This window comes from Helianthus annuus, chromosome 16 (genome assembly GCF_002127325.2).
Source record: "Helianthus annuus cultivar XRQ/B chromosome 16, HanXRQr2.0-SUNRISE, whole genome shotgun sequence".
In the NCBI taxonomy this organism is placed as follows: Eukaryota; Viridiplantae; Streptophyta; class Magnoliopsida; order Asterales; family Asteraceae; genus Helianthus; species Helianthus annuus.
The window spans coordinates 178,207,289-178,279,377 of record NC_035448.2 but is presented as its reverse complement, the minus strand read 5'-3'; the positions used below and the strand labels follow the sequence as shown (position 1 = coordinate 178,279,377).

The 72,089-nt window shown below is 37.5% G+C and overlaps 2 protein-coding genes across 2 annotated transcripts; both read left to right on the top strand.

Moving 5' to 3' along the window:
• The first annotated feature begins 50,322 nt into the window (after positions 1-50,322).
• Positions 50,323-52,810, top strand: LOC110920079. Its single transcript, XM_022164315.1, has 3 exons — positions 50,323-50,362; positions 52,304-52,556; positions 52,666-52,810. The coding sequence occupies exons 1-3, from the start codon at positions 50,323-50,325 to the stop codon at positions 52,808-52,810; spliced, it is 438 nt and encodes a 145-aa protein (XP_022020007.1).
• A 453-nt stretch (positions 52,811-53,263) lies between these two features.
• On the top strand, positions 53,264-54,905 carry LOC110920080. Its single transcript, XM_022164316.1, has 2 exons — positions 53,264-54,415; positions 54,891-54,905. The coding sequence occupies exons 1-2, from the start codon at positions 53,264-53,266 to the stop codon at positions 54,903-54,905; spliced, it is 1,167 nt and encodes a 388-aa protein (XP_022020008.1).
• Positions 54,906-72,089: the final 17,184 nt, after the last annotated feature.

The window sequence follows — 72,089 nt, the reverse complement described above, 5'->3', positions numbered from 1 at the left end:
CGCAACCTCTTCAGAAAAACTTTGGCCGTCTGGAAGATTCAAAGCAATGTTGCACTGGATTACATAACCATTTCCAGTTTTCGTGCTTTGAGAATGAAAGCTTGTAGTTGAATCTTTCGGATTAACACTTGGATAAGAAGAAAAACTACTGCTTTTGGTTGAACTCTGATCAACTTTTTCCGTTGAATCCCCAGCACTAAATGCAGTTTGGATCTTTGGGCTTCTTTCAGCTTCTGGAACACTACCTTTGTAGTACATTTTTACATCCTGTTGACCACTTGGACTGTTCATCCTTGCGATCTTCTGCTGTTCCAAATCCTGACCCTCAATCTTCTCTATAAACTGAGAAATTGTTAACCCATCATACACCCCAATATTCTTTAGAATCATCAAGTAGGTACCCCATTCCTTTTGCGGTAAAGCATCCACTAACTTGTCTACCCACTCTTCACGATCTTTTGTTATACTAAGCATCGACATTGATCGCACCAAGTGACAATATCTTTCAATCAGCTTCTTTGTATCTTCACTGGGTAAACTCGTGAACAAATCAAACTCTTTCTTAAGCAATGCCTTCTTGCTTTTAATCATGTGCTCACTTCCCTCAAACTTGATACGTAGAGCATCCCAGATTGACTTTGAAGTTTTGTCGTGCTGAAGCAATATGAAGATGTCTTCTTTGATGGCTTGCTGTAATAAACTGATCATTATCTTCTCAGCTTTGTACATATCCCGTTCCTGAACAGTAAACTCAGATATAGCTTTCTCAACTTGTAAATCAGTCCATGGCAAGACATATTTCTTCAAAATACACTCCCATGACCTCAAATGGTTTTCCTGAACCCAGTTTTCAAACCGATCTTTCCATCCGTAATACTCCTCAATGCTCATTAGTTTCGGGGGTTTTTGAGTAGTTCCTGTTCCGTTTTCCAAATTCATGGCTTGAGCAATGACAGCCGGAGTAGTCGGAGTAGCAAACGCGTTGTAGAATTCGTTATCCATTTTTCAGTATCACGTATTTAAAAAAAATAGTAACTTTCGAGCGGAATAGCAGATAATCTTTTTCAAGCGAAATAACAAACAAACACCTCTCGAGCGGAATCACCCAAATAACCTTCAAGCGAAATCTGATTTTGTAATTTGGAGCGAAATCACAAAAAGTCTCTGGAGCGGAATCACTAATTTGGTAGCTTGGAGCGGAATCAGAAAATTCTCTGGAGCGAAATCTCTGATTTGGTACCCTGGAGCGAAATCAGAAATATTTTGGAACTTTGAAGCTGAATCAGACAATTTGGAGCGGAATCAGTCACATAACTCGAGCGGAATCACTAGAGGTCCATTCGAGCGGAATCAGTTCGGGGTTCCATTTTGTCCATTTTTAAGCCGTATTTTACCATGAAATTTTCAAGGGTTTGATAATGTTCAATTTTATACAGTCTGTGAAAATTTGAACCGGTTTTGACCGTTAAAACTTTCAGAACTGATGAAAGACGGTGTAGAAGATAGAAAATGCAAACAAAATCAGCTGTAGTATGCAGAACTCCTCCTCCCGAGCTCTGATACCAATTGTAGGATCATGCGATTGACCTGAACGAGTCATTCAGAGAGGTTCTGATCTCTTTCAGGTGCGGAAAACAAGAAATAGACTTAGATACAACAAGCAATTCACTTTAAACACTGATTATATTGATTTGACAGCAAATACAATCAGTCCTCACACCGGCAGCACTTCGGTATGGAATTCAACAATCGTTCTAACTCTGTCTCTGATTTCGCTCCTAGAGACTATATATAGTGCTCATGATTCCGCTCGAAAGAACACGAACCATTTGGAGCGGAATAGCTACATTGTGATTCCGTTCGAAGAACACAACAACAGATGGAGCGGAATTAACACCTTGTGATTTCGCTTGAAACATGCACATGCAGTTTCGAGCAGAATCACCAGGTTCGAGCGAAATTAGCATCTACATAACATAAGACTTGACATTTTCTCGATCTACAAGCCCTGATCTATACAATCTAATCTAAGACTCGATACAAGACGAAGTCGACAGATGTATGCACCAACAGTCATCATCTAGTTCTAATCTATAGAGACCACCATCCAGAATACCAGTACCAAAAAGAACAGAATCATAGAGGATAGAGAGTTTGCGATGACCATGGGAAACAATAAAACCGTCCATGTCTAATTTTGGTCCTGATACAAGGTTCCGAGTTACCTCAGGAACATATAAGGTATCATAAAGTTTAATACATAAAGCAGTTTTCATAAGTAATTGTAATGTTCCAATGGCCTTCACTTCTAATTCTCGATCATCCCCAACCTTAAGTGTTATTTGGTTTCTTCCCAGCTTCCGGATTGAAAGGAACCCCTGAGTAGAATTGGTAACATGAACCATAGAACCAGAATCAAACCACCAAGAATTAGCAGGAACATTTAAATTATAGGACTCAAGTATCATAAAATAATCGTTATCTTTCTTAGCCAACCACTCTTTAAAGTCAGGGCATTCCTTTTGCATATGTCCTGTCTTTTTACAGAACTTGCAGTAGATTTTGCCTAAGGAGTTCTTAGAGCTGGAAGGTGCACTTGTATTAGGATTGGGCCTTTGGACTTTGGAAGCATCCTTTCTGTGATAATTGTTCTTCCACTTCTTAGAGTTGGAGGTGGTGAAGTTTGCAACATCAGTAGTGCGATCCATCTTCATACGCTCCTCCTCCTGTATGCACATAGCGACCAGCTCACTCATCGTCTATTTGTCCTTCTGAGTGTTTTAATTGATCTTGAATGCTTCAAAGGACGAATGAAGCTAAGTAATGATGAAATGAACGAGGAAACCATCACTGATTTCCATTTCTAGCCCCTTCAGCTTATTGGCCATGTCATTCATCATAATGATGTGTTCGCGAATGCCGCTCCTCCCATCACACTTAGTTGTCACCAGCTTGAGGATAAGAGTACTAGCGTGTGCTTTAGATGTCCCCTTGAATTGCGCCTCCACAGAAGCCAGGTAGGTTTTAGCATCTTCAGAATCAGGAATGGCTCCTCTGATTGCATTGTTTATGGACCGCTTCATAAACATGAGAGACATGCGGTTACACCTAGTCCACTTTTCATGAATCAGCTGCTCAGCAGCAGTACTTTGAGGAGTAAGGTCCGCTGGCTTATCCTCTCTTAAAGCATAATCGAAGTCCAACAATCCAAGCGTAAGCATGAGAGAGTCCTTCCATGCAGCAAAGTTATCACTAGTCAAAGGTGGAATCCCGCAATTTGGCGTTGATAGTGGAAATAAGATGAGCGAATTATGATACAAATCAAGAAGTCCTACTGTGATCTAAGGGCATGTTATACTAAGGCAGGCATAAATAATGACCATTTTAATTATGAAGCTGTGATATTGTCTATTACTAACATCAAAATAATAGACTTAGTTAAAATTCTACTTAAACGAAGACAAATCAGCTTTGGCTAGAAGTGTAATCATTTAAGCATGTGTGCAAAGTGATTGTGACAAATCAGCTTTGGCCAGAAATGAGACAATCACTTTAGTTATGCACTTGTTAAGTATGCTATACATAAAGGAATTTTCGAATTTTCCTGAGAACACATGATGAACCCTAAACACAAGAACATAAATTCTGGAACCCAAAAACTGAATTTTGAGGCTTTTCTAAACAGATTTCGGACATAATTTTACCCGTTTTGATTTCGAGACATTTAAAACAGATTCTTTTCCTCGAAACAGTGATTTCGAGAAGTTCTTTATGACTCGAAACCGGCTGTTAACATTATTAAGTTTTCAAAATTCCATCTTCCAGATTTCAATCCCAGAATAATGGATATGAAAACATAACTGATTAATCAACATATGCTCTGATACCACATGTTGATCAGTTATGTTTTAGATGTAATGGAAAACATGAAAACATACCCGTGATTGCAGACAGGCCAACGGAGAATCCAGTAAGTGATGCAGCCATAGAAGTCGACATGTTTGTCAAGGTGTCACACCCCTATTTTCCACGTGTCACCGGTGGGCCCGGTGGGGAGTATCGTGACGTAATTGATATCATCATAGTCAAACAACACAATCATATAAAGCACAGTGGAAGCAAAAGATATAGATTTATTTCAACTGAATATATTGTAATGTTTAAGTATCACAAAACAGTCGAAACAGATCCACAGGCGGATCAAATAAAAAGGAAACTGTTCAACAGACTTTGACATCTAAAGCTTGCGAGACTTAAGTAATGATGCCTGGAGTAGCCAGCCTATTTCGTCTAGTACCTGCACTTAGCCTTTTTGGAAAATACGTCAGTTTGCACTGGTAAATACAACTTAACTGACTCATTTTGAAAAGAGTTTGAAAATTGATTTGAATGCACTTCGGCAAAAATATTTTTATAACTTGGGACAATTATTCAAAATAATCTTGTATACAGTTTTACTCATTTGTCGTCCATTAGGGCCGGTTGCAAGGCCGGACTTAAGTTAACTGACACGCCACAGGTATAATGCCCACAAGGTCGATTCCTTATAGTGGGATACCAGTTTTTACATAATGCAACTGTCAGGTGTACGCCTACACCCCGTGCTTAGGTCGTGGCCATTTCATGAATGATGCCAAGGATATCCGGGACATGGTCATTTAACCCCCAAGGGCCATGCACCAAATAATACATATCAAACAGGTTATGTAAATACATCAATCACAATTTGATTTAAATGACTACATACACCCGACCAAGCGGTACTTTTATAGTACCGTATCCCAAGCCCGTATAGGGAAAATAAGTTAAGGGTATTTACCTGAGCAATGTATAAATCAAATACAGCAAGTGCACGTATCTTTTACTGGGCTCCTAATCTAGAACGAAGGTTTTTAATAACCTATTAGAATCCTAACGGGTCTTTAATTAAGCTTAGACTTAGACCGGTTAGTTTTCAAAAGGAAGACACGGTCCATAACGCATGATAAAGCGAAGACCAGTTTAGAATGTGATTTTGACCCGACAAGATTGCATGCTTGTTTAATATGGGTAACTTAAACACATTCTGGATTTTGAGACAAAAACGATATGGTTTGACCCGTTTCGGCTAATATATGCAAACTAGTTACATACGCCGATCCGAACGCGAAACATGCGTAACGGGTAACCATAAGAGTCACGAACATGTTCCACAAGTTAATATGCCTTAAATATGTTGTGACATCAGTAGGATGTCTTCTATTATGCCCAACACGAATTTAAAACCAATTTATGCCTCGCAGGGTTATTTTGGTCATTTAAAAGGTTATAAAAGAGTTTAAATATAATTCTGAGTTTCGGGTGTTATGTAATCAGTAAAAATACTCAATTTACTAAGTTATATCAGTAGGCTTTAACCTATATGTGAAATTTATCATTTCTAACCATACTATGCTCCGAAGGGGCATTTTGGTAATTTCACTTAAGGTTCAAAGGTCAAATCTGGAAATCTGACTTCAAAACTTCTACTTACTGTTGGAACATAAAAGTTTACCTAAAATATCAGTAGGTATCAAGTCTTATATGTCTAATATGGTTTTAATACACACTATGCGTTTAGAACGCTTAAAATGGCGATTTTGAGCTATTTCCGGGTTCTTATAGGAAAGCTGATATTTTTACTATTCCAGAAGGCTTAAAATATTCTATTCATCATATTAGATCAGTAGAAAAAGGGTTGGTTCCAAAAGGTTTGGTAAAACTCATTTTATGGCTTAAAAGAGCAAAACCGACAACTACCGAATTAAGCTTAGAACTCTAGGTTATGATCAGCCTAAAAATAAATAAAAATCTCCAAAAATCCCAAAATATTATTTTACATCAGTAGGTATAAAGTTTGGTGTCAAAAATTGGGTTTAGATAAGCTATATGCTAATTACGCCATTTAATTACAAAAAGGCTTTCTAATTACGGTATTGAGCGTAACTCTTAATCTAGACCTCAAACTGATGTCAAATTCTAGGTACAAGTTTATAAATCAGTACCAAAGGTTTCTACTCTTTTATATTTTCAAAATTCACGCTTTAAGGTCATAAGGGCATAATAGTCAACATTTAGGCGATTAACGGAAACATGCATACAAATTGGATAACTAATGAACCAAGTTGTATAATCACAGAGGGCTATACTTATAGGTAACTTGGTCCTAATAAGGCTCTAAGGCATTCCTAAACCATGCTCAAACGGGTCAGAACTGAAAGTCAAAGCATAAGTCAAACTATGCGACTTTCGGTCCCGAACCGAGCCTAAACTGAAAATTGTCGAGTTGAACATGTTTAGACATGTTCTTACATTAATTACCAAGTTATATTAATGTCAAAACAGGTTGCATAGCTTCTATATTGCTAATTATGCATTTATTCGAAAATTAGCTTTCTGTTGACTTTTTATAATCAAGTTTGACTCGACAATTGACCTAATTAGAGTGGGAATCAGAGGGTGACCTTTTAAAGGTTTAATGCCCACATAATTACCTACTCATAGGTACTTTCAAATTGAATTTTGACTGGAGCAATTAAGATTAATGACGAAGTCAAACCTTAATTACGACGGTTGACCAAACGCTAATAAACTAAGCAAAACTGGATTAAAGGAGGATAAGCATACTTACAATAGTCCTAAGCACGACTAATGAACACTAAGGATGAGCCTTGAGCTCCAGGAACCTCCAAGCAAAGAGTTGTGAAGTTCCAAATGAATGAGCAATCAAGAACCCAAGATCATGGCCCTTATATAGGCTTCTTTGATCATCAAGATCATGCCAAACAAGGTCTATGGATGATATGGGATCATTACAAGGGTCCCTAGGCCTCAATATACCAGCAAACAAGCCCATAGAATCAAAAACAACCATTTTAAGTCGGTTACAAAGCTTTAACAGCCAGCTGTCCTGATTTTCTGCATATGGTAGTCCCAGGCGGTCCGCTTCAGGATTCATAAGGATCTTACGCGGGCCGCGTGGCCCCTCTGATCCGGTTACAAAGTTTCAAAAATTGCAATTTTGGTCCCTGGTCCTTCCAAACTTGATTTTAAGGTGGTTTCTTGCACTATAAACCCCCAAACTTGACTTTTAAGGACTCCAAGTCATAAACCAACTTTTTTTAGCCCCCGGTTATTCATACGTTCACCGAAAAGTCTTAAATTTCAATATTGACGCTTTTAATCCCTCGCATACGAATATTGTCATAACTTTCTCATACTTTATCGAAACCTTGTGAAATTTTTATCACACATTCTAGTGAGTATAATTTATCATTACAAGGCTTCGGGTCTGCTAAAAGATCACTCAGAGGTATACTTTAAACATGTTGACACATTTAGCCCCTGTAGTTTGTAATTGCTCACTTTCTTTCACAATTAGCTTCGTATGATCCATGATTTATTCGTTTAAGGATATAAACATCATGTAAGGTTATTGAAAGACATATTTATCCGTTGTTGACATTTTGAACCCTTATATTCACATACTTTCTCTGTTTGTCAACTTTAGTCCTTCATACGTAATCTTTTACACGTTCAAAGCTTATGACACGTGTCAATACATTGTTGGACATGAATTTTCGAGGTGTTACATCCTCACCCCCTTAAAAGAAATCTCGACCTCGAGATTTGCTAAAATGCTAGAAGTACTTTTTGTCGCATAGTGGACTTTAACTTCTATAGCATATCTGGAGCCTCTCCAAGCTCCCGAGTTGACCTCTATAATAGGTACATGTATCCTTTTTGGAGCTTCTTAACCTGTTGATCCTTAATTGATGCAGGGTTCCCATCATATCATAAGTCTGCAAATCATTATGTGATAATGCTTCTCGACTTATTGGTGAAACATATCTTTAAATCATTAATGTGTAATGCATTGCGAGTTTCGCCAAGCTCCTTAAATAGGTTTTAGCTTATAAGCTATTTGATCTTGATACATTCGATTCCTTCGAATGATTCTATATATTCAGAGCTCAACTAGCCTGATAATTAACAAATTGGCACACCCTTCCAGGGTGATATCTTTGTTGGACCCTATTTCTTAACAAGAACTTAGGAGGTTTGCTATTTCCATTAATCTTGATTTTTCTGCCAAATAGTGGCAACTTACAGATGATTATGGATTTGACTGATCTTATTCGTTGTTTCCAATGCAACTTTCAGATCCTGATAATTGGACTTACCAATCTTCTCTCTAACAATGGATGCTTATCATTCCATCCATACAAGGTCTCCCAAGGAGCAGCCTAAATACTTATTTTAACTATTATAGAAAAGCTTATCTTAAGGTGAGATGTTTATTCCAACCACTGCTTAAAGCTAGTCTTAAGGAATAGCTAATCTTTACAGCTAGTCGAACAAATCGACGATCCTGGGCAGCTGATGGCAAATTCTTAATTGTTGCCTAATTAGGGTTGCGGTAATCAATGCATAAGCAAAATGAACCGTCTTTCTTATTTGACTATACCAAATTCTCAGAATATTGAGTTAGGCTATATGAATCCTCTACTTTAAAACCTACTTAATCAGGGTTTCAATTCTTCCAGTGATGGTACTAGCCGTCTTGGAGATTTCATAATAATACAGCCCTAAATTGGATATAAATCTTAACTCTACCTGCCTCTCAGGAGGTAAACAGGGTAATCTTAGGAGAAGATAATCGAGATACAAGGAGGTTGCAGAGATTTTCCAAATCTCAGGCCTCGGTTCATCCATCATTGCTTGTGTCCAATAAGTGACACATTCATGTTATAAGTTCACGAATTCCTTAACCGGGAACATTTATTTGAACAATTCCATTGAGGATATCTTCTTTGAATACCATTAGTTGACTTTTAGTATCATATGATTATTGGGATATCTTTGTGGTTCCATGCATTAAACCTCCATACTGATCAGGCATGGAAGCAATCTATGTAACATATTAAGATACACAAATCCCCATATGGCGCTTTTATCATACCGTCTGGTATTCGTAATCGATAGAGATCAAAGAGATATCAACTATTTATGCCGACGCACTTCCTCTATAGAGAAGATACTTCAAAAATTTTACGGCTGAAGATTTCTGATGGGAACTGAAGAAATGATTCTTATGATTTCACTTGTAAGTTTTACCTTATACTTAATACCCAGGGTTCTTACGGGAAAATTTCTAAATGTTTGCTAAGCTTATGGTTTTATGAAAAACTTATCAGTACCCGAAACCAAACGAAATTCTTAGCACTAAAATCACAATAGGGGATTTATCTAGTATCATTATTAATGTGAACTGCCTCTAATCATACATCAGGAGGGTTAAACGCCTCTATTCTTAATCCTTTTAAACTCAGCTGCAGAATTTTTTTTTAACAATTTCGGGGCAGTCTCAGCTTTGACTGGTTATTTCTTAATTTATACAACGCGAGCAGCTGAGGTAGATCCATAATGGATTTATAATGAGCAGGCTTTGAACCTTAATGTGCCCTCTTATTGCCGGTGCTAACCACCAATAACTATTGCATTAAGCTTAGGCTTTGGGTAATTGGAATAGGGTACTATCTCAGCCAATGAATTAAAATCTGCGACATACTGTCAACAATCTAAACTTTTTGTGGTGAGAGTCAGAAAATTCTTATTCCATCTTTTCCACTTCGTGAAACGGATAATAGGTCTTCCTAATAAGGTTCTTAACACTTGGTCCATCCCATAGTGTATAAGAGAATCTTTCTTTTGGACTTCATTAATGTCCTCATTAATTAAGGGTATTACCATCGAATGGCTGTGATGCATACCTCACAGTGTTCCATTCAGCGTAACCACTGATACACCTAATGGTTTCTACTTCCTCAAAAATTTCCTGTAATCGATGGTCCCTTTTTACTATTGAAGTCTCTGGACTTCCCAGAGACGAAGTACTTTTAAGTACATCCAAAAATAATGGGCTCCTTGCCATATATGCCTTTGTTGGGTTTATTATTTGAAGTATGAATGAAGCTCTTCTCATGAGCAGCGACATGTGTTTTAGAGCAAACAACATTCAGCTTCTCGATCCTTTTCTTGGCTCTTCTCCCAGCCTTTCTAATGGCTGCGTTAATTACCGATTTGGAGATTAACTCCATTAATATTGAGGTTCACATTTGATGCACCATTATCATTTGTCGCGTTTCTAGCATCGCGACATTTGTATGTCTCTTCCGAGTTTTCCATACTCGACGCTTGTTAAATACCAAATTCAACAAGTGCTCAGGCAATCCTTACCATGTGTCTTCCTTGAATTGCCAAGGACTTAACATAAGAAGTCTTGATAACTACTTGCTTCTTATTACCCTCAATATGGGCTTAGCTATAAGATGACCAATCCATTCCTATCACTATATCGAGTCCCTCTATTTCAACGGAAACAAGGACGGTGGAAAAGAATGGTTCCTAATGGATATAAAGCATTCATCTAATATTGCCGAAGTAGTTTCTGAGGTACTATCTACCAACTCTACTTTATACTTGACGCTTAGAGTTTTTAACAGGCAGATTTAATGATTTACAAAATCCATTGTCTACGAAAGACTTATCTGAACCTGAATTAAATAATACTCTAGTACGAGCGTTATTGATAAAGAATAGTATCCATTGTGACATTGTCTTCCTGAATAGTCTCTTGAGCATCCATTTAAGAGCTTTCAGCTTTGGTCTTCTCAACCTCTCCAGGATGCTTGGTTTTATTTGGACAATTTGTTTTGACGTGCCCTTTTCCACTGCAACTATAGCAGGTTGCGTCCTTTATGTCTTGGCACTCCAAACTCTTGTGCCCTTTCTTGTTACAAATTCCACAAGGCCTAGCTTGTGACTCTTAAAGTGCACTTTCCTTTAGTTGCCTTCTTTGGGCAGCGGGTCTTTATGCGCCTCTTCTCGCCACAACCATAGCACGTGGCGTCCTTCAAGTCCTTGCATTCATGGGTCTCGTGATCCATCTCCTTACAGATGACACATCCCCTAGTCTATTCATAGGAACATTTTCCGAAGTGCTTCTTCCCGCAGGTTTTACATTTGGGTTTTGCCTCCTTTGGCTTGGACTGGTTACAACTTGGACCAGTCTTACCCCTTTTGTAACCCTTATTTGGGATATTCTTGCACTTTCACTTATGATCCTTTAATACTCGGTCCACTGCTTTGTTTATGGCTATATCTAACATAGCCTGTAGCTCAGTGCGCGTTAATTTCAGTCTTGCATTATTATTCTGATCGACTGGATGATGGTGAGCTTCAGATGAGTCATCCATGATGAAGCTTTTGAAGGCTAAAGACTAGGTAGTAATAATTTGCTGAATTGTCGAACTTGATGATTAAATAGCCATGGTGTAAACCAACCATATAGGCCAATAGATAGTATTTAATTGATTATGTTTTGCCTAGGTTTTTAAATAAACCATCCTTGGCGTTTAGACTGAATATAATCCTTCATATCTATTAGACAGGGGACATAAGTCATGACTGTCAATGTCGTACTGACATTTTATATAGCACAAGGGCTTGTTCCAAAGGACTTTTGGTGGCACAGAGGCCTTGTCACTAGGAAATTTTAAAGCATAATCAATGATTCCTTTGGATTGGAAAATTTCATAGTTCATTGTCTTGACAAGAAGTTATGAAATGAAACTATCTTTTTCATGTATACATCTTTGCCCGTAGGTATACATCCCAGATGGATGTTTAGATGTGTACATCATGTTCGACGATTATTAACCATGATTCTTATTGATCATTTAGGCTAAATAAGGGGTTTGGAAGATTCCTAATATAAAGATGACAAGTGTGATTTTATCGCATCACTGTTGTCGGGAGTGTTAACACGTTTTCAGGTGTTAATAAGGATATGAATCTCTTTTAAACAGGTTTTACCATCTTAGCCAGGTCTTTAATGACATTCAAGCTAGGTTATACCTTTTAAGATTCTTTCTAATACCTATACTAGCAGAAAAGGAATAATATTTATTTTATTCAGGATTTTCATTATAACCCTAAATTATAAATAATAGCACAAAAGGCCTAGTCACGTAGACAAGTTTAATTTATAAGCCATAATTCTTACAGAATCGAGGCATTAAGGTTTGAATCAAAGTTCATTACCCTTTCTAGACAGGGAGTTGTAGGCTACCACTGTCTTTAGTCCCAGAGGACGTTAATCATAGCCCATGGGCACTTCATCCTTAAGGGATGATTAATTTAAATAAGGGAATTTAGAATAACCTATTTTAAATAATGACTTATGTGATTTTATCGAATTACATTTGTCAAGCACATTAATATGTTTTCTGAGGTTAACAAGGTTTTGAATCTTTCGAATAGGTTGTACCATCTTGGCCATGTCTGCAATGACAATTAGGCTCGGTTCTACCATCTTGGCCATGTCTGTAATGACAATTAGGCTAGGTTTTACCATCTTGGCCATGTCTGTAATGACAATTAGGCTAGGTTTTACCTTTAAGATTCTTTTAATATTAACACAGAGCAATCCTAAATTGAGATGTTAACAAGGATCTGAATGTAATTGAGGAACTACCATCTTGGCCATGTCTTAGAACGACATTTGAGCTAGGTCTTGTCCTTTTTAGATTTTGCCATTTTATCATAATGGTAGATCTTATAATAGGAACCTAAACGTTCCACTAAAATTTAAACAATACATGGTTGCCCTAAACGGGACTTCTAATTAAAAGTGACTTGCCCATGCAAGGGCTAATCATAAAAATAACAAAGGAAACAAATAAAAGATAAAACGAATTAGGATTAGTCCTATGTTCTTGTCTAGACTCAAGAATGTGCAATTGTGTAACTGAGATTAAACACAAAAGGCTAGTGTTTAATTCACTCAGTGTTGGCTCTGATACCAACCTGTCACACCCCTATTTTCCACGTGTCACCGGTGGGCCCGGTGGGGAGTATCGTGACGTAATTGATATCATCATAGTCAAACAACACAATCATATAAATGCACAGCGGAAGCAAAAGATATAGATTTATTTCAACTGAATATATTGTAATGTTTAAGTATCACAAAATAGTCGAAACAGATCCACAGGCGGATCAAATAAAAAGGAAACTGTTCAACAGACTTTGACATCTAAAGCTTGCGAGACTTAAGTAATGATGCCTGGAGTAGCCAGCCTGTTTCGTCTAGTACCTCCACTTAGCCTTTTTCGAAAATACGTCAGTTTGCACTGGTAAATATAACTTAACTGACTTATTTTGAAAAGAGTTTGAAAATTGATTTGAATGCACTTCGGCAAAAATATTTTTATAACTTGGGACAATTATTCAAAATAATCTTGTATACAGTTTTACTCATTTGTCGTCCATTAGGGCCGGTTGCAAGGCCGGACTTAAGTTAACTGACACGCCACATGTATAACGCCCACAAGGTCGATTTCTTATAGTGGGATACCAGTTTTTACATAATGCAACTGTCAGGTGTACGCCTACACCCCGTGCTTAGGTCGTGGCCATTTCATGAATGATGCCAAGGATATCCGAGACATGGTCATTTAACCCCCAAGGGCCATACACCAAATAATACATATCAAACAGGTTATGTAAATACATCAATCACAATACGATTTAAATGACTACATACACCCGACCAAGCGGTACTTTTATAGTACCGTATCCCAAGCCCGTATAGGGAAAATAAGTTAAGGGTATTTACCTGAGCAATGTATAAATCAAATACAGCAAGTGCACGTATCTTTTACTGGGCTCCTAATCTGGAACGAAGGTTTTTAATAACCTATTAGAATCCTAACGGGTCTTTAATTAAGCTTAGACTTAGACCGGTTAGTTTTCAAAAGGAAGACACGGTCCATAACGCATGATAAAGCGAAGACCGGTTTAGATTGTGATTTTGACCCGACAAGCTTGCATGCTTGTTTAATATGGGTAACTTAAACACATTCTGGATTTTGAGACAAAAACTATATGGTTTGACCCGTTTCGGCTAATATATTCAAACTAGTTACATACGCCGATCCGAACGCGAAACATGCGTAACGGGTAACCATAAGAGTCATGAACATGTTCCACAAGTTAATATGCCTTAAATATGTTGTGACATCAGTAGGATGTCTTCTATTATGCCCAACACGAATTTAAAACCAATTTATGCCTCGCAGGGGCATTTTGGTCATTTAAAAGGTTATAAAAGAGTTTAAATATAATTCTGAGTTTCGGGTCTGATGTAATCAGTAAAAATACTCAATTTACTAAGTTATATCAGTAGGCTTTAACCTATATGTGAAATTTATCATTTCTAACCATACTATGCTCCGAAGGGGCATTTTGGTAATTTCACTTAAGGTTCAAAGGTCAAATCTGGAAATCTGACTTCAAAACTTCTACTTACTGTTGGAACATAAAAGTTTACCTAAAATATCAGTAGGTATCAAGTCTTATATGTCTAATATGGTTTTAATACACACTATGCGTTTAAAACGCTTAAAATGGCGATTTTGAGCTATTTCCGGGTTCTTATAGGAAAGCTGATATTTTTACTATTCTAGAAGGCTTAAAATATTCTATTCATCATATTAGATCAGTAGAAAAAGGGTTGGTTCCAAAAGGTTTGGTAAAACTCATTTTATGGCTTAAAAGAGCAAAACCGACAACTACCGAATTAAGCTTAGAACTCTAGGTTATGATTAGCCTAAAAATAAATAAAAATCTCCAAAAATCCCAAAATATTATTTTACATCAGTAGGTATAAAGTTTGGTGTCAAAAATTGGGTTTAGATAGGCTATATGCTAATTACGCCATTTAATTACAAAAAGGCTTTCTAATTACGGTATTGAACGTAACTCTTAATCTAGACCTCAAACTGATGTCAAATTCTAGGTACAAGTTTATAAATCAGTACCAAAGGTTTCTACTCTTTTATATTTTCAAAATTCACGCTTTAAGGTCATAAGGGCATAATAGTCAACATTTAGGCGATTAACGGAAACATGCATACAAATTGGATAACTAATGAACCAAGTTGTATAATCACAGAGGGCTATACTTATAGGTAACTTGGTCCTAATAAGGCTCTAAGGCATTCCTAAACCATGCTCAAACGGGTCAGAACTGAAAGTCAAAGCATAAGTCAAACTATGCGACTTTCGGTCCCGAACCGAGCCTAAACTGAAAATTGTCGAGTTGAACATGTTTAGACATGTTCTTACATTAATTACCAAGTTATATTAATGTCAAAATAGGTTGCATAGCTTCTATATTGCTAATTATGCATTTATTCGAAAATTAGCTTTCTGTTGACTTTTTATAATCAAGTTTGACTCGACAATTGACCTAATTAGAGTGGGAATCAGAGGGTGACCTTTTAAAGGTTTAATGCCCACATAATTACCTACTCATAGGTACTTTCAAACTGAATTTTGACTGGAGCAATTAAGATTAATGATGAAGTCAAACCTTAATTACGACGGTTGACCAAACGCTAATAAACTAAGCAAAACTGGATTAAAGGAGGATAAGCATACTTACAATAGTCCTAAGCACGACTAATGAACACTAAGGATGAGCCTTGAGCTCCAGGAACCTCCAAGCAAAGAGTTGTGAAGTTCCAAATGAATGAGCAATCAAGAACCCAAGATCATGGCCCTTATATAGGCTTCTTTGATCATCAAGATCATGCCAAACAAGGTCTATGGATGATATGGGATCATTACAAGTGTCCCTAGGCCTCAATATACCAGCAAACAAGCCCATAGAATCAAAAACAACCATTTTAAGTCGGTTACAAAGCTTTAACAGCCAGCTGTCCTGATTTTCTGCATCTGGTAGTCCCAGGCGGCCCGCTTCAGGATTCATAAGGATCTTACGCGGGCCGCGTGGCCCCTCTGATCCGGTTACAAAGTTTCAAAAATTGCAATTTTGGTCCCTGGTCCTTCCAAACTTGATTTTAAGGTGGTTTCTTGCACTATAAACCCCCAAACTTGACTTTTAAGGACTCCAAGTCATAAACCAACTTTTTTAGCCCCCGGTTATTCATACGTTCACCGAAAAGTCTTAAATTTCAATATTGACGCTTTTAATCCCTCGCATACGAATATTGTCATAACTTCTCATACTTTATCGAAACCTTGTGAAATTTTTATCACACATTCTAGTGAGTATAATTTATCATTACAAGGCTTCGGGTCTGCTAAAAGATCACTCAGAGGTATACTTTAAACATGTTGACACATTTAGCCCCTGTAGTTTGTAATTGCTCACTTTCTTTCACAATTAGCTTCGTATGATCCATGATTTATTCGTTTAAGGATATAAACATCATGTAGGGTTATTGAAAGACATATTTATCCGTTGTTGACATTTTGAACCCTTATATTCACATACTTTCTCTGTTTGTCAACTTTAGTCCTTCATACGTAATCTTTTACACGTTCAAAGTGTTAGGACCGGTTTGACTCCGAAACGATTGCGTAATCGAACGTGTGACGTGCGGAATCCGTACACGAACGTGACCGAACACACGAGACGTAATATAAACGTGATTCTATTAACGAATCTGATAATGTACAGCACCTGAATCACGAATAACTAACTTTCTCTCTCTAGCTTTCTCTCTCTAGCTTCTAGCTCTCCAAGTTGTGAAAATGGCAAAAGTCTCAAAAGTTCTAAACTAGAAGCCCTAGAGTTCTATTTACAGGCCAAGGCATTTAATGAGGAATCTCATTAATTACAATTATGCCACCTTGCCTTTTTTACTAACTATCACTAAAATAACAATGTAACTCTCGTTTTCTTCGGTTTTCAGCTACGGACTAGATTGACGGAGTCGATAGACAGATAATGCACTAACAGACTCCCCCTTGGATATTGCTGTAGTCAATCTGTAGTCAACTCGTAGCGCCTTTTCTTTCTCTCTCTCTGAGTCTTCTAGAAGCTTTAACATCCTCAGCTACACAGACTCCTCCTTGCTCAAACATAATCCCGGTGGATCTGTCTTCAGCTTCAGTATCTCCTTTCTGTAGACTCTTTTCTTCGTCAGGCTCCCCCTTTCGTCAAGCTTCCGTGCTTTGGGATCGACACCTTGCTTTCCGGTTACAAGCTCTTCCTGGAACGATACCTGGCACTTTGCCCGCTTCCGTTTGCGTTGAGCTCGTCTTCAGACTCCCCCTTAGACTCGGCTTTCGGGATCGTAGTCTGGTATAACATCTGCAATACTCAAACATTTATAAGTAACAATGTTTTGAACATTCAATTAAATTCTCTAATCCACTCCCCCTATCAACTAACTTTACAGATATGGCAGCGTTAAAGAATCCAACTCCCTCACAGTTAATCATCCAAGTCCAAATTAATGACCTTGGAGATATCACAAACTGTTTTTGAAAATTTTTGATTTTAATTCAAGTATCAAATTAATGAACTTGTTTTATTTTTCAGAAACACAATCAGCTTACTCAGATTTTGAAACTCAACAACTCAGACATCGGTTTATCGAAACTAAAGTAGAAATCAAAATCTTTTTGTATTTCTTGAAAATATAAAGCAGTAAAGAAATATATACAAACATATTTACAGACAATATTTTTGTTTGAGTATGCGACAGAGGATCATATCAGTTTTTGACAAATTACTAATACCGTTAAGCTTTAAATCATACTCAGTATTAAACAATTCACATAGACTGTTTCTAAATTCTCACACAATTTTCAATTTACTCAGGATACTATTTAGATGTCTTATGAACTTAGCTCATTCATGTGTCCCACCTCTTGAATATACTCCCGTATCCAGAATTTCAATATTAAGACACACAGGTGATTTTACTAAAATGATGTCTGTTCATAAATTAGGACATGCGAAGACTGAGGGATCTCAGGTCGATACTTCCGTATGCGCAGAGAGATATCAGTTTCGACTTTGGTATGTCCCCTTTAGAGGATCTTTTAGCTACAACAGATGATTATCAATTTTATTATCTAATCAACTGAGGGCTATAATGCTATGTTTCAAGCATTTGAGGTAAAGCATTATCCAAGGACTAGGTCAGAACTTCCATTCAGCAGAAGTCCCGGAATAATACCCCAGACATCAATTAGTAGAAAAAACCTAGTATATCAGAATATGAAACCTATCAGACGAGATTTCAGGGGTTACCTATATATCCAAGTAGTGTTCCCCACAAATTTCACAAGTTTGAAATTTTAGGTTTATATCCCGAATAAATCTACTAAATGTGTAAAAATCTATTAACACATCATCAGTAAAACTGTTTAAAACTTTATACTATACAAATCTTTAGCGTACAGTAACTGTCTACTGATGTACTATCATTTCCTCTTTTTACGCAAAACTCAAATTTTTGAATTTTATCATGTTTTTGTATTTTTCAAATTTTCTAATGTTTTTGTATTTTCTGACAATATTTCTCCCCCTAAAATGCAAAACCATTAAAAGAAATTTGATAACCGATGTAGATAGCTTTGTCTCGCCTTCCATTTTATACTTCTCGTGTACCGAATTACAGAAAACATAACATACTATTTAGCACAATTAACAGAAAAACTAACATACAGTACCCCCATGATTTTCAACACACTGATTTTTTACAGTTTGAAAACCGTTTCTCAGTCTGATGAATGTAATCATGTTTGTTCAGTCGTGATGGTTTCGGCGTATTCTATCAACACATATTTTTGATTTTTCTATTTTTGACAAAAATTAAAAAAAAAAAAACAAACATATTTTTGGTTTTTCAAATTTTAACAAACTAAAACATATTTTTGGTTTTTAATTTTCAAATTTTTAGAGTTTTTGAAATATTGTTTATTTATGTACAGAAAAACATATAAACTCCCTGTTTCAACCAAACCAGGGTCTAGCACCCTTCTCCTCCTCTTGGTGTGCCAGGCTGCTCCAATTTACAAACTTACAATCTTCAGGATTCTTGAGCACCTGCACATTAAAACTTTATCAAATACGACACAATAATTTTCATTCACTAAAGATGCCGATTCATGCTTCGCGATAAAGGAAGCTCCGGCAATTCAAATTGTTTAATCAAACATTGTGTCCACCCAAGCCTCACCAGCCTTGGGTGTAACCTTGACTCTAGCAACCTGAATCTTAAAGTTTTCAGCCTTGAGTGGTGGAAAATTTGCATCATAGGCAATCGAAATTGAATCCTCAGCCTTTTTCACCTCATAAGTTGAACTTTCTATTTCTGTTTTCGATTTCCAGATTTTTTTTTGTTTCTCATTTTTAACCACATCAAAATGTGTTTTAACACTCCATGCTTGACCTTTTGGTGTTCCACGTTTGTAAAAATGTGAATCTTTTTGAACACTTTGGTTTTGAACAACAACTTTTGGTTTCCAAACCTCTTGGGGTTTTGTTATATCAACTGAAGTTTCCCAACTTTGTGTTGTTCTGAATCTGGGTGTATGAGAATTCAAGGTCTGTCTTGAATCAAACCTATTCGGGTTTGATTTCCAATTTTGATTCGAAGCAAACTTGTTTATGTTGTACCTCCAAGTTTGTTTTAAATCAAATCTGGTTGACCTTTGTCTCACATACTCAGATTTTTGTTTCACAGCATCGATCTTCTCTTTGTCAACATCCACAGGTTTTGGATTTGGACACTTGCGTGCAAGATGTCCTTTTTGATCACATTTGAAACATGTTCTCATGGACACATCTTTGACCTGTGGTTGTTGCTTTTGCTTTTGAGCCTCAAAGTCAGCATTAGACTGTCTCAATTTGAGTTCTTTTTCTTCATCCAAACTGTTTCCTTGAACAAAACTCATTTTTGCCTGAAAATTTGGCATTTCATTTTTGTTTCGATTCTGTTTCTTCTTATAACCCAACCCAGCCTTCATGTTTTTCTTTTTGAAACCAGGTTTGTTATACGAACCTTTATGACTCTTACCAACAAACTTTGAAATCACAGACTTCTCAATCTCAACCATTTTGAAAACTTTGTCAACTTTTTCTAAAATCACATTCTGAATCGGGAATACAACATCTAAGAATAATTTGTCCGATCCAATCATGGTATAAACCAATCCCTTTGAATCATCATTCAAATTTTTCTCGGAGTTTGTGTTTTTCAGATATGCATCATGAAGATTTCCTTCATCTTCATCCTGTGATTCAGATTTACCTGTATCAACCGACTCTTCTTTCAACACACTTTCAACGACTTTACCTACCACCTCTGAATCATGAGAATCATCAGATTTGGAATAGGTTATGTCAATGTTGTCTGGCAATTGGTCTACCATGTTGAAAGCTTTTTCGACCTTTTCCTCATCATAAAATGCAAACTTTTCCGGTGGTGGAACTTGATGAAACTCTGAGCCAATGCCTTTCTTGTTCTGCTCAGACTCACCATCTCCCGGTTTTATATGGAAAATTCGTTCAAGCACATATGACGACACGTGGTAACTTTTTAACTTGTTGTTATCCTGTTCTAGATCAGCAATCCGTCGCTTTAGCTTAGCAACATCTTCGATATATGAATTAACAACATCTTGTTTTATAGCATACATTCATTTAAACTCTTTGGTTGTTTCAGAAAGATAATTCATTCTAGATTGAGCATATTTCATTTCATCTTTTACTTTATCATATGACTCTTTCGTAACATGATATGATAACTTCATTGAGTCATATTCCTTTTTCATTTCTTGACAAACAATTTCTTTTTGAGAACACTCATTTTTCATTTTCAAAACATTTTCTTTCAAAACTTCATTTTCTTTTTCTATCTTTGAACATTTTCCTGAAAGTTTTTCATCATTTTCGTTAAAAACTTTTTCTTTTTCTAACATCTCTTTGCATTTTTCTTTGAAAATGTTTTCAATTTTTATGAATTCAAGTTCTCTTATTCTGAATTGCTCATCTTTTTCAGTACAAGCTCTGCACGGTTCCATGCATTTCTTGCACTGTTCAATTGGTTTTAAGACTTCAGAATCAGAATGTACCTCAGTGATTGGCACTTCGGTGTTTTCAGCAGCGTCTGTCTACTTCGTCTCATCATCATCTTGTTCCACTTCAGTATTGACTTCATCACCATCATCACCATCTTTCTCATTCTCATTCTTTTCTTCTGTCTTCACTTCTTCTTCAATTTGCTGTTTCACAACTTCTTCAGTAACAGCTTCTATTTCAACCTCTTCAACAACCTTCTTCAGATTTTTCACCATCTCTTCAACACTCTTCTTCATTCTCTCTTCATTCTCTCTTCATCCCTTTTTCTTAGACATGACAGCATAGCATATCTGATATCTTTTTCATATTGTTTAACATATGCATCATCCTTCATCACCCTTCTGTAATATTCGGCTCTCAACGGGACAGCAAGAAGAACATCATCAAAAATTATGTCTTTCTTTGGAACAACAGGTTCTCCTTCTCTGTTGTAGTAACATTCTCTTTTCTTATCCCATCTTCGACTGCTAACAACATTTTCATACTCTTCCTGCATCTCATCCATTCTGTTGTAAACAACGTTTCTTTCTCTGTAAGTTTTCTCACTCAAGATCTCTTCTCGAGTTCTCTCTTTAATTTCGAATTTTTCTTCACGGATTTCAGCAGTGTCTTTTTCTTTGTTTCATCTTTAATCTCAGCAACGTACACAAACTTTCTTGGTTTTGTCATAGCTCTCCCATGAGCTGTTTTACGAACATTCTCCAAACGATCTTCTTCTGGACAAATTTGAGACCAATCATAGCCTTCATCCTCGTAAATCACAGGACAAGCTCTTGAATTTGTTTTCGGTTTATCTTCAATCAACTTTGGCTCTTCTCTGCTTCTATGGTAAATCGCCTTTCGATAATAGTCATCGTTGAAAGGACGTTCATTTCCTTCAGCAACTTCAGAGTTTCTGCATTCTCTTTTGAAATGACCTTTTTGCTTGCATCTGAAGCAGGTCACTTTGGATTTGTCGAATCCAAGCTTTGTTGATGCACCTCCAAGCGATTGTTTTCCGGTAATCTCCATATACCTCTGAGCTCTGCGAATGCAACTAGCTAAACACCAACGGATGTCAATGAGTTCCATCTCTTCCGGATCAATCTGGTCGTAGTCTTCTTTGGTCAATTCGGAGTTTCCAATTTTACCAGCTACAAGACCTTCATATGACTCCAGAACAGATGCGAGAAAACTCATTTGCTGCTTCGCTGCATTGATGCTCATTGCTGGAGAATTCTTCAGTTTAAGAGCAATGTTGCACAAAATTTCTTCTGTTTCCTCAGAATTTGTCTTTGAAGATGAATGATATCCAGAATGATGACTTGTTGACGTTATTGGCGGTTCTTTCATCTTTTCACCACTAAATGCTGTTTTTGGTGAACCAACGCCTTTATCAGAAGGTACACTGCCTTTGTAATACAAGCCCACATTCTGTTGATGTGAAGAACCAGTCATCTTGTTCTGCTTTTGTAACTCCAGATCATGACTTTCAATCTTTTCAAACAAAGAATCAAGAGAAATTTCATCATATGAAGCATCATTTTTTAAGATAAAAACAAACGTTTGCCACTGATCTGCTCGTGGTAACGCTTCAATGACTTTATCAATAAGTTCCTCTCTTGTTTTATCAATTTTAAAACGTTCAAGCTCTATTTTAAGATGACAGAATCTTTCGATCATTTGTCTCACTGTCTCTCCTTTTATGTTATCAAACAGATCAAATTCCTTTTTTAGTAAAGCAATTTTATTTTTCCTAATCTGTTTTCCCCCCTCAGCTTTAACTCGTAAAGCTTCCCAAACCGACTTTGACGATCCATCATGAGTGAGCAATGTGAATATATCATTTCTGATTGCTGACTGGATCAATGCAATCATTCTTTGTTCGGCAGCAAATTCTGCTTTGTCATCTTTTGTAAAATTCTTGAATGGTAATTCTTCGTTCTTGTCATTCTTTGGCCTTTCGTATCCAAACTCCAGACAGAACCAGCTTTCATGCGCATACGCTTTTGCCCAATTGATGAAACGTTCTTTCCACCAGATATAGTCTTCAATGCTATCAAGAGTTGGTGGCTTTGAATGCGTTCCATAGAAGTTATCATGCTTGATATTCTCGTTGATGGCTTTCGTAATGGTTTTCGGGGTAACATTTGCAATCTCGGTCGATTCCGATGTGAACGCGTTGAAAAACGTGTTGTAGAATTCCTCAGCCATGATGTGAATTTCTTCAATTACCTGAATCAAACAAAACAAACAAACACTTTATTAGTTCAAACACTATCAAACAACCGAAACAAACTAGTACTCGAACTCGTGAATATTCTGTGCGAGATTGAAGTTTGACAGACTGAGCAGACTGAAAATTGACACACCGTGCGAACTGAACTTGATGCGAACTGAGATTTAATTTGAAATGAATTTGAAGCAAACTATCACAAAGACTCACAAACAATCTGAATTTCTTCCAAAATGTCTTGACTAACTTCAATCTGTGAAATTTTCAATACTTTGAATACACGACAAGGTGAAATGACAAGTATGGCAACTAGCAAACAAACTTAAAATATACACCCACAATACTTGATTTTTATTTGACCAACAATTACACTCAAACATTCATTGAACCTTTCTTTTGAATATGGTCGTCACACATAAAGTTCAATACAATCCCTTTTATATTTCAATTCATATGTTGATTGGGCCTTCCGGTGCACATGAGCCACAATTTTTGGGCGGCAACTATTATTGGGTCAAGTGGCGGATTGTATTTTATACATTCTTTAAATGGCAGTGAATAAGAATGCTTGGATTGGGCCGCAAAATGTAATAGGGCGGTGCAGGGCCGTTCAAATGAGAACTGATTACATGCTCCGATACAAACAATTAATTGCCCGACAACTTTACAGCCAACAAAAAAAAAACAATTGGGCCTTTTTGCAAGTGGGGCGGTGTAATCTTCTTAAATGGGCGGTGCTTATTAAGTGATTGGTTCAAATTTGAGTTAATGGACGGCACAACTATCACTATCACATGGGTTAGGGGCGGCAACAAAGCAATTAAATGATCCAAATTTTGCTTCACTTCACTGATAAAGCTGCCCACACCTATAATGATCACAGATTTCAATTTATGAGCTTCACATGGGTCGGTTTAATAAAGCCAAACAATTTATCTATCCAATGATTAGGTCGGTGTAATTATCATTTAACAAAACTTTGATTGGGCCGAAGGTATTAAAGTGGGACGGTGAACAAACGACTTCACATGCAGACACCGACAACAACCTGTAATCATCAGACAAACATGTGAAGAAGGTGATAAAACAGCGAACCAATAACAAACATTTGGAGCGGACCCAAATGTCAAATGAGCGGACCAATAATCGGTATTTTGGAGCGAACCTCAACGAACCAATAAGCAAACCACAAACAATACCTATGAGCGAACCTCCATGTGTTCGAAAAAGCGAACCAAACGACTAATATGGAGCGGACCTGTAACTTTGACCAAAGAGCGGACCAAATCTGTTCAAATAAGCGAACCAAACATGTTCATACGAACAGACCTGCAACTTTGACGCGAATTCGAACGAAAAAATCTCGATTTCTCCTAAACGGTTTGGAGTTTCGATCTGAAACTTGGTAGGGTTTTAGATCAGGTATAGACGCACAACATATCCAAAAATCAGCTGAAACGGACCATGAAAACCTGTTCAATTCGATGAAAAACAGTAAAAACTGTAAGAAATATGAAAAAGATGAAGAAGAAGATGAAATCGGATCTGATTCTGATGAAATCCTGTGCGAAATCGTGTGAAAGATCAGTGCAATCGAGCTCCTGCTCTGATACCACTTGTTAGGACCGGTTTGACTCCGAAACGATTGCGTAATCGAACGTGTGACGTGCGGAATCCGTACACGAACGTGACCGAACACACGAGACGTAATATAAACGTGATTCTATTAACGAATCTGAAAATGTACAGCACCTGAATCACGAATAACTAACTTTCTCTCTCTAGCTTTCTCTCTCTAGCTTCTAGCTCTCCAAGTTGTGAAAATGGCAAAAGTCTCAAAAGTTCTAAACTAGAAGCCCTAGAGTTCTATTTATAGGCCAAGGCATTTAATGAGGAATCTCATTAATTACAATTATGCCACCTTGCCTTTTTTACTAACTATCACTAAAATAACAATGTAACTCTCGTTTTCTTCGGTTTTCAGCTACGGACTAGATTGACGGAGGCGATAGACAGATAATGCACTAACACAAAGCTTATGACACGTGTCAATACATTGTTGGACATGAATTTTCGAGGTGTTACACAAGGTGATCTGGTTCCTCCTTAGGGTGCCCTCTAATGATGGTGATGATTAAAACCGAATAGGGAGTTCGGTTATGGAGAGGAGGTCTAATGATGTTATTAGTAATTAGGTTATGTGTGTAACCCTTTAACTTCTACATAAGTCTCCTTATATATGCATCCAAGAGGAAACCTAATTAGTTAATAAGGGTAATTTGGTCCATCAACAATTATCAACTAATTATTTAATAGGTTGTTATATATTTTGATCTATATAATGTAAATGATTATAATGGCTACTAGATTAAATACAAAACATAATATATTTAATCTTACAACCTGGGTCCACCAAAAAACCTACTAAAAGATGACAAAAAAGTTAGAACAATAAAATACGGTATTTACATAGATTGAACAATGAAAATGATATACTTCAATCTCTAAATACTTGTTATGAAACGGGTCAAAAACATTTTGTAGACAAAAAACGATCAATATATATATATATATGTATATGAATGCTAAAGATATATTAAACCAAGGGCGGTGATGAGGGTGTGCGGGAAAGATCATCGCACAGAGCCCGTGATTTGGCACGTGTTTCTTAAAAAAATCTGATATATACATGTTATTTTCTTTAAATAGTATAGCCATATCAATTCCAATATACGCCCATTTACAACTCATTTTTTTATCTTTAGAAGTTAGCCCATTAGCATTAGGTTCAGTGAGCTCAACACCCATATGATTCTAAAAAATAATAATAATAATAATAAAACATTAAGAAAGGACACGTTTAGTAAGCTCAACACCCATATGATTCTAAAAATTAATAATAATAAAACATTTCTTGACCCTACAAAAGCCCTGCTAAAAGTAAATTTTTTCTTGATACGTATGTTTGTTTTTTTTTTAAAAGAAAACTTCATTAGAGAAAAGGCGAGCCCTCAAAACAAGGACCGCCACCAAAACCACTTACAACATATAAAGAGGATTACGACCCCAATCTTTCCAATTTATACATGTGAATTTAGATCTATTTTTTATCCATAAGAATGACCACGACTTCACCAGCGCAACCGCATCGACAACCTTTGGATTAGCCCCTTTAAAAACTCTTTCATTCCTCAATTTCCATACAACCCAGCAAGTAATATAAATAATACCCCTAATAATTTTTTGAGCCCATATCCCTCTTTGCACGCCATCCTGCAAGTGAAGAAGATCACTGAAGTTAAATACCAAAATCGGCCCAATGTCACACCACAGCCCCACAGCCGCCCAAACACCACAAGCAAAGTAACATCCTGTAAAAAGGTGCATCACACTTTCGACTCCTGAGTTACATAAAGGACAAGCATCATCTAGAATATTAACATTTCTCCAAATGAGAGCCTCCTTAGTTGGGATACGACCCATTTCCGCCCGCCACACAAAAATCTTAACTTTATTCGGAACCCAAGATTCCCATCTCATCGAGTGCTCTCTCCGTATTTCAGAGCCCTTCCTGATCCATGTTTTCACCGACGTGACCGACATTGGCTCAATACCATCTTCACCCCAAAACCATCGATCAACCTCACAAGTTAACGAACTACTACTAAGAAGATAGTCCACGTCCTGCATCTCCGATAACTCCTCAACCGTAGCTAATCTATGTTTCCAATTCGGCGAGAACCTCCATGTGCTACCATCCCAGACCAGCCTATCCGCCACTACACATTGTTTATCTCTATCCAAACAATAGAGTTTAGGCCACCTATCTTTTAACACCGTCAAGCCCACCCATTTGTCTGACCAAAATTTCACAGAATATCCGTTCCCAACCTTAACCGATAAGAGATCAATAAACGTCCTCCCGTTGACCATACGTTTCTCCACCTCCTTAACCAGAGAGAACCAGCAACCTTTGAACCGGCGGTTTGCCGGTAAGCAACCCCACCTACCCTTCCCCCCATGCACCGTTTCCAAAACACACCTCCAAACGCTATTCGGTTGAGTTTTAAATCTCCAAACCCACTTAGTTAGAAGGGCGTAATTAACGTCTCTTAATTTCGGAATACCCAACCCTCCATTTTCTTTAGAAAGCGTCACCGAATCCCACGCGACCCAACTCATCTTCTTAACTTCACTGGAACCGGCCCACAGAAAATTCCTCATCAATCTTTCGATTTGGTCAGTCACTTTAACCGGGACTTTAAATAGCGATAAATAGTATGCCGGAAGGCTAGACAGAACAGAATTCACCAAAATTAATCTCCCACCCATCGATAACGTCTTGGCCTTCCAAGAATCCAACCGATTATGAATCGTATCTAAAACCGAATCCCAGTGGTGGCTCTTATTCATTTTCGCCCCCACTTTAACCCCCAATTAATCAAAGGGAAATTCACCATGCCTGGAACCCAAAAGGTTAGCCATCTCGATCACCTCTTCATTGCCAACCCCAATCCCAAATAAGAAGGATTTCTTGATATTAATTTTCAAACCCGAGCAAATGTGAAAAACCCTTAATAACCTCGCCGTCTTCTCTATATTATCTCTCGACCAATCACCTAATATAACTGCATCATCAGCGTAAAGCAAATGAGAAATATTAAGGTTTCCGTTTAAATATCTAAGATCTTTTAATTCCCCCATATCACAAGCCTTTTTGACTAGACACGAGAACACCTCCATAACAACAAGAAATAAAAACGGAGACAAAGGATCTCCCTGTCTAACCCCCTTCTGGCATTGAAACTCAAACGTTGGAGATCCGTTAACTAACACCGCCGATCTCGAAGAATTAAGAATCCCTTGTATCCAAAGACACCATCTATCGGGGAACCCCATTTGTCTCATGATCGATAATAGAAAAACCCCAATTGTCATACGCTTTTTCAAAGTCAATTTTCAGCAAGAAACCTTGCCTCCCTGTCTTTTTTGTCCACCATAAAGTTCGTTAAGGATAACCGGACCATTCAAGATAAATCTATTTTTGAGGATAGCCGTTTGCGTCTCCGAAATAACCTTCTCCATGATCTCCTTCACTCTAGATGCCAGGACTTTCGATATAGTTTTACTGATAACTCCCACAAGAGTGATCGGCCTATAGTCCTTTAACCCAACCGGAGAAGAGCTTTTCGGAATTAACGTTATAAACGAGGTACTACACCCTCTACTGATCTCTCCCGTCTCAAAAAAGCCATTGAACATATTAACAAAATCGTCTTCTAACACATTCCAAAACTGCTTTATAAAATTAAAATTAAACCCGTCTGGGCCCGGATGTAACACCTCGGAATTTTGTGTCCAATAAATAAATGACACGTGTCGCATACGACAAAAGTATTGTAAACCCGGATGTAATTAAAATGTACGGTAGGATTTTTGAACATGTCGACATGTTAATTTTTACCTCTGAGCGACTTCTTCATTATAAATCCCAAGACCCTAAGCATAATTAATAAGCATCTAATATGTCTTAATCCGGTAATTACTATTAACCAAGGGTGTCCAAATTGCTGATTTGGATCCTAAGAAAATAATGCAATACAAATAATTGTCCATAAAGCCCATCCTAGTGCAAACCCATGATTCATTATGATAACTGACCAAGCATGGGTTAAAAAGGGCCTCATACTGACTTGTTCCAGATTCAAAAATCATGTAATGCAGTTGACCATTCAAATCATGAAAGGTTAAATTTTTGCCTCTGTTAAGCGCTTACGGACCGTAAGGGTCCTGCTTTACGGACCGTAAGGGGGTGAAAGGGTAAACTTGTTTCCGCCAAAGGCTTACGGACCGCAAGGGCCATGCCGTACGGTCCGTAAGCGACGCCCAGCGACAGAAAGTTGGCTGTTGGCTGTTGTAAACGGTAAATCATTAATGTAAAGATTTTCCAGAGATATGGGCGACCCCTAATCACTCCCTAGCACTAAGGGACAATTGTTGATCATCAAGGGACACTTGTAGGCCTTGTTGTGATGATCCTATGCATCTTCATTGCCTTTAAAAGGCCACATTGTGGCAACAAGTTCCTCACACCTTTCTCTTGCACTTCTGATCATTTCTGGAGCTCTCAAGCATTCTCCTAACATCCATAATCGTGCACCAAGCTTCTGTAAGTGTGCCTAACCTCTTGTGGCTTTGTTTTTGCTTAGTTTAGCTTAAAAGTCAATCCGTCGTAATTAACGATTGACTTTGCGATAAATCACAAATGGTCCAGTGGTTTGTCGAATCAAAGATAGTTATAGGTTGGTAATCATGTGGGCTTTAAACCCCTAAAAGGGCACCCTCTGATTCCCACTCTAACTAGTCCAAATGTCGAGTCAAACGTGCTTAGAAAAAGTCAACAGAAATGCCATTTTGCGATTTAATGCATAATCAGTAATGTAAATGATGTGTAACCTGTTTAAACACTCATAAAACATGATAATAAGTATATTAACTAGTCTAAGCTTGTTTGATCCGACCATTTACTGTTTTGACCCGGTTCGGAGCCGAAAGTCGCAAAGCTTTGACTTTTGCATTGACTTCAGTTCTGACCCGTTAAAGTATGATTTAGATATGCCTTAGGACTCTCTTAGGACCAGGTTACATGATGGTATAACCCTCTGTGACCGGTTCGTTGTTTGTCCGAGTCTTTTACACATTTCCGTTAAATGCTTAAAAGTTGACCGTAACGTCCTTTTTGATTTAAAACGAGAATTTCGGACATGTGAAAGAATCATAACCTTAGTTACTGATTTCTAAGCATGTCCCTAAAATTTCACGTCAATCCGAGGTCCAGAATAGGAGTTATGCTAAATAGCGCAAATTACGGAAACTTTAGTAATTTAATAGCGCAATTAGCATAACGCCTATCTAAACCCAGATTTCGACACCAAACCTTATACACACTGATGTAAAATAATATTTTGGGATTTTTAAAGATTTTTAATTATTTTTAACCTGCTCATAACCTGCGGTTATGGCAACGGTTCGGTAAATACCGAATATACCTTTTTCGGCCATAAATTGAGTTCTACAAGGTCTTTTGACCCGATTCCAGTTGCTACTGATTTTAAATAATAAATAAAGTATTTTAGACTTTATAAACTATTCGGGAAACTCAGATTTCCTGTAGAACTCAGAAACCTCTTTTATAAATCTTTAAAAAGACCGAAATACCCCTACGGGGCATAATATAAACTTAAACTCATTACGGGCATTATGGAAGGTATCCTACTAATACCACAACCTCTTTAAAGCATAATGACTTAGGAAAACAATGTAGGACTCTTACGGTTACCCGTTGCGCCTTTTGCGCGCACGGTTCGGCTTATGTAACTAGTTTACATAAACTAGCCGAAACGGGTCAAACCATATTGTTTTGACCCCAAAATCCAGAGTGTGATTATTATACCCATATAAAACAAGTCTTCAAACTTGTTGGGTCAAAATCACATTCCATTCCTGGTTTTCGCCTTTCACGCGATTAAACCGTAACTATCCGTTGAAACTGACCGGTCTAAGCTACGGCTAAATTAAAGACCCGTTAGGATTCTAATAGGTTAATTTAAACCTTCGTTCCAGATTAGGAGACCAGTAATAGCTATCTGCAATTTATTTCAATTAAGGATTTATACTTGCAAAGGTAAATACTTTTAACTTATTTTCCGTTATACGGGCTTGGGTTACGGTATATAGCATACCGCTTGATCGGGCATCAAATTCTCCACCGATTGAGTGGGTAATTGAATAAATTTGATCGGCTCGTTTAAACAGTTTTGTTCCATAAAAGCCTTTGGGGGGTTAATGACCATGTCCCGGATATCCCTGGCATCATTTTACGAAATGGCCACGACCTAAGCGCGGAGTGTAGGCGTACACTCGTCAGTGCATAAACAGTCGCTGTGGTGTGTCTATTGATCTTTAACCCGGACTTGATCCGGGCTACTGAACGCATAAGGAACATGTAATTCGTTCACAAGATTATATATTTAAATAATTCTCCCAAGTTATAAAAGAGTTGTGCCTTGTGCATTCATATATTGTGTGGTTTGACTATATTGTTGCCAACTACGTCACGGTAATCCCCCACCGGGCCCATCGGTAAGACACGTGGAAATCGGGGTGTGACAGGTTGGTATCAGACCCAACACTGAGTGAATTAAACACTAGCCTTGGTGTTTAATCTCAGTTACACAATTGCACATACTTGAGTCTAGACAAGAACATAGGACAAATTCGAATTGTTAATCCAGTTTGTCTTTTTATTGTTTATCGTTATTTAAAGTTTTGAAAGCAGGAAATATGCCACCTGCAATCAGAAGAGGAAGAGGAGGAAGAGGCAAAGGGACGATCATTGCTCACAATGATCACGAGGCTGTACCTTCGAACACGCGAGCTCCTTCGTGTACAAGAAGTGAGGAACCACAGAGACGAAGAAGAAACCTCTTTGAACCTGCGAGACATTCTACCTCGCACAGTTCAACATCTTCGTACCGCCATTCTTTTGGTCCAAACTCAGAAAATGACCCCAATAACCCTCAACCATCATTTATACCTCTCCAGCGATCTGCTTCGCACCGTTCTTATGGCGATCCTTCACCTTTCTTCGTAGGACAGTTTAACCCGGCGGATTATGTCCAAGAGCTAATAGGGTATAACCCTTTAGGACCAGAGGATCACTTTTCTGAAGACAATGCCGTGGATATGGACGAGGATACAGATCCCGTCGAGCCTGCACGGGGTACTCCCAACCATCCAATCGAGATTTCTGATGGGTCATCCTTTCATGGAACACCCTATCAAGGTCCCGACAGCTACTAGGCGAGGTTTGACCAATGTAATTGGTACTTCACACCATCTCATCATTTCTCGCCTCATGACCAACAGCAGCAACAGGATCCTTCTGAGGATTCGCGGTTCGTGGCAGTTACGCCACCGCCACCGCCACCGGTTCAACCAGTAATTCCAGACCCGCCAAGGCGTAGAAGATCAGGCGCTCGGATGTCCACCCGAGGAGGGGAATTCCATTTCAGCACTCCTCGCCACTCGAGTGCGAGTCACTTTCCGTCAGTGCCTGAAGAAGAACCACAACTAGGGGAACCTTCTGGTCACCCTACAGAGGTGAATTCTGCACCAGTTGCACCACCTCCGCCACCTTTCGGATATGACAATCCGATACCAGCGTACGGCGGTTCCACCGCGTACAATCCGTTTGAGCAACCGACTCACACGCACTACAACTATAACTATGATGCCGATCCATACGTGGTAGCGGCTAATTACAATGCCCTCCATGGAACCTCTTGGAGACCAGATTACTCAGCTCATGGGTACCCAATACCTCCTAGACCTCCGGTTCAACAACCGTCGCAGCAACCACGTTTTTCTCCACCGGAGCAAGAAGAAATACTCCACCGTTTAAACCGTGTGGAACGAGACTTCGAACAAGAACGTAAGAGTAATCGCGGATTTCTCAAGGGCCTAGCAAACCTGCTAAAAAGGAGGAAGAAACGAGATCATTAGTCTCCTTATGTATTGTTGTATTTACAATTTAGTCCCTGCGTGGACATTTGTCGTATTTCAGTCCCTACGTGGACTTATCTTTTAGTTCCTGCGCGGATATCTATCTTGTATTGGTCCCTGCGTGGACTTGTTTTTCTATAAACCTCTGCGTAGGTATTTATTTATTTAAAAAGTCCCGTTTAGGGCAACGTGTAATCATATTTGAAACTTATGGAATGTTATGTTATGAATTTCAATTTTGTTATTATATATGAAATAAATCAAAAATCATTCCTTTTAAATTTAAATATGCCTAAATAAAGAATCTTAAGAGTGAAACCTAGCCAGGTGTCTTTATAAGACCCGGCCAAGATGGTAAGACCTGATTAAGAGATTCAGATTCTCAGTTAACCTCTGTAAACATGTTAAACGTTCATGGCAGATGTGATTCGTTAAAATCGCACGCGTCATTCTTATATAAGAATCCTTTTAAGGTTCCAAAGCCCAAATTAATGATTTATAAATCATGGGTTAAATTGTCAATAAGATGATCATTTATTAAACATCCATTAGTGATGTAGTGCCTACGGGCCAAACTTATTAAACATCCATTAGTGATGTAGTGCCTACGGGCCAAACTTATTAAAACATCCATTAGTGGTGTAGTGCCTACGGGCCATAATTATTGTCATATAAGACAAAAGGCAGTGGTAGTCTATGACTCCCTGTCAGAAAAGGTAAAAGGACTATGGTTCAAACCTTCATGCCTTGATTCTCTGTAATCTCGGCTAATATTATAAAAACGTCCTCGTGACTAGGCTGTTATGCCACTAACAATATTGTTTGTAATTAGGATAAGTATGTTCAAATCCTAAATAATAGAGAGTAAACAAATTAACCAGATATGGTCTCTGTTTACCATGATTGATGAATTGCCATAAAAGACAATTCCATAATAAACTCCTAAATAAAATTTTTTCGTTATCTTCTGTAGCAGATTCAAGTTACCATGGCTGATCCAAGTGGGGAGAATAGTCATTCGAAAGAAGACGAATACGATAACGCCCAGGTTCATTTGACGAGCGCAGAATTGAAAGCTCTGGTCGACAGTGCTGTTAAGGCAGCCCTGGAGCGACAATACGAGGAGTATACTGAATCCTGGAGCAGAACCATATCTAAACCACACTCAAAGCCGAAAACCCACTCAAAATCTCACAGCAAACCACCGTCCAAGCCTAAAAAGGACGATGATAATCACTCATCCAATGAAAACAATGTCCGTCCAGAGAAAGTGTATACTGATGCATCTCGCGCCAGGGGCTGCACCTACAAGTATTTCGTATCATGCAAACCCCGAGACTTCACTAGGGAGAAAGGCGCGGTTGATTGTATGACGTGGCTGGACGAGATGGACACCGTGGTGGACATCAGTGGTTGCGCAGAGAAAGATGTGGTAAAGTTTGTTTCACAATCATTCAAGGGCGAGGCCCTGGCTTGGTGGAGGTCCTTGGTTCAGGCCTCGGAAAGGCTGTTCTATACAGCATGACATGGGAGGAATTCATTTCTCTCATCAAGGAGAATTACTGCCCTCAACATGAGGTTGAAAAGATAGAATCCGATTTTCTATCATTTGTTATGACGAACCTTGATTGTCAAGCTTACCTCACGAGCTTCAACACGATGTCCCGATTGGTTCCGTATCTGGTAACCCCGGAGCCAAAGAGAATAGCTCGTTTTATCGGTGGTTTAGCCCCCGAAATAAAGGCAAGCGTAAAGGCCTCTCGGCCAGCGACCTTTAGATCTGTAGCTGACATTTCTTTGTCCCTCACTCTGGATGCGGTCCGACAAAGATCGCTGAGAAACAAAGAGGCTGAGAAGAGAAAGCGCGAAGATGATACTTCACGAAGGTCGGGCAAGAAGCACCGTGGAAACGGTGACAACAAGAGGGGGTCTGAGTCAAGGAAGGATGGGCAACAGTCTGGTGAGAAGCCCAAGTGCAAGAATTGCAAGAGACATCACTTTGGAAAGTGTAGACTCGAATCAAACTTGCAGACCCAGTCGAAGTCGTATGCTTGCGGGTTATGCAAGTCCAAGGACCACAAGACCATGGATTGCAAAAAGATAAAGGATGCAACTTGCTACAGTTGTAATGAAAAAGGGCACATTAGAACCAACTGCCCTAAAAATGCCAAGAAGCCTGAAGAGACCAAGAAGACCAATGCGAGAGTCTTCAGGATGGATGCGAAAGAAGCAGTGCTAGACGATAACGTGATCACAGGTACTTTTCTCGTAAATGATATCTTTGCAAGAGTACTTTTTGATTCGGGCGCTGATAAGTCTTTCGTAGATCATAAATTTTGCAAATTGCTGAATATGCCTGTCAAAACCTTAAATGTGAATTATGAGGTAGAGCTAGCAGATGGCACCATAGAAACCGTCTCCACTGTGTTAGATGGATGTGTGATATCCATTAAGAACCACTCTTTTCCTCTATCTCTACTTCCCTTTAAATTGGCTGGTTTTGACATAGTTCTGGGTATGGACTGGTTATCTCACAACCAGGCCCAAATCGTCTGCAACAGAAAGCAAGTGGTGATAAAGACTCCGTCTGGTGACTCGCTTACCATTCGGGGAGATACCCAGTATGGGTTGCCCGAGCAAGTGACTATGCTCAAGGCTTCAAAATGTCTAAAGAAGGGTTGCGTCATCTACATGGCACAAGTGATTTTTGATGAGCCTAAACCGAAGATAGAAGACATTCCCGTCATTTCGGAATATCCAGAAGTTTTCCCTGAAGATCTACCTGGTTTGCCACCAGATAGGCAAGTGGAATTCAGGATCGATATCATCCCTGGGGCAACACCTATTGCTAGAGCACCTTACAGATTAGCACTAACCGAAATGAAGGAGTTGAGGACCCAACTGGATGAACTGCTAGCTAAAGGTTTCATCAAACCTAGTTCATCTCCTTGGGGAACGCCAGTCCTGTTTGTCAAGAAGAAGGACGGGTCGATGCGTCTGTGCATCGATTATCGCGAGCTTAATAAGGTCACGATAAAGAATAGATATCCCTTGCCGAGGATCGAAGATTTGTTTGATCAGTTACAAGGGGCAAGTTATTTTTCGAAGATTGACTTGAGGTCAGGCTACCATCAACTGAAAGTCAGAGATGAAGACGTACATAAAACCGCATTTAGGACTCGTTATGGTCACTATGAGTTCCTAGTGATGCCTTTTGGGCTCACTAATGTGTCGGCTGCGTTCATGGATCTCATGAATCGCGTTTGCAAGCCATACTTAGATAAATTCGTCATCGTTTTCATCGACGATAATCTTATCTACTCGAAGAACCGAGCTGACCATGAGAAACACCTTCGCTGTATTCTCAAACTCCTGCATCATGAGAAACTCTATGCCAAATTCTCAGTGCGAATTCTGGCTTCGAGAAGTCCAATTCCTAGGACATGTTGTCAGCGAGCGTGGTATCCAAGTGGATCCCGCTAAAGTAGAAGCCGTAATGAATTGGCATGAGCCAAAGACGCCTACAGAGATTCGTAGTTTCCTGGGGTTAGCAGGATATTACAGGCGATTCATTGAAAACTTTTCAAGGATTGCTGCGCCCTTAACTTCTTTGACCAAGAAGAAAGTAAAGTTCGTTTGGGGCCCTAAGCAGCAAGAGTCTTTTGATATTCTGAAGCAAAAGTTAAGCAACGCTCCTGTACTAACATTGCCTGAAGGTATCGAGGACTTCGTAGTTTACTGCGACGCATCACACACTGGCATGGGATGTGTGCTCATGCAGAAAGGCAAGGTTATTGCCTATGCTTCGAGGCAGTTAAAGGTGCATGAGAAGAATTACACCACCCATGACTTGGAGCTGGGTGCCGTTGTGTTCGCACTAAAACTGTGGAGGCATTATCTGTATGGTATCAAGTTTGTGATCTATTCTGATCATAAGAGCCTTCAACATCTGTTTAATCAGAAGGAATTAAACATGAGGCAACGCCGTTGGATGGAGACTTTAAATGATTATGATTGTGAAATCAGATATCATCCCGGCAAGGCGAATGTAGTCGCTGATGCCCTGAGTAGAAAGGAAAGGGTGAAACCCATCCGAATCAATGCCAAGAGCATTGAAGTGAAGAATAATTTGATTGAAAGGTTGTTAGCTGCACAGAGAGAAGCTGTGTTGGAAGCTAACTATCCTAAAGAGAAGCCGGGAGTAACTGAGGAGCAGTTAACTCTTAGCAAGGACGGAATTTTACGACTGAATGGGCGAATATGGGTTCCAATTTATGGGGGACTACGAGATGTTATCCTCCAGGAAGCCCATAGTTCCAAATATTCTGTTCACCCGGGAGCTGATAAGATGTATCAAGATCTAAAGGCAAATTATTGGTGGATAGGCTTGAAAAAGTCTGTAGCCGCTTATGTAGCCAAATGCTTGACTTGTGCGCAAGTCAAAGCTGAGCATCAAAAGCCGTCAGGCTTGCTCAACAGCCTGAACTTCCCGAATGGAAGTGGGAATGTGTAACTATGGATTTTATTACCAAGTTACCCAAGATGAGGAAAGGAAATGATACAATATGGGTTATAGTCGATAGACTGACTAAATCAGCACATTTCTTACCCATCAAGGAGACATATAGCTCCGATATGTTAGCCTAGTTATACGTTGATAAGATTGTAGCCTTACATGGCATACATGTGTCTATTATCTCTGACCGAGACACTAGATACACGTCTCATTTCTGGAAAAGCTTCCAACAATCTTTGGGCACACGTTTGAATTTTAGTACGACTTACCATCCTCAGACAGACGGTCAGAGTGAGCGTACTATTCAGACGTTGGAAAACATGCTACGTGCATATGCTATCGATTTGGGTGGTAGTTGGGATAAGAACCTACCACTAATCGAATTCTCCTACAACAATAGCTACCATACCAGCATTAAGGCTGCGCCCTTCGAGGCATTATACGGTAGAAAGTGTAGATCGCCTGTTTGTTGGGCGGAAGTTGGAGATGTCCAATTATCAGGACCAGAGATAGTCTTCGAAACGACGGACAAGATTGTCCAGATTCGAGACCGTCTCAAGGCTGCCCGGGATAAGCAGAAGAGTTACGCGGATCCAAAGCGTAAAGATTTCCACTTCGAAGTAGGTGAAAAAGTGTTACTCAAAGTATCGCCCTGGAAGGGGGTGATGCATTTCGGTAAGAAAGGCAAACTAAGCCCGAGATACATAGGACCTTTCGAGGTTATCGAACGTGTCGGGTCAGTTGCCTATAAGTTAAACATACCGGAGGAGCTCAATGGAATTCACAATATGTTCCACATCTGCAATCTAAAGAAGTGCTTTGCTGATGAATCACTGGTGATACCACATACAGATGTGCACATAGATGAGAGCTTAAAATTTGTGGAAAAACCTTTGTCGATTGAAGATCGACAGGTAAAGAAGCTTCGAAGGAAGCATGTACCGATTGTAAAGGTCAAGTGGGATGCCCGTAGAGGTCCCGAATTCACGTGAGAGGTTGAATCCACGATGAAAGAAAAATACCCTTATTTATTTCAGTAAATCTCGGGTCGAGATTTATTTTAAGGGGGTAGGATGTAACACCTCGGAATTTTGTGTCCAATAAATAAATGACACGTGTCGCATACGACAAAAGTATTATAAACCCGGATGTAATTAAAATGTACGGTAGGATTTTTGAACATGTCGACATGTTAATTTTTACCTCTGAGCGACTTCTTCATTATAAATCCCAAGACCCTAAGCATAATTAATAAGCATCTAATATGTCTTAATCCGGTAATTACTATTAACCAAGGGTGTCCAAATTGCTAATTTGGATCCTAAGAAAATAATGCAATACAAATAATTGTCCATAAAGCCTATCCTAGTGCAAACCCATGATTCATTATGATAACTGACCAAGCATGGGTTAAAAAGTGCCTCATACTGACTTGTTCCAGATTCAAAAATCATGTAATGCAGTTGACCATTCAAATCATGAAAGGTTAAATTTTTGCCTCTGTTAAGCGCTTACGGACCGTAAGGGTCCTGCTTTACGGACCGTAAGGGGGTGAAAGGGTAAACTTGTTTCCGCCAAAGGCTTACGGACCGCAAGGGCCATGCCATACGGTCCGTAAGCGACGCCCAGCGACAGAAAGTTGGCTGTTGGGTGTTGTAAACGGTAAATCATTAATGTAAAGATTTTCCAGAGATATGGGTGACCCCTAATCACTCCCTAGCACTAAGGGACAGTTGTTGATCATCAAGGGACACTTGTAGGCCTTGTAGTGATGATCCTATGCATCTTCATTGCCTATTAAAGGCCACATTGTGGCAACAAGTTCCTCACACCTTTCTCTTTCACTTCTGATCATTTCTGGAGCTCTCAAGCATTCTCCTAACATCCATAGTCGTGCACCAAGCTTCTGTAAGTGTGCCTAACCTCTTGTGGCTTTGTTTTTGCTTAGTTTAGCTTAAAAGTCAATCCGTCGTAATTAACGATTGACTTTGCAATAAATCACAAATGGTCCAGTGGTTTGTCGAATCAAAGATAGTTATATGTTGGTAATCATGTGGGCTTTAAACCCCTAAAAGGGCACCCTCTGATTCCCACTCTAACTAGTCCAAATGTCGAGTCAAACGTGCTTAGAAAAAGTCAACAGAAATGCCATTTTGCGATTTAATGCATAATCAGTAATGTAGATGATGTGTAACCTGTTTAAACACTCATAAAACATGATAATAAGTATATTAACTAGTCTAAGCTTGTTTGATCCGACCATTTACTGTTTTGACCCGGTTCGGAGCCGAAAGTCGCAAAGCTTTCACTTTTGCATTGACTTCAGTTCTGACCCGTTAAAGTATGATTTAGATATGCCTTAGGACTCTCTTAGGACCAGGTTACATGATGGTATAACCCTCTGTGACCGGTTCGTTGTTTGTCCGAGTCTTTTACACATTTCCGTTAAATGCTTAAAAGTTGACCGTAACGCCCTTTTTGATTAAAACGAGAATTTTGGACATTGAAAGAATCATAACCTTAGTTACTAATTTCTAAGAATGTCCCTAAAATTTCACGTCAATCCGAGGTCCAGAATAAGAGTTATGCTAAATAGCGCAAATTACGGAAACTTTAGTAATTTAATAGCGCAATTAGCATAACGCCTATCTAAACCCAGATTTCGACACCAAACCTTATACACACTGATGTAAAATAATATTTTGGGATTTTTAAAGATTTTTAATTATTTTTAACCTGCTCATAACCTGCGGTTATGGCAACGGTTCGGTAAATACCGAATATACCCTTTACGGCCATAACTTGAGTTCTACAAGGTCTTTTGACCCGATTCCAGTTGCTACTGATCTTAAATAATAAATAAAGTATTTTAGACTTTATAAACTGTTCGGGAAACTCAGATTTCCTGTAGAACTCAGAAACCTCTTTTATAAATCTTTAAAAAGACCGAAATACCCCTACGGGGCATAATATGAACTTAAACTCGTTACGGGCATTATGGAAGGTATCCTACTGATACCACAACCTCTTTAAAGCATAATGACTTAGGAAAACAGTGTAGGACTCTTACGGTTACCCGTTGCGCCTTTTGCGCGCACGGTTCGGCTTATGTAACTAGTTTACATAAACTAGCCGAAACGGGTCAAACCATATTGTTTTGAACCCAAAATCCAGAGTGTGATTATTATACCCATATGAAACAAGTCTTGAAACTTGTTGGGTCAAAATCACATTCCATTCCCGGTTTTCGCCTTTCACGCGATTAAACCGTAACTATCCGTTGAAACTGACCGGTCTAAGCTACGACTAAATTAAAGACCCGTTAGGATTCTAATAGGTTAATTTAAATCTTCGTTCCAGATTAGGAGACCAGTAAAAGCTATCTGCAATTTATTTCAATTAAGGATTTATACTTGCAAAGGTAAATACTTTTAACTTATTTTCCGTTATACGGGCTTGGGTTACGGTATATAGCATACCGCTTGATCGGGCATCAAATTCTCCACCGATTGAGTGGGTAATTGAATAAATTTGATCGGCTCGTTTAAACAGTCTTGTTACTTAAAAGCCTTTGGGGGGTTAATGACCATGTCCCGGATATCCCTGGCATCATTTTACGAAATGGCCACGACCTAAGCGCGGAGTGTAGGCGTACACTCGTCAGTGCATAAATAGTCGCTGTGGTGTGTCTATTGATCTTTAACCCGGACTTGATCCGGGCTACTGAACGCATAAGGAACATGTAATTCATTCACAAGATTATATATTTAAATAATTCTCCCAAGTTATAAAAGAGTTGTGCCTTGTGAATTCATATATTGTGTGGTTTGACTATATTGTTGCCAACTACGTCACGGTAATCCCCCACCGGGCCCATCGGTGAGACACGTGGAAATCGGGGTGTGACACCGGAGCTCTATCTGACCCACAATCAAATACCGCCTCCCTTATCTCCTCTTTAGTGAACTCCCGAACCAGTCTTCTAGCATCCTCAACCGAGACCACCTTAAAACTATCACAGATGAACTCCGGTCTTGTCTTAAACTTCTCGGAAAAGTGATCCTTGAAGAATCTTAAAACTTCTCTTTTGACCAAACTAGGTTTCGTAATCCATTGACCATCTACCTCAATACCTGGGATATCATTCGCCACTTTCCTCCCATTCACCAGCCTATGGAAATAAGCTGAATTATCATCCCCCTTCGAAGCCCATCTAACCCGGGATTTCTGATGCAGATCCCTGCATTTCCACTGCTCAATTTTAATAACATCTTTCTTACATTCCTCCCACACCCACAACTCCTCTTCATCCAAATCCCTATCTTCCATAATCTTTTCTAAGTTTTGGATTTCGCTTTTACAATTTTCAAGCTCCTCCCCTTCTTTTTGAAGCTCCTCCACCCACCACTGTCTAATCGCCTCCCGGACACTTTTTAATTTACCAGAAATAACAATATCCGGACATCCCTCAACGGAGCAGTTATTGATCGGCTTCGTAACCACATCCCTACAACCCTCCCTATCCAGCCAGGAGTTAAACCACCGAAACGGTTTACGGCCGAAGTTAGAATTAACTAAAGATAATAATAAAGGTGAATGATCAGACAAACCGCGCGGCAGAGACCGAAGACACGCCCTCGGCCATTTATTGAAGAAGTTATGACATACTAGCATCCTATCAATCTTGCTGAATTTAGCAATCCCATCTATCATAGACATACAAGTAAATCTATTACCTCTCATGTTATATTCCAAAAGATCCACCTCATCAATGAACAAATTAAAATCCGAGGCTGCAGTGCGATTGAATCTTGAGTTCTTCCTCTCCGTGACATACCGGACCACATTAAAGTCCTCCATAACCGCCCACATACCTTGATTATTACAAATCATCGTTTTTAACCTCTCCCACAGACTTCTTTTAGCAGTAACGTTTTGAGGCGCATACACGTTCAACACGTTTAAAAACGAACCGTCTTCAACCAAAATTCCGGAAGTAAGCAAGAAATTTGTGTCAAACTCAGCGGATACCTTCTTAAAAACTTTAGGATTCCACATGTTGATAATACCACCGGACCTACCCGTGGCTTCAACCATATCGAACTCAATCATACCCCTTCCCCAACAATTATTACAATCAAAACCCTCTGTCGCTAGAAGCTTACATTCTTGTAAAGCTACAAAATCAACCCCATTCTTAGACTTAAGATCTTTAACCCATCTCTGTTTACTCTTCATACCCAAACCCCTAACATTAATGGAAATGAAATTCATTGCTTACCTAATTGTACTCCTTCTTCTTCCACTATAGTGGTCACCAAATCTCTAAACGTCTCCAATTGAACCCCCATGGCCGCCCCCATCTTGATGGTATTGTCAATTTCCTTCGCAGACTCCAGCTGAACCCCCACTTGCTCCGAAGTCTCCTCGGGGTGATTCTGATTGTCTATCCTGTCTTGATTCGAGACTAGCTCCTCGTGCCCCTCACCTTCGTTTCCATCATTCATAGCTCCTCTCCAATTACCGGTCTGAGATTCCTCAGAACTATCTTCCCCCCCATCCTGGTCAGTATTTTGTTTCTCCTCTGTAACCTCCTGAACGTGTTGGTGTAACCCCAACAGAACATCCAGCCCAAAAGGATCCAGTCCACTTTGATCAATATCTAATCTAGGCCGCTTTTTCGAACTGGGCCTATCATCTACTGAAATATGTTTGGGTTGCCTTAGGCCCACTCGACCTCTGCCCCCATATTAGAAACCTTCTTGTTCTTACCAAACTGGGACCTACCATCTTTCCCCAACCCACTTTCCTTATCCCGACCCAAAATCTCTCCCATACTCTTGGTAATATTATTCTGATTACCAAAAACAGCATGTAAGTTCCCATAACTTTCCTTATCATTACACGAGAAAGTTGGCCTTTCCAAATCCCGAAAAGGAAAGGATACCTTTGGGGATACCGAATCCGTCCCAACATTCCGGTTAATCGGAGATACATTACCCGACCGCCGGACTTGATTCTAGGATTCCGTAACCTGCTCTTCATCAACCTGGTCGTCCCTGTTGATAACCTTAGTGGTCGCCACCTTTTTCTCTTTAACCATAGAATCTGAAACCCAATCACCCACTTCCTCTGTCACCCAAACTCGATACCTGCGTCCCTTCCACTGTAAAACCACCTCCTCTTGAATCCTTTTTCCTTCGGCCACTAAGATTCCGATATAATCGATTGACAAGTCAGTATCTCCATCATCATGAATGTCTCCCTGCACCACTTTCCCAAACCTCTCCCCAATTTGATTAATGACCGCATTGTCAAGTAAATGTAGAGGGATTCCTTGTATTCTCAGCCACGCGATTCTCTCAAACGGGAGAGTTTGGCCTGTCCACTTCTCCGTTGTCTGAAACGTCTCTCCGTTTTCTTTGGACATAACCAAAAATTTTTCAACCTCTTCCGAACTGTTAAAAGAGAACAGGACACACATTCCTCCAACATATTGCACTACCCCTGCTCCTGCCATCAAATCTCTAATCAAACCTTCGGCCTCCTTCAAAGCTTTAAAATCCTTCATCCTTGTTATTACTGCTTTCCCGTTCCCCAATTCCGATCCTTTAAAATCCTCCTTGATTACTATCACCTTCTCCTCTTTCGATTCAGACTGCCTCCCCATTATGGCATCCTTGAACGATCTAGCCCCTACAAACGTGCCTCCATTGAACTCCTTCACTCCTGAAATACTTCCACCCGCTCCCTTAACTATCCCAGGTTTCATAACCTCCGGTTCTCTGTTGGTAATCTCCCCGTCCTCTAACGTGAATCTGGCCACATTAAAAGATAACTTGAAATCCCCCATTCTCATATCCGATAGTTTCTTCTCCATCCCACCCTTATCCTTAACATCCAATAACGAGATAAAGCCGAACCGGTTACCCAGTTTATCCCTCTTCCTAGCTATGTATATGTTGAAAATATCTGCATGCACGCGAACAACCCTTGCTAAATCCATCCCACTGCACCTATCTGGAAGATTCGATACATAGAATTTCGTCAGCCGTCTCTGAATATCCACCGGAATAGGTTTCCGGCGATCGCCGCCCTTAAACATGACTTATAACTTTTGACTACGTATGTTTGTTATGATATCATTTAAAAAGAGTTTTATTTGTTATATTAGAGAAAGGAGTTAACCGCTAGAATTATCTATTTATGGATAAATTATCTTAAAGTTAATAATGATACAAAATAGATATAAAAGAAAAGAGATAGTGTATATAATTTAAATAAGTGACACAACAAATATATTTCAAATGTTTTTTTTAACTCTTTTCTTATGTTTTATAACGCACATATAAAAATGGGCAGACAGAATGCCTTTTGTAATGTATTAACCATTATTGTTTGATTGTTTAAACATCTAAACATCGCATCGTAGACCCTGATTTAAATGGAGAGATTACATAAATGACAATTTATGATAAGCATTTTTTTATATAATTTTTTTGAACCGCAACTTTTATTAGGCCATAGGGTATGGTCATGTCCCTCATGACTACCATGATACTTCACGTCAGTGTTATGTCATTCACCTCTAATATACCATTCAAAACCAATACCCTAAGGGTGTGGTCATGACCCAAACCACTATCCTCTTATTTATTTTAATTTATCTTTGTCTAAAGAAAAAAGGAAATGAATTCTTGAAAAATGAAAAAGAGAACCATGGTTGCCATGGTTTAATCCATGCAAACCATGGTGGATCATGCAAGGGGGTGGTGTAGCCTTCCATTCATGTTTCTACGTGGCGAATCATGTCCCAACCATGACCCCCACACCATTTAGCCTTAGAAACGCCTCACTAGCAAGCAACTAGCCGAAAGGCAACAACAAAACATTACACATCAAGCATATTCCATTTGTTCCAATCCAAAGAAACTACATTGGAACGACTTTAGATCCAAGGAAACTAAACGCCTTCCCCTCTCCACGTAACTTTTCTATCTTAATCAGCTCCTTGTTGAAGATCCAATTATTTTTCGCTTTCCACGTAACCTAACATGTCACCAAGATAATCACTTGGAAACATATTCTTCTGTGAGTCGTCCCTCGGATATGCCACCAAGTTGTAATACATTGCCAAATCACCGAAATATGTATTCAATTAAATTCGAGTTATTAGAAGTATAAATGTAAATCTCAAAATAATAGACATAGATGACAATCGAAATGATGATATGCTTGAAAATGGCGTCACTCATACTTTAGTCAGCGGGCTCACTAAACCTAATGCAATAGGCTAACTTGTAAACCATAAAAAATGATTTGTAAATGAGCTTATATTGGAATTGGTATGGGTATACTATTTAAAAAATATTAACACACACACACACACACACATATATATATATATATATATATATATATATATATATATATATATATATATATAAAGTATATCGTACAATTGACTTTAATGTACATTACGTACGCGATTAGAACTCGCACGTTTATAACAAGAAATCGCATGTTGGAAAGCTCCAAGAAGAAGAACCAATCTACGTGTCAACAGTAAAAACAAAATAGTAGCATTGAAAGTGAAAACCAATTGAACAATCTTATTGTTATATCAGAATCAGATACCATATCATATATCATATATCATATTATTATTATTATATGTGTCCACAAATGAACTAGCTAGCAACAGGACAGCTTCATAGCTTTGTTAAAAGGGCACGTTAACTCTCTTAATTACTATATCTTAATTAAATGTCTATATCAATGATGTCACCATGCATGCTTCTTCTATATATAATATCCTGATTCTCCTTGATTCTACCTTCTTTATCTTCTACAACCAAAATCTTTTAATCATCAAAAAGATCAAGCTAGCTAGGTGAGTACCGAAGGGATCATATCATCTCTTTTATGGGTTCGTCGGAAAAAGAAACAAAAGCGAAGACGATGAAGGGATTGATTGCATTTTGTGGATCATTCTTGATAACTATGGTTGGTGGTTTTGTTTTGCTCTTATGGGAAATAAAGTATCATCCTAGTAACAGCCAACTATGGATGGTTCCTTTTGGCCTCATCATGTTCCTAACACCAGTCTTGGCCTGTCTTGCTGTTTTCATATCCGACGCCTTCACACCAACCAATTCCCAGCATGCATAGATCGATTTTCATTTTTGTCGATCCATTGGTATTCTCATTTTACGAGTCTCGTTTATTAAAAAAGCGCGATGACATCGATGACTATGTGGTTGAATGAATAATTTCACTTGTATATATTTAAGTTGGTGGTAGATATATTTGTTTGAAATTAAAGAAAAAAACAAGTTAAGTTGTGTTCTTTAATTTTGTTTATAATTGTTTGAAATTAAAGAAAAAAACAAGTTAAGTTGTGTTCTTTAATTTTGTTTATAATGTAGTTTGTGGTTGAGAACACGACAATATATTACATATCCGACAAATGTGATGATGGCATATAGGTGGAAGGTAAGGGGTTAAACATCAATGGATCAAACCTTCACTAGTGCATATATGGATACTGTTAATTACCTAGCTAGTTGAAGCCTTTCTTGGTGATCACTGAATTCTTTTTAGATAAGGCTAACAATGAGTTAAGGGGTTAAACATCAATGGATCAAACCTTCACTAGTGCATATATGGATATTATTAATTACCTGGCTAGTTGAAGCCTTCCTTGGTTTTTTTTTTTTTGAAAGGCTAATTTTATTAAAATCACTGTACATACAAACCAAATGCCGAAAACATTGGCGAAGCTTGGGAGGTCGATTTTTCCCAATTCCGGGGGGCGAAAACATATATGCTTAAAAATTTGTATACGGAGGTACTGTTCATAACACTACGCGTCAAAAAGTGGGGGGGGGGGGGCTCCCGCCCCAAGGAAGCTGCGCCCCTGGCCGAAAAGTTGGGCCAAACCAAATTTCCATAGAAAGCCTTCCTTGGCTAGTTGAAGCCTTCCTTGGTGATCACTGAATTTTTTTAGATAAGGCTAACAATGAGTTAGTTTAATGAATGATAATATGCATGGTATATTATTAAAAAAATATAATTAAAAAGAGAGTTTTATATAGCTTGTTTAAATTTATCATGTAAAAAATTATAGTATCAAAATATAGAATGTGGATTATTTACATGACAAAAGTTTCACACGAAGTGTATGTGACATGGAGAGGAGGACAAGTGACATTGCTTTGAGGGGTAAAATTTCGTCCTTTCTCATTTGAAACAACTTCCCCTTTATTTTCAAACAGTTATAACTTTTTCGTACATTAATATTTAAAAAAAATACACCGCATTAACGTGCTTTTCATTCTCTTTAATTCGAGCAGCCTATTGCTATAGTTTTCTTAAAAAAATTACAGGATTTTGAATACCCATTAGTCCATTACATGATTACGTGATTTTGAATACCCAACAGATGACTATATGATTTTGAATACTAATTATGTGATTACATATTCATCATAAACCATTACGTGATTACACATTCAATATAAACCGGTTACGTGATTACTAATTCTATATGATTTGTTATAACTAATGTTATTACAATTATACTTATTACGTGATTACACATTCAAATAATAAGAACTTAATTGTTTATGCTTTATTACGAGATTAAAATTTTAATATACGGCATTATGTGGTTATTATAGGTTGATTTTTTACTATGTTTTGTATATAATTTATCCTTAATACGTGATTAGACCTAAAAAATTAGGTATTGCATATGAAATATGAAATATTATATATTATATGTTTTTGTTTTTACGTAATTACGTAAACAGTCAGTGTGATTTCAAATATAATACTATAATGAAATCACGTAATCACGAAATGAGTATTCAAAATCACGTAGTCACGTTAATACATAGTCAACTATTGCTACGTAATTACGTAGTCACTTAGTGGGATTTCACAAAAATACAATAATGAAATCACATAATGGGTATTCAAAATCATATATTCAAAATCACGTAATCACGTAGTCATGTGTTGGTTATTCAAAATCACGTAATCACGTAAAGGTATTCAAAATCCTGTAATATTTTTTAAGAAAACTATAGCAATAAGCTGCTCAAATTAAAAAGAATAAAATGCTCGTTAATACGGTGTATTTATGAAAAAGTTATAGCCGTTTGAAAATCGGGGGGGGGGGGGGGAAGAGTTAAAGTGAGAAAGGACCAAAGTACCGTTTTTCTATTTGTTTTTTCAATTGTTTCAGTCTCATATTTACGAAAATGTCACCACCTAATTTTCAGCCATTGATCTTGGGAGATAAATGGCTCAGCTTGTCTCCTACAATTCGTACACAATTTTTGTCTTGTACAGGATCTCCTCTCTCAAAATATATATTATTAAACTAAATTTAAAATACATTCTTTTTCTCCTTTCTTCAAATAAGGTATATTATTATTATAACCAATGAGATTTCCTGTCGTCATGCAGCCGAAATTCAGTTTTGGTTGGTATCGATTTGGTCCGTTACGACAACATTATGGTACCGGTACTCGATATAGTTTACAATACTAAATTTGAATATGATTTTGTTTTTAGTTAAACTTATATCAGAATATAGTTGCGTATTCAGATTTTTCTTAAAAGTTAACGAGTACAAATTATTATAGAAAAATCAAATTAAATGAAAATTAATTGGGATAAAGGTGTACATTATTTAAAATATAAGTGTTGAAACTGAAACTAAAAGTAACATTGTTTACATCAACCTAGGGGACATAAATAATTGATGCATTTTATGTACATGTTATTTTATATTAAAACCAGCCATAAATACTACAAAAGGTGTGAATGGGCCATAAATTAATTCGTGGGAGGTCATACTTCAAAGGGCCATTATAATTAACTATGGCGACATGGGTTGAAAGTTAAAGGCTGCTTTATTTTAGTAGAAGGAGTCAAGAAACTGACAGCCCACAAAATGAACTTTTATACTGCAGAATGTGGGGTTCGCTTTCAGCAACAGCATCGAGGGTTTGATGAACGGCTAGTTCGTTTTATGTGATCACAATTGAGTGTAGGATTTGATTATGTAATTGTATTTCATTTGATTTATTAACATGCATGTGTTGTTATTATTTTTACTAGTAAATAATTTGAGTAGTTATGTGTTTATGTTTTAGGGTTTTAAGATGGACTTCTCTTTTATAAATTTATATTCGTAATCTGTCTGTCATTAGTTTTCCAGTCATTAACTATCATGATGCTATGTGAATTTATAGAGATCACGTCCGTAATTGTTTAGACAACATCGTAGCTCGGGTCCTCATTCGGTTTTAAGTAATTCGGCCGGATTCCTTAGTCTTATGATACACCGAAGAGTTTTTTACTGAACTAATGCTTCTTTCAAAATCAAAATCACAAGTAATGCCGTCCAAAAATTTCTTTCACAATTAGTGCTAAAGCCATTTGAAATGGCGAAATTACAAACCTCGTAGTCTTGTGGCAGGAATATTCACAATGTGCAGGGCTCAGATCATTAGAAAAGGTACCATAGCCGTTAAGAATGGCGAAATCTGCAAAAAGCTACACATAAAGCCAATACAAATGGCGAATTCTGCAATGTGAGGTACAATAGCCATTCAGAAAGGCGAATTCTACACAACATTCCATTTTGAATGGCGAAATCTACATGTTTCTGTACATAATGCCATTTTGAATGGCGAAAACTGCAATGGTGGTCGTCCTCCCCATGCAGGCCTACTGTTACCATAGAAGAAATGTGAGCAAGCGTAAATCTAAACCAGATTCAAAATATCATATATATTGTAACGGCACCCGAAAATACCCTAGAACAAGCCGTGACCGAAACCCTAAACACGTACGACAAACCGAAACGAAAAATAATTTTTTTAAGTTCTGCTGTCTCTCGCGGGACCTGGTTTGTATCATACATCTTTTAAAAGTCTTGGATTGATCGGATCAGAGTCTTTTTCTTTTGATTCTACTAGAATTTGAATAATTCAAACCTCATTATTTAAAACCTCATTTGAAATGGCTATGACATCAGAATTTGCCATTACAAATGGCTTTGGTACCTTTTTTGTTCAGAATTCGCCATTACAAATGGCCATTGTACCTTTTCAAATTATTGGTCTCCTGCACAAACTGAAAATAACTGACACAACCCTAGGATGCTAGAAATTTCGCCATTTCAAATGGCTTTAGCACTAATTGTGCAAGAAATTTTTAAACGACATTACATGTGATTTTGATTTTGAAAGAAGCATTAGTTAAGTAAAAAAACTCTACACCGAACAAAGTTGTCTATGTAGCTTGTTAGGAAACTGAAGTAAATTAGATTATAGTAATACATAGTTGTGCCAAATATGAACATGAATGTGATGATTTGTTTCTCATCTTGTATTTTTGTCTTCTATTGTTCGTTTTTCATAATTAATTGCAATTCAGGTTAATATTAGTTTAATTCAACCTAATCAAATCTTTGAGTTTTACTTTTCACAATCTAGCAAAACGAGTAATACAGAAAAAATGCTTCTCGTGAATAGACACCCCACTTACCTTATGTATGTTAATCATGTTTTTGCATGACTCGAACAACGATAACCAAAACGACATTGTTTTTTTTTTTTTTTTTTTGAAAAGTAAACTTCATAGAAACAACCAACCCACGAAACAGCGCGGCCAAACAAGAACACTACGTAATTAATTACAAAAGAACAAAGTTACACCACTTGGCCCAGGACACAGACCTCGCTTTCATTCTACTTCTAACCCAAAGATACCCAACCGACTTAATTTCGCTAATGATGTCTTCCACCCGCACTTGATTGTTAGAGAATTTGGCATCATTCCTAGCACGCCAAGTATTCCAACACCCGATTATGAGAATCCCGTAGAATAACTCTTTAGCTAATCCTTTCAGCCGTACATGTTCATGGAGCTTCAAAATCTCTCTAACAGTGTGAGCCACTCTACACCATCTCGAAATATGATACCAAGCCCTACTCGCCACCATACACGATGTAAAAAGATGGTTACTAGTCTCGTCATTCGAATCACATAAAAAGAATGACACATTGTTAATCTCGATATTTCTAACTCTGAGCGCTGTTCCTGTCAGAATTTTCCCCATTTCAGCTCTCCATGCGGAGGTGGCATTCTTGATGAGGAGCCAACCAGGGGCGGACCTAATGTGGTCCGAGGCGTAGCCCGGGCTACGGCTCAACTTTTATCCGCTAGTGTAAATTTTTTTTTTTCGTTTTTTATACTAAGGACACCTCTCAACAATTACTAGGACACCCCTCAAAAAAAATTACAAACTGAAATAAGCCCAATTTATTCTGATTATGTTGGCCCAAATAATCAAATGATAGCCCAATACTAGTTAACCCAAATAACAAAATAATAACCCAACAACATTGGGCGGCAGATTATTATGCAAGGATAATCAAAGGTCACGAACAAACAGGCGGAACACGGGAACAGTTCAACAATCGAACAGAATTGGCTTGGCTGAAGTGTTGAACTGCTGTTGTCGGTCACATTAGGTCACGAACAAACAGGCGGCAGATTATTTTTCACTTGCAGGTTTGTTTTTTGTTTGTTTCCCTTTGATTTTTTCAATATTAAAGTTTTATTAGTTTTATCACTTTGATTAGTTTCCCTTTGATTTTTTTTCCACTTGCAGATAATCAAAGGTCACGAACAAAGAAGTTTTATTAGTTTTATCACTTTATGAATATTAAAGTTTGATTTGGTATTTAGGTTTGTTAGTTGATTGTTTAGACTTTCAGTTTGAATATTTGATTAGTTTTATGAATATTTAGACTTTCAGTTTGATTAGTTTTATGAATATTGTTACTTATTGTTAATGGCGGTTTGATTAGTTTTATGAATATTGTTACTTATTGGTAATTGGTTGTTAGTTTGATTGTTTATTGGTTGAATTCTTTGTAGTGATGACGAAACCAAAATCCAAAAAACAAGCTTTAATTGGGAACTTTTTCAAAAGAAAATGATACAACTCCGAATGAAACAACTCCTCCGAATGTTGACGTTGATTCAAGTCCGAATGTTGATCAAGCAAATGATGACGTTGATGCAATTCCGAATGTTGATCAAGCAAATGATGATTTGAATGATAATCCTACAACTTCAATTCCAACAACACGAGGTATTATTGATTTGAATGATCTTCCTCCGGATCCATTTGATAGGCCACCTATTGCTAGTTATCACCCAAATCAAATAGATGACATAAGAAGGTCGTATCTTGTTAAAGGGGCTTTTCAACCACATAGTTATAAGTTTCCTGTTAAAGACTGTTATGGAAAAAAAAAGACGTTTTGTTGTTAGTTGGTTTAATAATTGTAGTTGGTTAGAGTATAGCATCAAAGCAGACAAAGTATATTGTCTATATTGTTACTTGTTTAAAGAAGATGTTGGTAATCAAGGCGGAAGAGATACATGGTCTTCTAGTTCTAAAGGCTTTAGTGATTGGAGTAAAAAGGGTCATTAAAGGAACATGTTGGGAATGTTGATAGTCATCATTCAAAGGCGGTACAAAAATGTCACAATCTCATGAATCAAAAGAAACATATGGATGAGAATATGAAGAAGTTGACTAAAGAAGAAATTATTGCAAATTATTATCGATTATTAGGTTCTGTTATGAGTGCTAGATTCTGTTTAAAAAACTCTTTACCTTTCGTGGCCATGATGAGTCGGAAGAATCTAATTCTCAAGGTATGTTTCTTTCGGTGTTAAACTTGATTAGTACTAACCACCCAGAAATTGGGAAGTACACATTAGGGAATGCGAAAAAGAACAATAAATTGACATCGCCAAAGATACAAAAGGAGATTATTGAATGCTTTTCGAAGGAAGTAACAAAAAACATTTGTGCACAAATTAAAGATGACGTGTTTGGGTTGTTGGTAGATGAATCCAGTGATGTTCTTTGAAGGAGCAAATGGCTGTAGTTGTTAGATTTGTTGATAAACTTGGTGCTGTTAGAGAGAGTTTTATCGGAATTGTTCATGTGAAAGACACGGCTTCTACAACTCTTAAACAAGCCATTGATAAAGCGTTGATTTTGAAAGATAACCCGTCTGCACATTACATCCATTGTTTTGCTCATCAACTTCAGTTGGTTATAGTCGCTGTTGCAAAAAAACATGCCGGTGTGAAAACTTTCTATGAATTCCTTTCCATGGTTGTCACTACGGTTTCAGCTTCTTGCAAACGAAAAGATATGTTAAGGGAGGAAAAAAAGGCGATAGTGGAAAAAGAGATACTTGAAGGTGAAATTAAAACGGGTAAAGGATTAAACCAAGAGGTTTCCCTAGCACGAGCCGGTGATACGCGATGGGGTTCACATCATAGAACCATCATCAGTTTGCTTAGATTGTTTCCGGAAGTTGTTACCGTACTTCAATATGTTAAAGAAGATGGAGATTGCAGTCAACAACGGACAAATGCAAAAGGTATTCTATCCTATTTTAAAAAACTCGAGTTTGTTTTTTATATGCATTTGATGGGAGATATATTAAGTTACACAAATGCTCTTTCAAAACACCTTCAACAAAAAGGTAAAGATTTATTAGAAGCGGCCAACTTGATAAATGGTACAAAACGAGCATTAAATGATTTAAGACAAAATGGGTTTGAGCCGATGTTGGAAAAAGTGACTTCCTTTTGTAAAAAATATGACATTACAATGTTGGACATGACGGAAAGTTATGGTAATCCAAGAAACCGAAAGAATGTCATTACAAATCGACATCATTTTGAAGTAGACATTTTTAATGAGGTTTTGGACATGCAAATTCAAGAACTAGGAAATCGATTTAATGAGGTAACAACTAGTTTGATAAAAAATATGTCGGGTTTAAATCCTTCTAACGGTTTATCTAAGTTTGACCCATCGAAGATATTAGCGTTTGCTAAGATGTACCCGGATGATTTTACTACACAAGTAATAGGGAGTCTTTTGGGTGATATTGAGTCATTTCGTCACACAATAAGCGATGATGATAACTTTGAAGACTTGAATGGAATAAGTGATCTTGCGCGTGTTATGGTTGAAACGGGAACGCATAGTTCTTGTCCTACAGTTTATCGGGTAGTTAAGCTAGCTTTGCTTTTACCGGTGGCAACCGCAACCGTTGAAAGATGTTTTTCGAAATTGAAGCTTGTGAAGACGGATTTACGCAATCGAATCGGTCCGGAATTCTTGAACAATGCTATGGTTTGTGCGGTCGAAAAGGATTTTTTAAGTGAAGTAAAAGACGACGATGTGATGGAACGATTTCAAGCTATGAAAAAAAGAAGATGACAAATCTATTAGGTATTTGTTTTACTTTATTTTATGTATTGTTGTTTTTTTAATATTGTACGATTGCACGGTAAAAAGAAAAAAAATTTTGGGATACCCCTGAATTTTTGTTCTAGTTCCGCCACTGGAGCCAACGCGCATAGTATATTTTCTTGTTTGATCCTTTTAATGTTTGCTTTTAACTCTAAAAAATAAATTAAGATATATATTAATTAATTCATTTGTTTGTTTTTATTCCGGGTATTCTAGTTTGTTGGTGCAGGCTCTTTCTTTGTAGGCATAGTAGAATCTCAAGTTCACACATACACACATACTAAACAAAGACGACAACGATGATTATAAATAAAAGAAAATGTATTTGAAAATTTCTATGTTTTTTTAAAGAAACTATGCTTTGTTAATTCTAAAGTTTCAAAAATAATTAAAAAAAAGTTAGTTGTGTATTTTATATATTTAGTATTTAATTGAAATTTATTGACTTAAACTATCAGCATGTCCAACCCTCGCCAAAGGAAAGGTGGGCAATCATACACGACCCACTTTCTCAGAGCTCACAATTTTGAAATTACTTTTCACGACTATGTGATTTCATACATACCTCTCTAAACTTATAAAATTACATATTTTCCCAAATCATGCATGAAAAGCATTGCATATCGTGTGTTCATTAAAATGTGTTTTAGAATATAACTTTGCAAGTTTAGAGGGATATATGAATTTATCCAGTTTGAATAGAAGGTTATTTCTAACCTATTATACCACTTTTGAAAAATAAAATATGCAATAATTTTAATAATTTTTTAAATATATAATAGTTTGAAAAAAATCATGTAGTGTATGCAAATCATTATGACCCAGGAACCATCACTACTAGAAAACTGGTATTATTCCAATCAAAATTTCTTATATATTTCCTATGAACGAAAATACCCACACTTTTCTTACGAAATTTCGACGAACAAGAAAGGATTTTAGTTTTGTGACAAAAAAACGACAAATTGGTTTGCGTAGAAAAACTGTCGAAACTTTCCGACGGAATTCGTTTTCATTTTAAATATTATTCGGAATTCGTAGGAATCAGTATGTGTAGGAAAAGTGTTGGCAATTTCCGATAGAATTCATTTTCATTTTAATCTGGAATGCTCGTATTTCAACCGGTCAAATACCAAGACTTAAATAATATGGAGTGTGTTCGTTCCGAGCATAGCGTGCCATCTAAATGGTGGCTTTACCTATATCACAACAACAAGAATCAAAATTAATTGCATGTAATTTCATCATACTAACTTCCAACAAAAATGATACACATTCATTATACTTCCATTTGTTTGTCCCGTTCGCAACGGGTCACTTACATAACCATTCTTAAACATAACATTCTAATTCGCTGACCAGTTCACAACGGGTCAATTACATGACCAGTCTTTTACTTCACATTCTAGCTTGTTTAACATGTTCGCAACGGATCAATCTCATATCCATTCTTTAACATCACATTCTATTTGTTTGACTCGTTCATAACAGATCAATTACATGACCATTTCTTTTACATCCTTATTCTAGTTCATTTGACCCGTTTATAACGGGTCAACATATGACCATTCTTTTACATATTCATTCTAGTTCGTTCGACTCGTTTGTAATGGGTCTATTACATGATCATTCTTTAATATGACATTCTAATTCGTTCGACCCGTTCGTATTGGGTCTATTTCATGATCATTCTTTAACGGACTACTATTACTACAATATATAACATTAAGCAATGCTACAAATAAACTTTAATCGTACAAGTAGCGTACCTCGGTCTTGAGTTTCATATTACTTTTTGTGGCTCAATCCTTCTTCCGTTATCCCTATACATAACCCGTTCATACTTAGAATTCATGTCTCATGCTTACTTCACATATATTCTTTGGTAAGATAACATAAAACTCAACACACATGACATTTACATACTCAAACAATGGTCATCATGTAGAGTCAAATGTCAATTTGCAAAATTCTTAACTAAAGCATTTCATCAAATACTTGGTAGGTATACGATTTAATTCATTCTCGAGTTGCCTATTTACTATCGATTTAGCCACATGTAGTCTATAATTCACAAGATTAAGAATTTCAACCTCATCCTATCACCATACCTTCATGAATTGCATTTAGTACTACATTCATGTCTAAAATGGCTCTAGTCTCATATTCATGACAAAACCCACTTCCATAATCATAAAGGTTTTCCCACTAAAACACTTAAACACAACAATTGCGCAAAATTGCGCATTCATAAACATTTCCTAATCATGCTTTTACATTAATTTACATCATATCATCATGACACCTAAGAATTAACCATTTCCACACATTCTCATCACATTCAATCTTCACCAAATCAAGAATTGTGACTTACCACTTGTTAGACAAGCATCGATGATTACTTATTAGGGCTCATGCATAAGATTAGCATTGATTTCCTCCTTCAATTTGTTATAGTTACAGATTTTAGTTTTAGGTTGAACTTGTTCTTCCTTCCTTCTCTCTCTCTCTAAACCACGCACGGACACACGTATACATAAAAAAATATGCATTTTGTTTTTCTTATACTCTAACTTTCCAAAGTGCCATATTCATCCCCTCATGTTTAATCTAGTATTTAATTTGTTACATGTTAATTTCCTTACTCACATAATGGTAATTTTTAGAGTAAACTGCCATTTTGGTCCCTGTGGTTTGGCCAGTTTTGCCACTTTAGTCCAAATCTCAAACTTATTACATCTGGGTCCCTGTGGTTTGCATTTTGTTGCCATTTTAGTCCAAATCTCAAATCAGGTCAGATTTAAAAAGAAAACCTGGTTTTTGTCCTTTTCCTCAGGGGCATTTTGGTCTTTTTGGATGTTATTTAAAGTTCTTCATCCCTCTCTTTCTCTCCATCTGCTCTCTCTCTCAACATCTGCTCTCTGTCTCCCTCTCTCTCTCTCTCTCTGAACTATGTACACCACACCACCACCACCCCCACATCATCCCCAACCTCCGCCATCGTCGCCGCCAACACCACCGATCTCCGGCCACCGCAACCACCATCACTCTCCATTCCTCCATCTCTTACACACACACACACACACAGACACCCACATCCTCCCTCTTCGATTCAGCTGGCAACGACACCACCAAACAACCCCCTCCGGTGAACCACCACACGCAACCACAACGATCAACCACTATCCCCTGCCCTTCGCCGTCCCCTCCCGATAAACAACGGCGGCAGCACCACCACCACTTGGTGGTGGCGGAGGGTACGACATCAGCAGAGCCGCCATGAGCGGCGGAGAGAGAGATATGCATGAGAGAGAGGGAGATCGAAGAGACGGAGCCGCGTTTCAGCGGCAGCGGCGGCGGAGCCGCGTATCAGCAGCAGCGGCGACAACCCTGTTTCGTTCGGGTTGTTTCTATTTGGGGCAAGGTCAGTTCTGTTCGGGTTATGCGGTGGTGGGGGTGATGATACGGTGGTGGTTTGTTCTTGTTCGAATCTTTTGAGGGTTTTATGAAGATGGGTTGTTTGTTCTTGTTCTTGAATTTGTGGGTTTAGGTTTTGGGTTTGGTTTGGAGTGATTGGAAGTAAAGGGGTTTTGATTTGTGGGGATTCTTGGTTTGGATTCTTGTTTGATCTGACATTTGATTGGAACGACGGATGGCGGTTTCTGCTGTTGCGGCGGTGGATGAACGGAGAGGATGTGGTGGTGGTGGTGTTCTAGAGAGAGGAGAGAGAGAAGAGAGAGAGGGGTTGTTTAGAGAGAGAGAGAGAGAGAGAGAGAGAGAGAGAGAGAAAGAGTGCAGAGATATGGGGTGTTTGGGATTTTGTTATATTTTTTTCATTTATAAAATATAAAATAACCAAAATGCCCCTGAGGAAAAGGACAAAAACCAGGTTTTTTTTTTTTTAAATCTGACCTGATTTGAGATTTGGACTAAAATGGCAACAAAATACAAACCACAGGGACCCAGATGTAATAAGTTTGAGATTTGGACTAAAGTGGCAAAACTGGCCAAACCACAGGGACCAAAATGGCAGTTTACTCTAATTTTTATAACCATGTTAACTATTCTTAGCCACCAAGTCCATACTAAATACAACTACTTCGTTAGTATTTTACTTAGTTCGGAATGTTAATTATCATATTTCATTCAAGTCATAATAATATAAAATTATTAACATGTGTGCAGTTTGGGGTGTTACATAATCATTAGTAGAGAATGCGTAGGAATCCAATTTATCATAAAAAATATTCTTAATAAATAAAATTAATGATATTAAATATAAACTTTTATTATTTATAAAAATATATGTTATTTTTAAATTAACTATCCGTAGGAAGTGTGTCGGAAATTCAGACAAATTACTCACAGAATGGATAGTTTTTTTTTTTTTTTTTTTTTTTTTTTTTTTTTTTTTTTGTAATACACATATATGTTATTTCTAAAACAAATTTATAAATATACGTAGAATATGTGTCAAAAATGCCGACAGATTTCTGACAGAATAGTTTGTAATTAATATCGGTAGGAGATGTGTAGGAAAATACTGACGCAATTCCTACGAAATACGTTTCCTTTTAACAATTCGTCATAAACTCGCAGGAAAATAATGAATGTAATAGCTCCGTAGAAAAATCGTAGGAATCCATATATGCCTTAATACGGTCTATTAGAGCATGTATGACTCGTGTTCTAGGTTACGATACAATAGCACTTAATACAACATGATGTAACCCTTCAATATCGAATGTTACATAATAAAGGTCTTAGTGGGCCTTTGAGATATATCAAGGCCCAACATGAGTTATTAGGGCATGTATGACTTGTAATCTTTGTTACGATATAATAACACTCAATACAATATGATGTAGCCTTTCAACATCGAATGTTTATCAATAAAGGCTTAATGAGCCATTAAGATATATCGAGGCTCAGGAAAAAAGAATACATTATGTTGGAATTGTGTAGGAAGAAAACTAATTTCATAGAAATTGAGTAGGAAAAAAGAATACATTCTGTTAGAACTATGTAGGAAAAAATATTTCGTAGGAATTATGTCGGAAAAACGAATACATTCTGTTGGAATTGTGTATGAAGAAATGTAGGAATTGTGTAAGAAAATTAAAATATATATAATAAAAATAAATATAAATGATTTAAACACAAAATTTTTAAAAAATTAATGTTTCGTGAGAAATGCGTTGGAAAGTTAAGAAAATTAATTCCGTGAGTAATGAGTAGGAGAATTCTAACGAAACATTTGTGTGGGAAATGAGTTAGAGAATTTGTAAAAATGCGTCAGAAAAGAATTACCCACGAGTAAAATTCCTACAACCCATTTTCGTGGAAATCCGTGGGTAACTGCAGTTACTCACGAATTTCCTACAGAAATTGACGTGGAAATAGTAGTAGTTTTCTGGTGCATAGCAGAAATTAGTGCTATGACATGATACGGTATTTTTTTTTGACGTGTTAATTATATACGTATTTGGTAGTCAAATGATACCACACAATATACCTTCATATTGTGCCAAAGTAAAGCCAAAAGAAAGGGAAGTAGAGAAATTTTAAAGCTCGTTTTATGTGTTTAACACGACTTAAAGCGATACATTGTTCTGTGATTATCATTGTCCATATTTCTTAATATAATGTTAACATCATATTGAAACTTTGATTAATTTTAGAGCCCATACCTCATCCTGCAAAAAAAAAAAAAGAAAAAAAAAAAGAAATCTTGAACTACATAAGACACATGCATATATTTAGCACCATTGGTTAAAAAGGAAAACATACAGTACTTGAACTAAATAAGAATTGGCATGTGGCATAAAAATTGGGGGACCCTTGCACTCACTTGTCTGTTTTCACGTACTTCTTCCTATCTCAAATCCTATGTCCTAAGTCCTAACTATTCAATATTCATTTACACATTTTCTTTTCTTTTATTTTTTTCAACTCACAATATTAAGTAATTATGAATAATTAAAGGCTCATTATGGAAATATTAGAGGTAAAATTGTGTAAATATAGGTGTTACAAATATTTATCCCTAACAACATTTCACTACAATCACAATTACACACACATAAAGGTGTTTTATTTGGTATCAGAGCCAAGCCACCGTCTCAACCCTCTTGTGCCACCGTCTCAGCACCGCCGTGCCACCGTCGTTTGACTACTGGGCGACACTCTCCGACGATACTTACATATCCGGCTACAATGCCATTGGCAACACTCACAACTCTCATAACAAGTGTGATGCCGACACTCTCTCAGCTTACACAAGTTAGCGACTTTGATTGTTGTTCAAAGTTTCATGGTGACACTCGCTAGCGACACTCAAAACTCAAGTTATAAATTTCTTGACATCTTTGATTAAGAAACACTCACCTTTTCCTAGCGACACTCTCCTTAATCGATGACACTCAAAAGTCTTAATCGACGACACTCACCAATTTTTACCAAAACAATGACAACAATTACAACTTTTACCTCAACTGAAAGGGCTTCTGAATATTCATAAAAGTTTCCTTTACTCTATCCCCAAAAAGTTATGGCTTGTGGAAAAATCATGATCCAGCTTTTCCTAATTACCTAAAATATGTTTGGTTACATTGATGGTTCCATTTCGTGTCCAAGTCCCACTATTACTACCACATCTGAATTTTCATTTGTTGTCACATCAAATTCCAACTATCAAACCTAGATTGCAAACAATGCTCATGTTCACATGATCATCATCTCCACTGTCTCAAGCATCGTTTGCTTATGTTCAAGGAACCACTACTCGTGAATTGTGGGATTCTCGTGCTAGAGCGTATGCTCCCCACACAACCTTCAGAGAATAAACACTCAAAACATAACTTCTCAAGCTAAAAATGAAAGGGGATGGAACGACCATCACCTACCTTAGTCGTGCACAAGAGATAGCTTCAACACTTGCAAATATTGGTGAGCCTATGATAGACAAAGATTAGGTTCTACATGTGATAAATGGATTGCGTTACGAGTACAATGGTCTCAAAACAAATGTATTGGCTCATCTGACTCCCTTAGCTTTCAATGAACTATTCAGTCTACTTACAGGCCACGAGTACATGGTTACAAAACCTCCATAGCACAGTGAGACTGTTACATTCACTGCCACAATTTCTGCTCAACCCCACAAATGCTTCAAACTTTACAACAAATAACTTATTTAGTAGGTTCTCAACTAATGCCAGTTGTCTCTTCAACAACTCAGTCACCTCAAGCCCACTAGATGGCTCATGCTCCAATTAACTATGGTCACAACAATCAAGGACACCGAGGTGGCTATCGTGGAGGATAGTACAACAACTGTGGAAATAGTAACATTGGAAATTCCAATAGTAACTTAAGAGGTGAATGTCGGGGCTGTGGTGACGACCCCAGTCAGTTTTTGTGGGCCTCTTCACAAAATACGGTTTACGGTTCTGCAACCGTTGTGGAATTGGACATCTCCCGTCTGGCTGCGCTAACCATGATCCGTACACATGCAAACTATATGGATTATCAGTCTCACCTAGGATAACCCAGAGGCTCTACCTAGTTTCCTAATACCGGAGCCACCAATCATGTCATATTAGATTTGATAAGTATGATGATTTTCTTCATGTTGGTAGTGGTAATGGTCTTCATATTCTTCATATTGGTTTATCAAATTTGTTCCTCAAACAAATCATTCAACATATCCAACATTTTTCATCTTCCTGAACTTAAAAACCAACTTCTATATCTCCAACAATTTAGTTTAGACAATAATGTTTTCTTTGAATTTCACTCTCTTTTTTTTGTTGTGAAGGACGAGCCTACATGCATTACCCTTCTCATGGTCCCAGTGAAAATGGTCTTTACACTCTTCGTCTCCGCTTCTACACTCTATCAATAAGCACAGATTTTCTGCCACCCACACATCTTTTGACGTCTTACATCAAAGGCTTGGTCATCCACACGAGAATCTTTTCAATTTTACTATTTCTAGTTATTCTTTGCCTATAACTAAGACATCTAGTTGTATTTTGTGTACCACTTATCCTATGGGCAAGCCCACCAAGATGCATTTACCTGTTTCCATTTTTTTGTAGTGCACATTACTTGATCTTTTATATTGTGATCTTTGGCGACCTGCGAATGTTTTATCTTTTGACGGTCACTTCGCGTTATATTTGGATCTTTCCATTGATAAGCAAATATGATGTTTACAAAGTATTTACAAATTTTGTTCACATGGTTGAACAAGTCCAAACTGACTAGGGTGGGGGTTAATTCTGCCGCTTGGAAAGTTTCTTTCAGTCTCTGGGTATAATCCATTGCTTATCTTGTCCACACACGAGCAAACAAAATGGATTCATTGAGCCCCAAGATTGCCACGTTGTCAAGACTGGACTCACTCTTCTTGCCCTTCCTTTGAGTATTCATTTGTAGTGCTTCCTTCATCTTCGACCCTATAATCCTAACAAAATGGTTTTTCAGTCCACACCTTGTATATTCCTTGGTTACAGTCCACAAAATCATGCGTATCGGTGTCTCAAGCAAACAAATGATCGCATCTACATAGCTTGACATGTTCGATTTTTTGAACATAACTTCCCATTCCAACAAGCAGTCTCCTCCATTCATATCTTACAACTGCCTTGTCCCTATCGTCTTCAAACAATTTTTCATCTATGACCCCTCCTCCTCATCTACGTCCACCTAATCTTCGCCCTAATCCTAAACCTCGGGTCCCTTAAAGCTATGGATTTTCCTTCCGCACCTCTCAATGATGAACCCACTTCCTTTACGATTGCCAACCAACATCCGTAGTGGCGTTAAGCCATGACCGAGGAATTTAACGCACTTGTCAAAACTAATGCGTAGACTTTGGTCCCACCTATCCCTAACACTAATGTAATTAATTGTAAGTGGGTGTATGAGATTAAAAGGGATCAACATAGCGATATTACACGATACTTAGCTCGTCTTGTTGCCGAAGCGAGGTATTTATTTCAATTAAACATTTAGTCCAGTTGTCAAAACAACTACTATCTGGGTGGTCCTCTCTCTTACTATTGCAAAATAGTGGCCTCTTCAACAACTTGATGTTCAGAATACCTTACTTCATGGTAATATCAACAAAATTGTCTGGGTGGTCCTCTCTCTTATAGTTGCAAAGCAGTGGCCTCTTCAACAACTTAATGTTCAGAATGCCTTCCTTCATGGTAATATCAACAAAATTGTTTACATTCGACATCCACAAGGTTCATTGATCCGAAACATCCAGGTTATATATGTCTTTTATGCAAAGTCCTTTATGGTCTTAAACATGCACCATATGCTAGTTTTCATCACCTCTCTGAGGCTCGACACAGGCTTGGCTCCGAGGCTTCCAAGACGGATCTATCTTTATTCACTTACAAACAAAATACCATAATTCTCTCTGTTGATGACATCATTGTTACTGACAGTAACCTACATGCTATCAAATGTGTCATACAACTAGTGTAACACCCGTAGTAATTTTTAACATTTCTACAACATTAAAGTAAGCATTTTATATGAAAAATGCCACTTAACAAAAACTTTTACGTTATAAGTAATTAAATATGTTTACAACATTCCAAAACATAATTGAATGTGTTTTCATAAATCCACTTTTGATAAAACAAACTAAAACAACTGCGGAAGCTTCATTTGATGTGTGTTCGGTTCATTCCATCGAGCTTGATCGTCTTCCGTTACGGTACCTTATACCTACATTCCATAAGACATGAATTGAGTTAGTCATTTGGCATATAAAAACATGTTTGAGCCAGTTTGTGTGTCAAAATATGCCAACAATAAGTTTAGCAACAAATTTCCAAAATATCAAGCCGTCGCATTCCCGACGGCATTCCCATGTTCTGTCGCGTGTCACGCCCGGATTCTGGTCTCCTGTCACGTGCCGCGGGGAAGTCCAATTTCCAGCAAGTTTGCTTCTGAAACCTGCATTTCGCCCAGCTTTGTTTATTTATCAAAAATCAACTTTAAAACGCCGTAACTTTTTATCTACGGGTCCGTTTTAGGTGATTCCTTTTCCTACGCGACCGTAATTTAGTTATCTCATGGAGTAAAAATCCGACATTCAAACTAATAAAATTCTAAATTTTTAAGCATTCGGCTTATTGCTCAAAATCAACATTTTGACCCGTTTGAATTTAAGACCTCCCAACTTGTTTCTAGTTAATAGAAACCATATTCCAAAGTGTTTAACTCAATCCTCTATCTCGAATTCATAACTTTTGTGAAATACGTGGCAAACACCTAAGTTACGCGCGTAATTTATTTTGACCCATTTAGATGACTTTTGTGCATTAAGCATCCAACTCGCCATTTTCCTTTCGCATCTTGCATTTCCATACTAGTTAACTAATTATTTTCCACCACAACTATTTTTGTGGTGGATTTAAGGTAAGGAACCCCAAATCCCAATTTTTATCCTTCCACTAGTCATTTTACGCAAATGAACCATTATTAGGCATTTCGACCCACAAATGGTTTTGCCTACACTTTTATATGTATCTAAGGGTTTCATAATCAATATACAAGTTTCTAAACAACCTCTAACGGTCATTTACCCGATTCGCCCGTTAAGGGCTTTTCTAGTCTCTTATTTTACGACAAAAGACTCTCGCCAATTATTGACCAAAATAGCACTTTTAACTACAACATAATTATGTGTACCTGGCTCGGATCAATACATTGACCCGTTTTAATACCTTGTCTCGAAAATTTGCTAGTTCATAGCAACGCGAATTCATAAGCCACTTCATCCTGAAAGCATAAGACTCGACAAGTGCTTATTAGTCGATATTTGTCAAACGGTATCCTCATTACCATTTGACCCGTTTTACTCTTTTTATTCATTTATGCTTACTTATAGTAACCGTTCAAAAATCCATTTCTACAATTAGCTTTCCATGGCTAATTTACCGTTTTATTTCTTTTACCATTAAACATGGTTTTTATCATTTATATTAGTTCCGACCCATATTATTTCGCGTCGGGAACCATATCTTGAATATTATCCTTATTGTATTTGCAACTTATAGAATAAACATTTATTCTACTAAAAGGTGTATGTTTCACTTACCTTGCATCCGGTTATGTGCTTTTTCCGCGTACTCGATCCGTTTGACCCGCTTCTTTCCCAAGTCTTCATCTAGCTTGTCTAGAGTCAAACTATCATCATCACAATTCGTAAGACGGTTAGATTAGTCATAGTCGTTTACGACTATTCCATCCTACGGGTTTTATGTCGAATTTATCATTCGACCATATCAAAATTATCATTTGATCTAATCATTGGTCGGTTTGACTTTTTAAAAGTCAATTGACTTATCAACATATTCAAATGCACATTTGGTTCATTGAACTCACTTAGGCAATTTCATCTGAACTCTTAATGAAATCAAATTTTACACACAACCAAGTAGACCGCGATTTCATTCAGGCATTTCATATCACTGAAAAATGGGCTGTTTTTGGTGACTTGTTTAACCTGTTTACAAGTCTTCAAAAATTATGATTTTTTTATGTAGCATACCTCTCGGAGGGTTAGACCTTGTGTTAAAATTTCAAGATCTAACTCTCTACCAAAAATTCGAAAAAATTCATTTCTAAGCTGCAATCAGATTCGTCACTTCTGACTGCAGATTACGGAAAAGTTCATTTAAAATTCCTCGTCTATCCGATTGACGAAATTCCAATTGGCGATTCTTTTAGTCACTTAAAACTATCTACAGTAAGAATTTGAGATCATAACTCAATTCCTAAATTGAGTTATGAAATTTGTAATGGGCTGCAAATTCTGCCAGAAAACGCAGCTTGAACCTTTGATACGGAAAAATTCATAAAACGCTCAATTTTCGTCGAAAAAATGCGATTACAGTGGGGTTTTAAAGATATTTCTTGGAATTACATTTTAGACTCAAGAAACACATGTTTTTGTCACGTTTTGTTCAGGTTACAGCCAATACAAGTCGGCTGTAAATTCTGATCAGGAGCTGTTTGAATTCAGCTTTCAATTTGAACATGTTTATGACATTATAACACTTATTCTTAGCAATCAAAACCCCTAAAAGTATCACATACACGAATTTAATCAAAACCCACTTAGCACATATATGGGTGGTTATCAAATTCCTATTTTTTCAATCTTAATTCATCAATTTTTCAACTAGGGTTTGTTCCTAGACATGGATTCATCCTAGTTTCACCTAAACATCAATCATGCAAGCTCGAATTTCGATTTCATAAGTTCATCAAGAATCTGAGGTGGAATCAAATAATGAAATTTGACATTTAGACTTGATTTGCCCCATGAGTTTGGTTTATTTTGATGATTTAGGGTTCAAAAGAAGAACCCCTTTCTGGCTCTGTGGAAACGTCGACCAGAACACACTTTGTGTGTGTTTTGGTTTTTAATTTTTGTTTTAATCAAAACTCTTTCCACACTTAACCCTTTTAGTCCCTATAGTTCTAACCTTTTTATAAAAAGGTTCATAAATTCTTATTTTATATCTTGTTTTCACTTAATTACTCATTACTAACTAGGTTAATTATTCCTAGTTAACTTAATGGGTTTAGGGAGTTAAATCCCATTTTATTTTATGTCCCGTTAACTCGGGCCTCTTATAAACTTTATTTCCTCTAAAGCTGTTATTCCCTTTTTAATTTAATATTAGGTTTATTTATTTAAATCCTAATATTTACCGGGTTAATTTCACCACTAGCGGTATTTTACCCGTTCATAAATATTAACGTGGTTTAATTACCAAACCTGATTTCGGGGTGTTACAAGTCTACCCCCCTTAAAGAGGTTTCGTCCCCGAAACCTTTCTTACACAGTCTATTGAGTTTTATAACTAATACACTTAAACTGAGTAACCCTCTTTTTTTTTAAGCATTGCTCATACTTTAACCTTTTGTTGGTGTTACCCGAAAAGTATGGTAATACCTTTTTGATTAATAACATCTGCGTATCTTATGCGGAATAATGAAACTCAAAACAACGAAATTTCGTTTTTTTCAACCAGTTTGGTTAACTTAGCGAGACCTATCGCTGTTAGGCTACCGAATTTCTTCGTGGGTCCATTAATTAATCCGTTTGGATATTTTAGCGAAATCCTTCACCTTTAACAACAATTCCTTCGTTTTCAAATTTATTTATTTGGTTCAGTTATACCGAATCCACCGCTTACAAGCAAACCAAATTTATTTAAATGACCTTAACCGGTCTCACTAACTAGACTTATTAATCCAGTTGCTTTTTACCGCTCGCTTGGTTATAATGTGATTCTACTTCACATTGCATTTCTTGACCGTGATCGTGTCACATCATGTTTAATTTATATCAATATTTCATTTTCGAAAATATCACTTTTCGAATATATCGTCTTGCGCCTATCAGTGTCAAGACTTGTATCTTTCATGCTTACTATTTAAATTCCTATCAGAATTTATATTTGTAAAAACGTTATTTCTTACTAAAACCGAAGTTTTAGTTTAGCGTATTCTCTTTAAATTTTGTCAAGTATCCATACCGGGATATTGCCAGTCCAAAATTTATTCCCTTACAGTCTTTGTTTTATGCGAGGATTCTCAATTTATTCCCTCGCTTTGTCTAATTCACCCGTAGGTTTTATCACTTAGCCTTATGGGCTATTTTATTAGGCTTTCACCTCTTTAAGGCGAGGTCTTTATAATCTATTTCTTTCTAGTCATGACCCGTGGGTCGTTTTAGTCTCGTAGACCTTTCCATTATTTATAACCCCAGAGGTTATGTTGATCCCGTAGATCATTCTTTACTCATGTCATTCTTAAATTACATGTTTGGTGTCAAGGCATCCTGTTTTTGTTTAAAATCATTTATTTTCGCCTTGGTATTTTCTTTGACCTTGACCGTAGTCTAAGGCTACATTCGTTTCCTTTTGGACAAATTTTCCGACCTTATGATTTCTCACGTCATTTATGCGTTGGTTTATCGTATGCTCACCCTTATCCAGTTCACATACATTCGAATTTGATTGTGTCCCATTACCGGGCTCATTATTCTTTTGCTTTTAACGCTACCATTATCACGCTTGCGTTTACTCATGTTGTCCGGCATGATACTATACTCGACCCGTTCAACTTTAAAATAGTTGAACATAATTTATTCAAATTTTCTAATTACATCATCTCGTTGTCTTTTGACTAAAAACCCGAGTCTTTTAACTTTCCATCCGCATTCCCGTTTCTCGGTCTACGCATGTGTTTAATTCTTACCCATCAACCGGGTGTTTTACCGAAGCCGTTATTATTGCAACCCTCCCGGTATGCATTAAGACCTCGCTTCATTTTTATAATCCGACTTTGTCTTCAAGTTTGACGTTTTACAAAAACGACCCGTTAAGAGGCACATTTGCATTTTCCGGGTTCGAATGTAAGTACACCCCCTCCCAGTGTATACCTTAATAGTTTTTACATGTTTACATTTTCCGGGTTCGAGTGTAAGTACACTCCCTCCCAGTGCGTACCTTACTCGTTTTACATGTTTGCGTTTTCCGGGTTCGAGTGTAAGTACACCCCCTCCTAGTGCGTACCTTAGTAGTTTTACATGTTTGCGTTTTCCGGGTTCGAGTGTACGTACACCCCCTCCCAGTGCGTACCTTAATCATTTTACATGTTTCTTTGTCCCTTCACTCGGGCTCATTATCCTAATATAATACGCTTCCGTCACTCGGCTGTGTGTTTACATTATTATCAAATATTTTGTTTATCTGATTCATTTGGGTACTTTTAATTTGTCCCACTCACCCGTCCTTACTACATCGGATGTAAGCATGTCCATCATAAAAAGTTCATGACATCATGTGTTCACTACTTACTTGGCCAAAGTAAGCGATCAACACCTGACACTCATGACCTTTTTATAATTTTCACATTACACCCCATGTAAGTAACGCCTCTATTTAGATTTCTTGGAAATAATATCCTGGAAAGGTATTCTATTCAGGTTTTTCCAAGTTTTTAATCTACATATGTAACGGTCAGTCTCTATGTATTTGTTGCATATTACTATTCGTGTAAAAAAATTTAAAACGTGCACCTGTAATGCTTGCCCTAACGGGCTTTCCTTGCTGTTCACCTTACTCGCGACTGTTACGCGATTTGGGTCCTTGGCGAGTACGCTCTGCTCTTTATACTTCGGACCGTTCCTCCGTCATATCCGAGATTTGTTACACTCCCGCTATCTTCAGATGCGAGTGCCCTTCGACTAAACATTTACAAAAGTTAGTAATTTCGACATTAATAAACGCCCGTATTGTAATATAATGCTTTTTACTGTACGTACTAACGCACGTAATTTCGTCAACTTTGTTTATCATTTAATTGAGGTAACGTGAATTACACGCTAACCCTATGTGTTGTCCACAACACTTTAATCATGTTAATCATTAATATACATGTACTAACCGGATTTGCGATCAAGCCTCGAACCGAACACATTTGCCAACAACCTTGAGCTCTGATACCAACTTGTAACACCCGTAGTAATTTCTAACATTTCTACAACATTAAAGTAAGCATTTTATATGAAAAATGCCACTTAACAAAAACTTTTACGTTATAAGTAATTAAATATGTTTACAACATTCCAAAACATAATAGAATGTGTTTTCATAAATCCACTTTTGATAAAAAAAAACAAAAAAAAAACTAAAACAACTGCGGAAGCTTCATTTGATGTGTGTTCGGTTCGTTCCATCGAGCTTGATCGTATTCCGTTACGGTACCTCATACCTACATTCCATAAGACATGAATTGAGTTAGTCATTTGGCATCTAAAAACATGTTTGAGCCAGTTTGTGTGTCAAAATATGCCAACAATAAGTTTAGCAACAAATTTCCAAAATGTCAAGCCGTCGCATGTCGCGACGACATTCCCATGTTATGTCGCGTGTCGCGCCCGGATTCTGGTCTCCTATCACGTGCCGCGGGGAAGTCCAATTTCCAGCAAGTTTGTTTCTGAAACCTGCATTTCGCCCATCTATGTTTCTTTATCAAAAATCAACTTTAAAACGCCATAACTTTTTATCTACGGGTCCGTTTTAGGTGATTCTTTTTCCTACGCGACCGTAATTTAGTTCTCCATCTCATGGAGTAAAAATCTGACATTCAAACTAATAAAATTCTAAATTTTTAAGCATTCGGCTTATCGCTCAAAATCAACATTTTGACCCGTTTGAATTTAAGACCTCCCAACTTGTTTCTAGTTAATCAGAAACCATATTCCAAAGTGTTTAACTCAATCCTCTATCTCGGATTCATAACTTTTGTGAAGTACGTGGCAAACACCTAAGTTACGCGTGTAATTTATTTTGACCCGTTTAGATGACTTTTGTGCATTAAGTATCCAACTCGCCATTTTCCTTTCGCAACTTGCATTTCCATACTAGTTAACTAATTATTTTCCACCACAACTATTTTTGTGGTGGATTTAACGTAAGGAACCCCAAATCCCAATTTTTACCCTTCGACTAGTCATTTTACGCAAATGAACCATTTTTAGGCATTTCGACCCACAAATGGTTTTGCCTACACTTTTGTATGTATCTAAGGGTTTCATAATCAATAAACAAGTTTCTAAACAACCTCTAACGGTCGTTTACCCGGTTCGCCCGTTAATGGCTTTTTGGTCAATTCTAGTCTCTTATTTTACGACAAAAGACTGTCGCCAATTATTGACCAAAATAACACTTTTAACTACAACATAATTATGTGTACCTGGCTCGGATAAATACATTGACCCGTTTTAATACCTTGTCTCGAAAATTTGCTAGTTCATAGCAACGCGAATTCATAAGCAACTTCATCATGTAAGCATAAGACTCGACAAGTGCTTATTAGTCGATATTTGTCAAACGGTATCCTCATTACCATTTGACCCGTTTTACTCTTTTTATTCATTTAGGCTTACTTATAGTAACCGTTCAAATATCCATTTTTACAATTAGCTTTCCATGGCTAATTTACCGTTTTATTTCTTTTACCATTAAACATGGTTTTTATCATTTATATTAGTTCCGACCCGTATTATTTCGCGTCGGAAACCATATCTTGAATATTATCCTTATTGTATTTGCAACTTATAGAATAAACATTTATTCTACTAAAAGGTGTAAGTTTCACTTACCTTGCATCCGGTTATGTGCTTTTTCCGCGTACTCGATCCGTTTGACTCGCTTCTTTCCCAAGTCTTCATCTAGCTTGTCTAGAGTCAAACTATCATCATCACAATTCGTAAGACGGTTAGATTCATCATAATCGTTTACGACTATTCCATCCTACGGGTTTTATGTCGAATCTATCATTTGACCATATCAAAATTATCATTTGATCTAATCAT

Excerpts from the sequence above, each read along its gene's own strand:
- LOC110920080 (XM_022164316.1), top strand. The coding sequence starts at position 53,264 with ATGGCTGTAGTTGTTAGATTTGTTGATAAACTTGGTGCTGTTAGAGAG.
- LOC110920079 (XM_022164315.1), top strand. The coding sequence starts at position 50,323 with ATGGCTATGACATCAGAATTTGCCATTACAAATGGCTTTG. Across the intron at positions 50,363-52,303 it reads TGCCATTACAAATGGCTTTG|AAAATGATACAACTCCGAAT; the intron begins GTACCTTTTTTG and ends CTTTTTCAAAAG. Across the intron at positions 52,557-52,665 it reads CAAATAGATGACATAAGAAG|TTGGTTAGAGTATAGCATCA; the intron begins GTCGTATCTTGT and ends TAATAATTGTAG.